Source organism: Triticum dicoccoides, chromosome 2A (assembly GCF_002162155.2).
Source record: "Triticum dicoccoides isolate Atlit2015 ecotype Zavitan chromosome 2A, WEW_v2.0, whole genome shotgun sequence".
Taxonomy (NCBI): Eukaryota; Viridiplantae; Streptophyta; class Magnoliopsida; order Poales; family Poaceae; genus Triticum; species Triticum dicoccoides.
Window position 1 is genome coordinate 230,184,222 of NC_041382.1, and position 72,089 is coordinate 230,256,310.

Genomic DNA, 72,089 nt, shown 5'->3' on the forward strand with positions numbered 1-72,089 from the left:
AAGACCAGCCGGACGGCCGGACGGAGGTCATCGTAGAGCCAAAGACGGCGTCATCACCAGTGCTTTTGGCAGCCGAAGACCACCTTTGGTCAGGATAACTTGTACTAGATGTTCCCCTTCAAAATGGACAATTGTTGGCGCCCTTCCCGCTTAATTATTCGGGGAGAGGCCCAGGGCCTCTATAAATAGAGCTAGCCTCCACAAAGGGGAGGCAGGAGGAGAAAACCAAGTAGAGACTAAGTAGAACACACCGCACCAGCTCAAGAACACCCCTCGCGAGGCTGTTCTTCCCTTGTACTATCCATCAGCAGCCTCAGAGGCAATCCACCACACCACACACTGGAGTAGGGTATTACTCCACAACGGTGGCCCGAACTAGTATAAACCTCGTGTCTCTTGTGTTGTTCATCATTTTCATCTTAGTTCGCACGAGAGGATCGGACGTAGATCGGTAGGGGAGAGATCTCCGCGCGCACCCCAGTGTTCGAACCTCAAGGGTCTGCCGGAACCCGAAATCCGACAGCTACTCTGCTGCATCATCCCTTCCTCTTCGGGGAAAACCAACGCAAGCTCAAGACGTAGCAAGAAGGATTTCTGGCACCGTTGCCGGGGAGTCTACGCAAAAAGTCAACATACCAAATACCCATCACAATCCCTATCTCTCGCATTACATTATTTGCCATTTGCCTCTCGTTTTCCTCTCTCCCTATCCTCCCTCTCTATTTTCCTCTTTTTCCTGTTTGCTCTTGTTTGCTTGTGTGCTAGTTTGTTTGCTTCTCGTCATGACTAGTCTCATATCTTCTCCATTGTCTCACGAGAGTGAAGTTCTAAATTTTAAACAAGGGGAGGGAGAAAATCTAAAAGATGCTTGGTATAGAATTTGCAATGCTCAAAATAGATCTACCAGAAAGCAATCTACCTTAGTTCTTCTCCGCAATTTTTATGTAGGTGTTAATCCTTGGTATAGATATATCCTCGATACCATTACTGGAGGGAACTTCTTGGGTAGCCATACTTTTAATTCTTATAATGCTATGCTAAATTTATTTGGCTCACCACCTATTTTGGTTAATGGAACCATGTTAACTTTGGAACATGTTATGCAAAGACCTGATATTATTGAAAATAAAGTTGCTACTATTGAATCAATTGAAATTCTAGATAAAAAGATCCACAATCAAATTACTGAATATGGATCTAAGGTAGGAATGACTTTGAAAATATTAGGGAAAAAGAACCCATAGTTAATGAGAAAATGAACTTAGACTCTACTAGAATTGATAAACCTGAGGGTATCATTACAAACTTGGGAACCGCTTTTTCTTCCGTAAAGAATACTCCAAGTCCTCCTACTAAAATTGCCAAACTTATGTATGTTCCTAAAAATAAGGGTGAATCATCTAAGGAAACCGCGGATCTTAAATCTATAAGCATTCATCCCAATCTTTTTGATATCATTAAGGAACCATTCGCTACATGAATTTTTTGATCTTGTGCCTAAAAGTTTAATAATCACTAAAAAGAAAGAAATTCCTAAGGGAAACAGATGCCTAATCGAAGAATTGCCTACCAAAGATGGCAATACCTAGATCTATCCTCGCTTTTATGCCTAGCTAGGGGCGTTAAACGATAGCGCTTGTTGGGAGGCAACCCAATTTTATTTTCATTCCTTGCTTTTTGCTCCTGCTTAGTAATAAATAAATTATTTAGCCTCTGTTTTGGTTGTGTTTTTTGTGTTTAATTAGTGTTTGTGCCAAGTAGAACCGTTGGGAAGACTTGGGGAAAGTCTTGTTGAACTTGCTGTAAAAAACAGAAACTTTAGCGCTCACGAGAACTGCTGTCATTTTTATTTGAAGAGTGCTATTTAGTTAATTCTTTTTTCAGCTGATGAATAGATAAATTCCTCACGTTGAGCAATTTATTTTAGAATTTTTGGGGTTCCAGATCTTGCGCTAGCTACAGAATACTACATACTGTTCTGTTTTTGACAGATTCTGTTTTTCGTGTGTTGTTTGCTTATTTTGATGAATCTATGGCTAGTAAAATAGTTTATAATCCACAGAGAAGTTGGAATGCACGTACGGTGAACCATTATGTAACGAAGTCGGAGCATGATTTATTTATTGATTGTCTTCCTTATGAGTGGCGGTCGGGGACGAGCGATGGTCTTTTCCTACCAATCTATCCCCCTAGGAGCATGCGCGTAATACTTTGCTTTGATAACTTCTAGATTTTTTGCAATAAGTATATGAGTTCTTTATGACTAATGTTGAGTCCATGGATTATACGCATTCTCACCCTTCCACCTTTGCTAGCCTCTCTAATACCGCGCACCTTTCGCCGGTATCATACACCTACCATATACCTTCCTCAAAACAGCCACCATACCTACCTATTATGGCATTTCCATAGCCATTCCGAGATATATTGCCATGCAACTTTCCACCATCTAGTTCATCATGACACATTCATCATTGTCATATTGCTTAACATGATCATGTAGTTGACATAGTATTTGTGGCAAAGCCACCGTTCATAATTTCTTCATACTTGTCACTCTTGATTCATTGCATATCCCGGTACACCGCCGGAGGCATCCATATGGAGTCATACTTTGTTTTAGAATCGAGTTGTAATCATCGAGTTGTAAATAAATAAAAGTGTGATGATCATCATTCAATAGAGCATTGTCCCAAATAAAAAAAGAGAAAGGCCAAAGAAAAAAAGAAGGCCCAAAAAGGGGCAATGCTACTATCCTTTTTCCACACTTGTGCTTCAAAGTAGCACCATGATATAGCGAGTCTCAAATATTGTGCTTCAAAGTAGCACCATGTTCTTCATATAGAGAGTCTCATATATTGTCACTTTCATATACTAGTGGTAATTTTACATTATAGAACTTGGCTTGTATATTCCAATGATGGGCTTCCTCAAAATTGCCCTAGGTCTTCGTGAGCAAGCAAGTTGGATGCACACCCACTAGTTTCTTTTGTTGAGCTTTCATACATTTATAGCTCTAGTGCATCCCGTTGCATGGCAATACCTACTCACTCACATTGATATCTATTGATGGGCATCTCCATAGCCCGTTGATACACCTAGTTGACGTGAGACTATCTTCTCCTTTTTTGTCTTCTCCACAACCACCATTCTATTCCACCTATAGTGCTATATCCATGGCTCACGCTCATGTATTGCGTGAAGATTGAAAAAGTTTTGAAAAAGTTAGAGTATGAAACAATTTCTTGGCTTGTCATCGGGGTTGTGCATGATTTAAATACTTTGTGTGGTGAAGATGGACCATAGCCAGACTATATGATTTTGTAGGGATAACTTTCTTTGGCCATGTTATTTTGAGAAGACATAATTGCTTTGTTAGTATGCTTGAAGTATTATTATTTTTATGTCAATATAAACTTTTGTCTTCAATCTTTCTAGTTTGAATATTCATACCACAATTAAGAAGATTTGCATTGAAATTATGCCAAGTAGCACTCCGCATCAAAAATTCTCTTTTTTATCATTTACCTACTCGAGGACGAGCAGGAATTAAGCTTGGGGATGCCTGATACGTCTCCAAAGTATCTGTAATTTTTGATTGCTCCATGCTATATTATCTAATGTTTTGGACTATATTGGGCTTTATTTTCCACTTTTATATTATTTTTAGGACTAACCTATTAACCAGAGGCCCAGCCCAGAATTGCTGTTTTTTTGCCTATTTCGGTGTTTCGGAAAAACGGAATATCAAACGGAGTCCAAACGGAATAAAATCATCGGGAACGTGATTTTCTCACCGAACGTGATCCAGGAGACTTGGACCCTGCTCCAAGGAACAAAAGAGGCGGTCACGAGGGTGGGGGGCGCCCCCCTAGGGCGCGCCCCTACCTCGTGGGCCCCTTGTTGCTCCTCCGGCGTACTTCTTCCTCCTATATATACACACGTACCCCCAAACGATCAGAACAGGAGCCAAAAACCTAATTCCACCACCGCAACTTTCTGTATCCACGAGATTCCATCTTGGGGCCTGTTCCGGAGCTCCGCCGGAAGAGGGCCGTCATCACGGAGGGCTTCTACATCATCATAGCCTCTCCGATGAAGTGTGAGTAGTTTACCTTAGACCTTCGGGTCCATAGTTAGTAGCTAGATGGCTTCTTCTCTCTCTTTGAATCTCAATACAAAGTTCTCCCCCTCTCTTGTGGAGATCTATTCGATGTAATCTTGTTTTTGCGGTGTGTTTGTTGAGATCGATGAATTGTGGGTTTATGATCAAGTCTATCTATGAATAATATTTGAATCTTCTCTGAATTCTTTTATGTACGATTGGTTATCTTTGCAAGTCTCTTCGAATTATCCGTTTGGTTTGGCCATCTAGATTGGTAGTTCTTGCCATGGGAGAAGTGTTTAGCTTTGGGTTCGATCTTGCGGTGTCCTTACCCAGTGACAGAAGGGGCAGCAAGGCATGTATTGTATTGTTGCCATCGAGGATAACAAGATGGGGTTTATTTCATATTGCATGAATTTATCTCTCTACATCATGTCATCTTGCTTAAGGCGTTACTCTGTTTTTAAATTAATACTCTAGATGCATGCTGGATAGCGGTCGATGAGTGGAGTAATAGTAGTAGATGCAGAATCGTTTCGATCTACTTGTCACGGACGTGATGCCTATATACATGATCATGCCTAGATATTCTCATAACTATGCTCAATTCTGTCAATTGCTCAATAGTAATTTGTTCACCCACTGTAGAATACTTATGTTCTTGAGAAAAGCCACTACTGAAACCTGTGGCCTCCGGGTCTATTCTCATCATATCAATCTCCATTACTTTAATCTTGCTTTGCTTTTTTACTTTGCTTTTACTTTTTACTTTGCATCTTTATACCAAAAATACCAAAAATATTATATCTATCAGATCTCACTCTCGTAAGTGACCGTGAAGGGACTGACAACCCCTAATCACGTTGGTTGCGAGTAGCTATCGTTTTGTGAAGGTACGAGGGACTTGAGCGTGGGCTCCTACTAGATTGATACCTTGGTTCTGAAAAACTTAGGGAAATACTTATGCTACTCTGCTGCGTCATCCCTTCCTCTTCGGGGAAAACCAACGCAAGCTCAAGACGTAGCACAGAGGTATGACAGAAACCCCACTCCGTGGTTGATGTCTTTCTCAACATGTAATGACGTCCATGTTTCTTTAGCAGAAAAAACGCTCGCCGGAATATGTCCGGTGAGGCCGCCGATCATGCTTCCACCAGTCGGGCTCCAGGACCAGACATAGAGGCGGAAGCCGACATGGGACGGATGCCGGATACTCCCCCTAGAGAGGGTGCAGATAGACTATCCGCTACAAATTCAGAAGTGGAGAGCGCCATGAATCATAGGCGTCGCCGGGCCGTACTCCGTGACGCTTGCTTCTCACCAGAGGCATTTGATGCCTTCAATTCTGGAGACACGTACCTCCGTGCTGCTCAAAATGGTCTAGCTAGAGCCACAGACTAGTATGTAAGGGATGTACGGGTAAGCAAACCTGACGATTATATGTATCAGTAGCCCCTGAGACTTGAAACAGTTAGCAGAACTGATTTAAGGATCATCTATTGTGTAGGTTCTTACAGATAAGAATACTCGACTGTCACAGGAGCTAGAGGAATGCAAGACCCAACATCGGGCCGCCGTTGCCGCATTGAAGGAACCTAAAAAGTCCCCAGATGGTAACATTTATTTCAAAGAATGATGGGTACCATATAGCATGCGGTGTGGCTGCAGATCTAACAATAGATATTGCAGATGAATCCAGAGAGAATCCGGAGGACCAGCATGCCGTACGACAGCTAAAGGCTGGCGAACGTGTGCTGACTAAGGTCAGGCGGGAGAAAAACAATCTCCAAGACGCCAATACCAAGCTGAGCGTGGAACCGAAAGATGTTCGAGCCGAGCTTGCGGACTCCGAGAAGGAGAATAACCGGCTTCGATGCGGCATTTTCAGTAAGTGCATAAACGAACCCTTAAAAAGGGGACGGCGGAGAAGCCGGCTAACAGAGTTATGTCTGCAAGTATGCTGACGGGTCATCCCGCGGAGGAGATGCCTGGGTCTGCGGGTGATCTTCTATCCGAGCTCTCACAACTGCACGAACAAGTTCAGCAGGTGATGCAAGGTATTGCCCAGGCCTTGTGGCCATCAGTCTCCCTGCCAGAAGGCATTGGAGAGCTTGTGGAGAAGCTCAAGGGAGCACGGTAGCGCTTCCGGTTATGGAAGATATCGTCCTACCGTCAAGATGCCAGGGAAGCCTGTGCCATGGTGAAGACGCAGTATACCAAGGCTGACCCAAACCACATGGCCGAGGTCGGACCTGTGGGGCCCGATGGGAAAGAGATCCCCGTGAGCTTAGTCTATGGGCAAGTAGAATTAGTCGCAAAGTATTCCCAACAGGATTGTAGGCTAGACCACCTGTTGGATGGTATAGAAGAGGAATTTAGTCAGTCTACATGACTATGTAATTAAAGTGACATGTATAATGCCTTCTAGCCGGATTGTAAATCATTTGTCATGGCGGACCTTTTTGCTTCAACCTCGGGACCCAATAGTCTGGAGTGTGTCCGAATACCCGCTCAGTTATATAAGAACCGGGGTATGCGTGGAAACCAGGCGTAGGGGTCATTAGTGCTTGAACAAACAAGTAACCAACTAGTTATGTTATATTACATTGGTAGTAAGAAACATCTTCCAGGGAGAATAGTTCCGTTAGGGGTTCCTTTCCCTGGGTACGCATGCCCTAAAGTGCATGTCCGGACTGCGAGCGGAGACGCAGGCAAAAACATCTGGGGGCATATATGGAAAATAAATAAAAACCATCTTTTGTTCGCCGACCGAATATTCCCTTAAGAACGCTAGCTTTCGGCTTCACCTAGTCTGAGGTACACATCCGGCTGACCCGGTAGTAACAATCGCAGAGGTGCTCCCCTTATGCCCTAGCCGAATTAACGGGAACGTAGGGCATAAATACAAGAGCCAGGCAACCCAGCTTGGCCAAAACTTAAGTCATATCGATGCATATAATGGCGAAGAAAAGGAACATGCGGAAGAATAACACATGTGCGGGGCATGAAGCCCAGATAGATAATTAAGCTTCTGTGTAAGAAGCCCCCAGGTATAATGAGCGTGGTTAGCGCGTCTATAGTGTGCAAGCGAGGCACAAGTTGGCCCTTAAAGGCCTTGAGAAAGAATAAAAGAAAGAAAGAGAAAAAAGATAGATAATGTATATGCAAAAAATGGACAGAGGAAGGAGACGGACATAGAGTACGGCGCTAGGCGTAGAATCTTCGGAGCCTGGCTGCGTTCCATGGGTTCGGCTCAAGTCGATTATTCGATGCATCCCGCAGACGATACGCTCCACCAGTCAGAACTTGGTCAATAATGAAGGGACCTTCCCATTTGGGCTCGAGCTTGGTCTTTTTCTTCTCCAGCAGGCATAGAACTAACTCGCCAACATTATAAGTTTTGGCCCGTACTTCTCTGCTTTGGTATCTGCGAGCCTGTTGCTGATAGAATGCGGAACGGGATTTTGCCACGTCGCGCTCCTCCTCCAGGGTGTCCAGACTGTCCTGACAATCGAGCTCGGCTTCTCTTTCTTCGTACATGCGCCCTCGAGGTGAGTCATGACTTATGTCGCAGGGCAGAACTGCCTCTGCACCGTACACCATAAAGAAGGGTGTATATCCGGTAGTACGATTTGGCGTGGTCCACAGCCCCCAGAGTACGGAGTTGAGCTCCTCTACCTAGTGCGTGTTAGACTCCTTTAAGGACCGCACTAATCTAGGTTTAATGCCGCTCATGATAAGACCATTTGCTCGCTCAACTTGGTCGTTGGTTTGTGGGTGATAGACGAAAGCATAATCGAGCTTGATGCCCATGTTGCTGCACCAGAGTTTTACCTCGTCGGCCGTGAAGTTCGTGCCGTTGTCAGTGATGATGCTGTGGGGGACACCATAACGGTGTACAACCCCGGATATGAAGTCTATCACCGGTCCGGATTTGGCTATTTTAACAGGTTTGGCTTCTATCCATTTGGTGAATTTATCCACCATGACCAGTAAGTATTTTTTATTATGGGTTCCACCTTTAAGGGGTCGAACCATGTCAAGCCCCCAGACCACGAAGGGCCAAGTAATGGGGATTGTTTGGAGGGCGGTGGGTGGCATGTGGCTTTGGTTTGCAAAAAGCTGGCAACCGACACAGCGTTGGACCAAGTCCTGTGCGTCTGCCCAAGCCATCGGCCAATAAAAACCTGTATAGAAGGCCTTGCTTACAAGGGCCGGGCTGCGGCATGGTGGCCACCGAGTCCGGCGTGAATTTCTGCCAAAATCTTCCGCCCTTCCTCTTTGGAGATGCACCTTTGAAGGACTCCGGTAGTGCTTTTTTTTACACAGCTCTCCCTCGTGGACCCTGTAGACTTTTTAGATCGCCGCACTATGCAGCGTGCCTCATTTTGGTCCTCAGGAAGTTCCTGCCTAGTTAGGTAGGCCAAGAATGGTTCTGTCCACGGGGCAATGATGGCCATTATGACGTGGGCTGAAGGTGTTATTTCGGTGGCAGAGCCTTCGATTATGTCAGAGTGTTCGGTATCAGGCATTTTGGGCCGGGTCTGGACTATTGTTACCGGTGTCCCCTTCCCATACCACGGATGGCTTAAACAACCTCTCCAAAAAGATGTTGGGGGGGACCGCATCGCGTTTTGCGCCGATGCGGGCGAGGATATCCGCCGCCTGATTGTTTTCCCGAGCCACATGGTGAAATTCGAGCCCCTCAAACCGAGCTGACATCTTTCGGATGGCGTTATGATAGGCAACCATCTTCGGATCCTTGGCATTGAAGTCTCCATTTATTTGGGATATTGCAAGGTTCGAATCCCCATGCACCTCCAGGCGTTGAATGCCCATGGAAACTGCCATCTGAAGACCATATAACAGGGCTTCGTATTTGGCTGCATTGTTAGAGTCTGTATACAGTATCTGCAGTACGTATTGCACTGTATCTCCGGTTGGGGACGTCAGGACGACGCCAGCCGCCAGTCCAGCCAGCATTTTGGAGCCATCGAAGTGCATGATCCAATTGGAGTATGCGCCGTACTCTTTAGGGAGTTCGGCTTCCGTCCATTCGGCGACAAAGTCGGCCAATACTTGCGATTTAATGGCTCGCCGAGGTTTGTATGTTATGTCAAATGGGAGGAGCTCAATGGCCCATTTGGCAATCCGGCCCATGGCGTTGCAGTTGTTTATAATATCATTAAGTGGCACTTCCGAGGCTACTGTAATCGAACACTCTTGAAAGTAGTGTCACAGCTTCCGGGATGCCATGAATACCGCATAGACTATCTTTTGATAATGTAGGTACCGTGATTTGCATGGAGTAAGGATAGTGGATACATAATATACCGGCTTTTGAAGAGGGAATTTATGTCCGTCCGCTTCTCGTTTGACGACGAGCACTGCGCTTACAACCTGATGAGTTGCAGCAATGTACAACAGCATTTGTTCGCCGATGTTTGGCGCAGCCAGGATTGGGTTGGTTGCCAGTATGGCTTTTATTTCTTCCAATCCAGCTGTGGCAGCGTCCGTCCACTGGAAGTGTTCAGTGCGCCGAAGGAGGCGATAAAGGGGTGATGCCTTTTCTCTTAAGCGGGAGATAAAGCGGCTTAGAGCCGCCACACATCCAGTTAATTTCTGGATTTGTTTGAGGTCCGTTGGGATAGCCAACTGTGACAGAGCTCGGATTTTGCCCGGATTAGCTTCAATTCCTCTACTGGAGACAATGAAGCCCAGGAGCTTTCCGGTTGGTACGCCGAAAACGCATTTTTCCGGATTGAGCTTGATGTCGTTTGTTCGGAGGTTGTTGAATGTGAGCCGCAAGTTGTCTATTAGAGAGTCGACGTGTTTGGTTTTAACGACCACATCATCTACGTATGCCTCTACTGTTTTTCCAGACATCTCTGAATCATGCACTGTAGTTGCGCTGGCGTTTTTTAGCCCAAAAAGCATTGTGTTGAAACAGAAGGGGCCGTATGGTGTGATAAATGCCGTTGTGGCTTGGTCGGACTCCGCCATCTTTATTTGGTGGTAGCCGGAGTATGCGTCGAGGAAACAGAATGACTCGTGTCATGCGGTAGCATCGATAATTTGATCAATGCGGGGGAGGGGGAAGGGATCCTTTGGGCAAGCCTTGTTGAGGTCCTTGAAGTCGATACATAAGTGCCAGGATTTGTCCTTTGGTACCATCACCAGGTTTGCTAGCCAGTCCGAGTGTGTTATTTCTCTAATGAATCTGGCCTCCAATAACTTGGCTAGTTCCTCTCCCATAGCTTGTCTCTTAGGTTCAGAGAAATGCCGAAGAGCCTGCTTGACCGACTTGAATCCCTTTAGGATATTGAGGCTGTGCTCGGCCAGCCTGCGTGGGATTCCTGGCATGTCTGTGGGGTGCCAGGCGTATATGTCCCAATTGTCACTACAAAAAATACACTTCCGTGATGATACGTGTTTGTCACAGTAGGTCGCTTTTTTGTCATGCATGTACATCCATGACAAATTTATGACAGAATCAAGATAGTCATACCTGTGCTGCCGTAGAAGTGTTCCATGACATTACCAAAATTATCATCACGGAAGTGTCCACTTCCATGACGATAAATCGCGCGTCACAGAAGTGCTTTTGTCAAGGGTGACCGACACGTGGCATCGGGTCGGGTTTTGGATCCGATAAACCGTTAACAGCCCCGACCAATGTGAAATTTCCACGTGTAAAGTTCTTATTGGCCGGACGAAACACGTGTCAGCTCATCAGTGGGTCAGATAGGCGCCTATGATACGTCGACATGTGGCACGGTCCAACAGAGGCCCATTCCTGTGAAAGGCCGGCCCGTTTGACTTGGTGAAAAGGTGGCAGGCCGGCCCATGTAAAGCCTATTAACAGCCTATTCGCATATAGCCCATTTACAGCCCGCTAACCCAAGGCCCATTACGCCCTATCCGAATTTGGCCCAGTAGCGTCATTTGGGCCATCCAATATGATTCCGTCCCGTTTTCACTTCTGTCCCATGTATGGCCCATGATGTCTTTCGGCCCATATGAGGCCCTATGTAACTCTTGGCCTATTAACGACCCATGGTGAAACTGGCCCATAATGAATAGTGTATCACTTTACACCCATTAATGGCCCGTGGTGAAACTGGCCCGTAATGAACAGTGTATCACTTTATACCCATTAACGGCCCATTATTCCGTTGGGCCGTTTCTAGCCCATGTTATCTTTCGGCCTTCTCAGAGCCCATTTATTCTTGGGCTCATTTCCAACATTCGTTTACTTACAGACCGTTACTGTCATTTTCTGCTTGTGGGCCAAATTCAGCCCGTGGTTATAGTCGGCCCGTTTGTGGTCCGTTAATACGTTGGGCCGTTTTCATAGCGTCATCAAATACGGCCTATTAACGATGGCCCGTTACGGTCGGCCCATGAACGGACGATTCCAACTCTAGCCCGTTTACGGCCATAATGCGGCCTGTTATTGGCCCATGTTTGGCCAATCGATCATACAGCCCGTATAAGGCCCAATGATATGGCTCGTAGAAGGCCCATTGTTTCTATGGCCCGTAGAAGGCCTACTGTTTCTACGGCCTGTAGAAGGCCCACTATTTCTACGGCCCGTAGGAGGCCCAGTGTCACTACAGTAAATATTAGCCCATGGTTATTGTGGCCTAGTTTTAAAAAATAGGTTATTGCAGCCACTAGTTAACCGCGGAAAAAGAACTGCAATGACTACAAGCAAACAAATAAACAAGACAACAAGAATAAATAAGCAAGCAACTAACACTAGGCTATCACGGCTATTACACATATTACATCCACTGGGCATCAAAGTTCGCCACCAGTGCAAATATAGGGAACAAAGCAGCATATCATATACATTGGCCGTCAAATCTGGCTACCAGTCTAAATAAACGTGACAGCAAAACAAGAGCATAACTGAAACAACTTCAGAAGAGCTCAAGAAACGTCATCATGGGTATCCACCATGCTGGCAATAAGCTTAGCAAGCTGATTAGCTTTGTCCTGTTTGGCGCTAAAATCCTCCAATGCTTGCTGTTGCACCAGAAAGTATGCATCTGAATGCTCCAGGGACTTCCGCAGTCCTTCCGCTTCTTGTCACAGCACAGCTGATCGATGTCTTTCAGCTTGTAGTTGAGAGTCAAGAAACCGAACTGATTCAGACAGTGAGTTTGAATAGCTTGTGCAAGCGGTAGTGGCCAGTAACTCCAACACTAAACCAAGACAGGATGTGTCACTATCCCGAACCTTATCTGCATTACTTCCTTTACCGTTTCTTAATAAGGCACTCTTCCCCAATATTTTGTCAGCATTCTAAAAGAAGAAATAAGTAGACACATAACAAGTTTAACATGTACTAGTATATGAAACTCATTTAGATGAACCAGTTATTAGTAAGGTGGACAGGATTAAACTACCAAGTCTTCTATTGCCAAGTAATAGTACATATAAAAGCATCAAACAAACATATATCTATGTCCTATGGTAGCAATGGAATCTTAAATTAGAACAGTTGTTCTTCAGGTTTAGGCACTTGTTCTACATGACCAGAGTACAGTAAGACGCAAGAATATAATACTTAAAAATAGAAAATGAACTCATAGACCTTACCACATTCTTGGTTCGGGACCAATAAAGAACAAGGCGTTCCTAGTCATCGTCCAGTAAATGTGTCTCAGGAGAACGTAAGGGAATTTGATGAGTTTCTTTGTCGGTGAAGTATGTTTTCTTCAGGTAATTCCGATACTGCCACCAAGCATTCTTGAAGATAGCAGAGGTATTAGCACATGTTACCTCATCTTGAGTTTCCAAATCGGTCCTTCTCTATAGAGAAAAATGGGAAAATTTGCTGTATTATAACCATCATGGAGGTAGGATGTATGGGACGAAGCAAAGTAATTGCCATGAATAACATTACTTACACATAACTCCTGGACAAACACCTGCAACTGGCATTTTCCTTCATCTTCAGTATAATATTTCCAAGATGGGAAGATACGCACATTCGATTTAACAACATCAAATGCGATAGATGCTAAACTACGACTAGCTGGTTGTGCTTCCTCCACAGGAATAGGCGTACTAACTGGTGGAGTTGGGGTTCGCCGTGATAGTACTGGCCCTTTGGGCACTGGAGCTGCCTTACTAACTGCTCTTGTTTGGGAGCTCTGTGGTGGAGATGGTGTTGTATCAACAGGAACTGGGTTACTATCGGCTGGGGTTGGGGTTAGATTGGGTGAAGCTGGTTCTCTGTCCATCGTAGTAGGGGTATAATCTGCGAGAGTTTGGGTTATGTGTGGTAGGGCTGGTTCTTGTGCATGTACAACCGGGGTGCTATCTCCACCAAGAGGTAGCACTGTTTAATTTGAAGACCGTGTTTTTAGTGCGCTAGATACTGGCATCACCCACTCCAATTCAAATGGCTGATAAACAGGAAACATAGTTGAATGTACAGACATTGTATGAGAGACAGATGCAATAGATAGTGTGGAAAAAAGAGGGCATGAAATAGTTGACATGTATATTGTTTAAATAAAACGGATAGCATGACATAATTTCACATATATGATGTCTATCTAAAGTGGATAGCATAGCATAACATAATTCAAAGATATGATGAATAACTAAACAGGATCGCATGACATAATTCACCTACATGTTATCTAAGTAATCAGGATCGCATCATTTAATTCACATATGTGATTTATATGCTAAACAGAGGGCATTCGATATGATGTCTGAACTAAGAACATGGTGTTGAATATTGTGTATATGATGTCTAAACTATGCAATGCAAGACACCGTATGCATGATATGAGCAGTATAACCATGCCAAGTTAGAGCATACACCTCAGTGGGGGAATAGGACTGGTCATCTGTCTCTGAATCCATCTCTGAGGAGCTATCGGGACCCAACAAGAGATCTGCTTCGACAGGTAGCACTGTCTGCTCTGAAGGCCTTGTTTTCACTCTAGGTTTTTCCATCTCCCACCCAAATGGCTGATTCACAGAAAGAGTAGTTTAATGTACAAACATTGTCGACAAATGGAAATGTAATGAAGAAAAGGATGGGCAAGATATCATTCAAATATATGATGTCTGGTTAAACAGGATGGCATTGCACATTTCACATATATTATGGCTGGCTAAAAGACATGAGACTGCATAATTCCCATATATGATATAGAAACTAAATAGGTGGCACTACAGAACATGTCTAAACTAAGAAGATGACATATATGATGTCAAAAGTAGGCACTGCAAGGCAACATATGCATGATATGACTAACTTCATCATGCCAAGGTAGAGCAAACACCTTGGGGGGTAAATAGGAGTGGTTAGCGGCGTCTGAATCCGCCTCAGAACAGATATCTTCCTCTGGATTACAATCTGGAGAGGGGTGGGGAGGGTTTGCCATTGAACCCACCATGGAGTGATGTCTGCATGACATTGTATTGCCGCGCAAAACTCTTCTCTTTTTCTCCACATGTTCAGCATGACTGTGTACAATAACTGACATGCATATGAAAAAATATGGTGAGATTATGTAAGGAGAGCATGCAGAAATTTAGAGTGATGGTAACAACAAGTGGATCAATGTTTTTCCGTTGAACCAAAATAGCCCTAATGGATCGACGTGAATGTATAGTAATAAGTGATGCAACAAGTGTACAACCTCTTTGCCGTAGCCGTGTCGACCTCAGCATCATTGGGTTGGTCGCTGAAGCAGTTGAGGCAGAGGTGGCTGTCGGAGGTGTGGAGGAAGATCTGGGGAATCTATAGACGGTGTCCAGGGCACTGCTCTGTTGTGATGGATCGTTCTGTCGTTGGAGCAGCTCCGGTGAGCCGTAAGACGTCAAGGCTGAAGCAGCACAAGACAGACATCGTCAATCTCAAGTGGGATTCTAATAGCATATCCAATAGATGATGTAAAATGGATGTAAAATTAACATCACCAAAAACCACCTAACTACAACAGATGAGGTAAAAACTGTTGACTCTGAACTTAACTATCGAAACTGAAATTTACTGTGGAATCTGAATGCTACTGTCGAAACTGAACGCAATGGTAGAAGAGAGGCACTTGACATCTAGTTTAGGGAGGGCCTGCAGTTCATCTTCAACCTGCACCCCCCTGAGCAGCCAGCCACCACCGGCCGAACCGCCGGCCCCAGCGCCGCCTCGCCGCCCTGAAATAACTCGCCACCGCCGCCCCGGCCAGCCCTCTAGGCCCCCACCCCCACCCTGAACCCTAAGATAGATAGTGGGGTACCTCTCTGGCGAGCCCTCGTCCCCGCTGCGGGTGGTTCTTCCTTAACTCCGACGAGCCCCCCCAACCCCTAAAAATCGACTGACCCAAAAGTCGATTCAGTCGACTGAAGTGTGGCTTAATCAGAGCAGAGCAGCAGCACGAGCGAGGGGAGAGAAGCAGCAGCAACTGGGCAATCGAGCGATCGAGCGAGAGCCGGAGCAGCAGCAGCAGCAGATCTGGCTGGTATGGACGCCGCTGCCGAAGGGGCCTCACACTAGGGGAGAGCCGCCGTGGAGATGTCGCCCACGAAGCCGGCTTCAAGGTAGCCGCTCCATGGGGGCGCGGGATGGAGCACCATCGGCGCCGGGAGGACGAGTTAAGGAGAAGGTGCAATGCGATGAGTGTACAACCTCTTTGGTGGCGCCGAGTAGGCCTCGGCTTCGTCCGAGGAGTCGGTGAGGATGTTGCGGTTTCGGTGGAGCAGGTTAAGGTGGCGCCATGGGGATGGAGTAGCCACGATAGACGAGGCGATCGTCAGAGCAGCTCCTTGGAGGTGGAGGACGGGGTGGCTGAACCGGCGGGACGGCGAGATGGACGATGGATCCTCATCCGGGGAGGTTGACGAGGGACATCGAGCTGTTGCGGTGGACGACGTTGTCAGGGAAGAGGCTTCGGTTGGGCAGCGGTGACATGGCGGATGGAGGAGGGTGGGGTTTCGCAGCTGGAGCGGAGAGGTTATGGCGGCCTGGGATTTCGAATGGCGAAAAGGGGGCGATGGGAGGGGGTGAAGCATGACTTAGGAACGTGATTGTCCAAAATGTAGGGTGTGTTACAAAAGTACCCCCCACCGATTTGAACTAGCGGCCCTTTCGGCTCAGGGATAGAAGGGGGATTTTGCGTGTCGGGATTTGGTAGCTGGAGGGAGTTTTCACGCGCGTTGTAATTTCGGGATAGCATGGCGCGGGTTGTGAAGGCGCCAGTTTTGGGAGCACGATATTTGAATTTTTGGGATATAACAAGACGCGGGTTGAATTTTAGGGACAAGCCTAACGTGTCATAATATTGTACTTGTACGTACCAAATCAATTCACACTTCCCTCAACCAAAAAGAAAATGAAAAAAATAAAACTATTCACACCACACAAAGAGAGAGTCTTGCCCCGTTTTACTATACAAATGCTATTCAAAGCTACTCCCTCCTTCCATCTATATAGGGCCTAATGCGTTTTTCGATGCTAACTTTGACCAAATATTAGAGCAATGATATATGACATGCAACTTACATAAAGCAAATTCGGCTGTGAAAGGTTCTTTCAATGATATAATTTTCACATTGTGCATGTCATGTACTATTAATCTTGTCAATAGTCAAAGGCTGTCTTAAAAATCTCATTACGCCCTATATAGATGGAAGGAGGGAGTATGAATCCATGTTATGTCCGATTAAATTTTTCCGCTTGCTGTATAATGCATGTAACCTACTCATACCAACATTTTAGTGCATTCCAAATGTCTATACTACCGCTGCAATTCGAACTAAATTTGAATTCGTTTCTCTATTTCAATAAGAATCTACAATCATGATTGTTGCCAACTTCAACCATCATAGTTTCCTTGCTATCCGCCAGATATAAATCAGACGGCTTATAATGCAGGATGGTAGGCACACCATCATCAACAACTCCGTTTTTATAAGAGTAGAGATAAAATATATTAAATGTAGTATACCATGTTTATAACCACACCATGTGTATCACCGTTATATATATTCACACATCCGTCGGTTTGAAACACTATGATAAATTCTTCAAATATCCGAATTCGCTTTTTATAATGAAGTATATATGATCTCTATTCGTCTTTTACACCCACACAACCCTCTTATCTTTGTAGCTAGCGCTAACTTTCTCTTGTGCATGCACACGCCTGCATCCCTCTCGCCCTCCCTCAGCATTCTCTAGCTCCATCGTGCAAATTCGTCTTTTCACTTTAGGTCGTTCACCCACGGTGTGTGTAGGCACCCCAACTCCTTCTTTACGGCACACATCGATCGATATGCCTCTCTAGCCAGGTGTGCCTAGCACAAACACAAGCTTCCCCTCTTCTCTTGTCACCGTCCATGCCTCACTCCCACCACTCTTTTCATCGTTCTCGTACTCGCACACTCCTCCCCCTCGATATAGTATGTCTCTCGTACCACCTCATACATGCATCCCTCTCTCTCTATCCTTCTCCTCGTGCCTCATTTGCTTCTAACACACACATGCATGTATACCGATCGATCTCCCAACATATACCTAGATCGACTTTAACTACCCCCATCGATCGACGTACCTCACAAGTTATGTCTCTCCTTTCTCTTACAGAGGGCGATTGATCTTCCTATGTAGTTACGTCTGCTTACCACAGCCACATCGCCCCCCTCATCATTTGTGCATGCCTCCTAACACGTCTCTCACACGCACGTGCACAGACAACAAGCAGCCATCTCCTCTCTTATTGATATTGCGGGCGTGCCCTCCATTTGTCTAGCAAGACTATCCCACAATTTGTTAGAAGCAACTCCACTACCACCCCCTCCAACACTCTAGCTCTGTCTCTCTCCCAACCTTACTCATCTTTTGCACATATGCATGGATGTCGATCGATCTCCCTTAATACATGAGGCAGATCGATCTCTTTAATACATGAGGTCGGCCTCTCTCCTCCTCCACACATATACCAGCCATTGTACCTCTATAGTTAATTGGGCCTCCCTCTTCGCCCACCACACACTGATAGTCGAGCGCTGCAGGTAAGTATCCATGCCACAGAGACAAACTACGCATGTCCCATCTCATGTTCCAGTAGGCCAGCCACTCTATATCTTTGATGTGGGCACACACAAATTCGATGGCACTCTTTATCGATCGCGCGCGCACACACACACACACATCATCCCTCTCTTCGATTCTATGGACACCTCAAGCCGATGATACCTCCACTCTCTTCTCGTGGATCGCCCCCTCTATATATATGTTATATCCAGGACTCTATTTCACACACATTGCATATGTTAAATTTTTTGATTGACCCCCCCCCCCCACAAAAAAAACTCTCAAGAACCCACACACTACATCTCTCTAGGTTTGTATATCTATCACACAACCCCACGTAGGTGGTGTACGTATACAAGAAGAGAATAGGTGCACCATGCACGTACTCATGTTTCATGCCCAGCCATACCCGTGCGGGTACACGGTGGAGCTCATTTCTCCGTAGAAGCTGAATTTGTTTTTGAAACATCAAGTGGCCAGAGACTCGAAAACTTATTTTCCCATTAGTGACTTGTCAGGGCGGTGGATTTTAGTTTGTATGATAATGCTGCATCCACCTAAAGTAACAAAAGTTCTTACGTAAACTTCCTAGTAATTCCCTGTTCATAGGTGCAACATTACTCCTAACATTTGTAATATCAGTTTGAAACTTGTAATATTGCCGTGTCCTATTCCTGTGTTTTCAAAATCCTGCGAATCAAACAGGTCCTGAGTTGGTGATGATGTTGTGCCTCCCATCTTTCACCAATAGCCGTCGGATCTAGATCTGACGCATACAAACCAAGCTTCTCCATTTTTGCAAAAAGATGCCCGCACTTGTTCCCTATTTACAAACAACTCCTTGTCTCTCACAATCAGCCTCATCTCCTCCCCACCACATCTAGGAGTAGAAGGCCGTGGAAAAATCTGGCGCGATGGCCGCTGCTGGAGCCGTCCACCCCCAATCTTGTTGTTCCGTGCAATGCACGGGCATCTATGCACGGGAAATTATGTCGAACAGGGCTAGTTGTAAGCAGGCTAGCTCTACAGCCATGATGATAGTCACTGCAGACGGTGAGGCTGACTATGGTATGCAAAACACGGCGCCTATACTCAGGTGTCATCTCCGGCGCAGGGTCTTGTCACTTCACTGTGAGGAGCAGCACGTAATAATTTGACCAACGGATAGTACAGTGCTAGTACTCCTACTACTACTCCTACATTGGTAGTACTACTACTAGTACTAGTAGCACCACCATCTGGATTTAGGAGTACTACCACGTCCATCTGGATTTTAGAATTTGACTAGCAATATCTAGTAATGCATGTCACCAAAAATGTACTACTCCCTCTGTAAATAAATACATGGTGTTTTATTCCTATCGGCGAGAGAACTTAATGTTTTTTGCTACTCCTAACTAGAGTACTAATAGGATCACATGCAATGAACTAAACATTGCATGTCATGTTTGGTAGTCTCAAGTCATTGAAAGCATGCACGACCCACATCTCTCATTGGTTGATATGTCACGAAAGAAGAAACAAGGAGGGATTTAATGCATCGTGCCTAAGTATTTTGGGATTATTTGGTTTTTGTAAGGTGACTTACACAACATTTTTTTACATGCATTAATATTTTATTAGTTAAATCAAAGGTCAAAACTTGGCGCAAAATGCAAAGGGGACCAATAAACCAGTAAACATCAAACTTCTCTCGTTTGGCCCCAACTACAGGTCCGGTGAGATGACTATACTGCACCGGCATGGAGGGGGACGCAACTTCATTGACTTACGGCAACTGCCTTTGGGTGAATGGCATGTGGCTCCAGGGGGTGGCTGGCCCACCTATCATACAGACAAAGGCAGGTGCCGTAGAGGGCCAAGGAGTTGTACGAAATCCTACGCACCTACGCACGCTAACCAAGGGATGAGTGATCACTTGAATCGCAAGATCAGTTGACTAGAAGCTACGCTAGACCCATGGAGGCGATGAGCGTGTGCATCAGCCGGCTATGCCAGATGGTCCACGACGCCGGCCTGCGGCCCGGCACCGAGGAACGTCTCCAGGTAGTATTGCTTGAGGCTGCCAGGGCGAGGGACCACTTGGACGACAGCTTCGTCTCCCTGTTCGACTAAGTCCTCATCGGTTTCCTCGACAAGTTCACCGTCGTCAAGAAGCTTGCAGACGACTTTGACATAAGCCTCCAGTCGACGCGCCCAGGCTTTGCGATGCCCGCCACCCTCAACGGCCACTATGGTAACAACCTCTTCGACGCACTGGTGGCCCTGCGACTGCCCGCCTTCGCACCAGAGAATGTCCACCTCGAGGTCGCGCTCGCCGTGCAGCGCCTGGCGCAGCAAGACACCATCGACATAATCACCCACGTCTACGCACAAATCATCCACAAGGACTACTACATGTAAGAGGAGGACGATAGGACACTGGCCTTCTTGGAGCGCAGGGCAACCTTGGACAGCACTGTTCATAAGCACGTTGAGCTGGCCGCCAATGCCGCTTCTCCTCACACGTCGGTTGGTGACCCGGTGCACTAGGGCGTGAGGATGTCGTTGAACGTTGATGGATCAGTATGTATTTTTATCTTTCCGTCAAATCCATGTAGTAGTATATGATACTATGGTAATTATCTTACCTTTGGCATCAACTTCATAATTTTCGTACGTACTCCATGCATGAACGGCGCCAGAACCAAACTTCTCATTACTCTAGGCAAAATCGTTATTTTCTATCTATCGGTCGCGCCATGGAGCAGAACCAAATTTTACAAGTTACGAGTTCAAAAGGAAAATCCTGCCGTGTTCGCGTCGCACCCCCACACGGTTGGTCCAGCACGCCGCTGAAGCGGGAATGCGTGTGGTGTTGCATTTTCACTTACAAGTGGGACCGCAGTTGAGCAAACCGACTATCGGCAAACCCCCACCCCGCCCACCGCGCGATGGCTGAGAAAATAGGAGGGAGAAGAGATGGCTGTAGCACGGACTCGAAGAAAATTGTTGTCGGATGGGACTCGTGTGGGTGGTGTGTGGCGTACTGCTAGACGTGAATGCTAGTTATGGCCCATGCCACCCCACTATATCGAGCCTATATCGAGGTACGTAGAACAAATTTCCTGCTGTCCGTGCTCAGCCCTCCTCTATCTCTCTTCTCAGCCAGCCAGCGGACGCGCGGAGCCCATTGTCTGTTTGCTCACATGCGGCCCCACATGTTAGTGAAAATGCAAGAGGACCCACTGAACCTGCACATCTTTCACCTCGACGTGCTGGTGATGAAAGACAAATCCAATAAAGATCTCCGGTGGCCGCTTTTGGAGTTACTCAAGAGTAGTAAGATTCTATTTACAGCTTAACCCAAAATGCACATCTCGTGGCTTCAACTACCACTCTATTTTCTTTCATGACATGACCTGGATGTTGGATGTCCCACGTGTCGGCAAAAGGAGGAAGAACCCGACGAAATCTTCGGTTCTGCTCTCGGATGAGATTAGTGCACTTGTTGATACTCCTACTAGAATAGAGGCTAGACATGTGACTAGATGCGAGGAAGCAACGCCTACTTCTTTACACTCGAAGAAGAAAGAAGCACACAAGATTGAGCCTCCGCAGATCAACAATGAATGCATCGAGAAGGCACTAATCCAACTTACAGGAGTAGTAAAATGTATTCTTGTGGTTCTTGTTTTCTTTGGTCTTGCTTTTCTAGTCAAAATTATCGTTGGAGTTCGTGCAAAATGGAGGTCCGTTTGGGGTCGTGCGTTGGAGTTGGCCTTACAAGTGGGACCACAGTTAAGGAAACCGACTATCGGCAAACCCCCACCTTGCCCGCCGCGCGATGGCTGAAGTTAGAGGTAAAAGCACCCCAAGTACCCTAACTTGCATGGAATGTGATGATTTAGTCCCAAACTTGCAAAATGTAACTCCCATCATACCCCAACTTGCACTAGATGTGATGATTTAGTCCCCAGCCTATCACAGCTTAACAAGTGGCAGCCAGGTGGCTTGACCGGTCTTCGTCCGCAATTTTGCATGAAACACCTTGTCGTCTTCTCTAATTAACCCACAATAGTGAATGTTAAGGTGCAGTTAACTGCAGGAAACACCGACTGATTTGTGAATGAACTTGAAAAGAAACTTTGCTTCAGGGCAGGGCATGACAGGGCAGGAGTACTAAGCTGAAGCCTAAAGGAACAAAAGTAACTTACATACTTGATTGTAACCTAAGAAACAAAAGAACGGCGAAGAACTGACGACTAGCTACTACTAATTAGACACAAGCAGCATTTTACAGCTGTTGTGCTACGTGTTGATACTGCCCAGCAGTCCTTTCACAGGATCGGCGAGCTGCTCGGGTTCCTCTCCCATGGCTTGGCCTGAGCGCTCGGGCCGGGCCATGCCGACCGCGCCGCCCATGGGCTGCATGAACACGGGGAGGCCCCTACTCGTCGTTGCGCCGGTGGGGCTCATCCCGAGCCCCAGGAAGTCCAAGAAATAATATGGTGTCAGATGGATGTCGTTGGTGGTGGCGTGTGCCGTACTCCTAGACGTGAATGCTTGTTCTGGCCCATGCCACCCTACTAATCCTACTACTTACTCCTACTATATAGTACTAGTATCGAGGATTCGAGGTGCTGGTTACATACAGCGAACACATTAACATATGGCTACAGTAAAAACACCCGCCCGACGCGCGAAGCATGTGAAGCTAGTACAAATAGTGTACTACTATTGTTGATTGGCCTCATCCGATAACCTGTTGCAATGCACGTACAATTATGTATTCGGAAAATATTTTTTTGCCTCGTCGCACCACTCACTCAGAGAAGCGACTCGAAAGCCATTCATAAATTTAGTAAGTTTATCACAGGCATATCATTTTATTACATACAACAGGTCATCAACCCACATCGACAACGAGGATACATTATAAATACTAAAGTTTTCACCACACAACAAATAACAAGCCATGAAATGGACTTCAACTCAACCATTCCGCGGTGTTGGAAACGCTTGCTTTGAACCACAAGTGATTCTCTGGGATGGGAAATCCGTTGTCGATCTGGAGACCAATGCAGGACTGATCATCCAGGCTGAAGCGTCCTACTATATCAGTACCAGGGTAGGGAACCACCCAAATGTCCGAGGTATAGACACAGTTGCTTCTCATAAATGTGTCAATAGCAGTTGGATCGCCTTTCACCATCATCAGATAGTTTTGTCCAAGGAAGAGCAACTTTTCTCCAATACTATCAATTCTGTGCCAGGGAGAAGGAGTTGGCGCTAGCACACTAGTATCCATCCCGAATACCATGCAAGGGGTGTTGGAATAGGTCCGGAGAGTGCGACCATGGGAGACACCTGCTTCCTTAGCAGTAACATCATCAGTGGGTTGTATACACACAAGAAGAGGTGAAACATCGGAATTAGTTGCCAGGTGCCACACAGTATATGGGCGCTGCTCGTGATCATCACCATCGGCATCTCCCCCCTGGTTATAAATTTTTTCAAGTATAGGTGGTGGGATGTTCACAGGACCTTGGAAACACAAGAAGAAGGTTAATTAGTAAAGGGAAACTTGCTAACCCGCATGCATGTGGATGAAACAATTATAATTACGGTGGAAGACAAACGTACCGAAACTACGAGGATACCATGCAAAAAGAGTGCCACGAGTGGTGGCAGCAAACACAAGGCCCTCGTATTGAATTGCATCACAGTAATCATTCGTGCACAGAAACTGATTTTTGAGCAATGTCCATCGAGTCAAACCACTAAGGATGGCAACAAGCTTGTCGAAGATAGCAACAATTTCATAGTTGTTGTAATTCCAAGAGCGGTTGGGAACTCGACAAATTGCTATTTTCCGTAGAAGACAATCACCATGATCGTATTTGAACGCGCGTACATTACCGGTGTGCTCAACCTCTGGGTAGTGTGCTGAGATTTTTGGAAGTGGAACCCTGTGACGAGTGTACACATTCACAAGTTCCCACTCGCAGTTGGACTCAATGTTAACAACCCAATCTCCATTTGCACCTGCCCAAGCCTTGCCCTCAAGGGATGGCATCTTAACATCATACGTATCATTATTAAGCGGCATCAACTGGCACAGGGCGAGGCCTCCGTCGTGCCGGCGCCAGTCATCAGGGTCACGGCAAAGAAGATAGGGGAGATCAAACCGCTCATTGACTCTTGGGTTCTTTGTAATGATGTTATTAGTTGAGTCGAGAATGGGCTTGAACGAACCTGCCATGCTAGCCAAGGTGATGACGTCGCACCGATCAATGAGTTCCTCCACCATGTCATCTTTCAGATCGGGGGAAACAATAACAGGGTCGTTTCTGGCCTGTTCCCTCCATGGAGAAGACGATCGAACAATGGCAGAAGAAAGGGTGAAGGGCTGAAGGAAAATGGAGGAGGGAGAGGAAGAGCGTGTGACAGCAGTTCCAAATCGAGAGGGAAAGGCAAAGAGTCGGTGGACGGTTGCGAGTTTGCCACGGTTCACGAAGAGGCGCCCCTGCCTACACATCCGTTCGGAAATACTCCTACTACTCGCCGTCGTCTCACTGATATGTTGGAACGGGACCACATGTCAACGAAACATGGTGTGTAATTTCTCGTGCAAAATGCGATCTGGCCGTGTTGGCCCGAGGTGCCGCATTAGTTATCGACCTTTATTTTTTTAATGGCGTGCCGATCAGTTTTGAAGCACGACTAACTGGTACTGTACGTGGAGAGGATGACAGCAGGGACCCGCCAAGGTCATGGCAGTACGCAAGCAAGTGCCTCCTTATTTCAAGCCAATAAAAAATGGCTCCTCCTAGTGGATTTCTGACATCTGGGTCCCATGCCATTGTCAACGTAGTCAATAAATGAGAGAATTGCACAACGAGCGGCTGACACAAGGGACCCAGCAGCTCGCCCAGTTATTTTTGTTTTGGGTTAATTTGGTAAATGCCACTCCAAATCTGGTGTATCTGAGAAATGCCACTGCAATTTCCAAACTTTGAAAAATGCCATTTCATGCCATTTCTAGTGGCATTTTTCAAAGTTTGGAGTGGCGTTTTTCAAAGTTTGCAACTGCAGTGGCGTTTTTCAAAGTTTGCAAAAATTGTAGTGGCATTTTTCAAAGTTTGGAAATTGCAGTGTCATTTTTATGAATCGCCATAATTGGAGTGGCATTTATCTAATTAGTTTTTCAGACGGAAGTAGGGTGTCAACTGGGTTGTGCTGGACACTCTGGCCTGTCTAGACAACCTTTTCTTTTATGTTTACCATAGACCAGCCCAGTAGTTTTTTTTCTTTCTGAAAATGGCTAGCCCAATTCTTTTGTGATTTGTCAAGTAAGTCGCTTTATCAGGCCTGCTAGGCTGCAAATCTTTCAAGACGAGGAGAGCTTCATTCGGCTGCCCGAGAAAATGGCCTATCAGTAATGAGAAATGGGCTGTACATTTTTGAAACACATCAAACCGGCAATTATTTTCAAATATCTTTTTTTCATTTTGAGATTTTAAATTGCATTGATTTTTATGCGTGGAAAATTTATTGGATTTTATATTGATATACATTTATTTTTAAAATCAGTCTGAACGTGACTCAAAATTTCGGGATTAAAAACAGTTCAGACCCCACCGACATATGCAAAATTTCCTATAATTTTTTTTACCATGGCCACAATATGGGCTGTAATTCTAACATAAAGAATATTGGCTCCAAAAAAACCCATAAGAATTAGCAAATGGGCTATAAATTATTTGAAATAATGGCAGATGGGTTGTATGCTGTTTTCCACAGATTTGAGGCTTTCCACAAATGGCGTGTATACTGTTGGATGTCCATCCAGCGGCCGTCGTGCTTCTTCAATCTCTGCTCTTCCTGCTCCAGCCGCTCAAACAAGCGCCGGCGGGACTGCCTGCTCCCTCCTCCCCGCGGCCGGCTGTGCTGCCGCGCAGGCCTCACCACCCGATCGTACTCCCATCGCTGGCCTAGCCATCCCTCTACTCACCCACACCTGCTGTTATTCTCCTACGACGGCAGACGAACCAGTAAACCCTCGTACAGTCATACCCTGCTCGGCGTGGGAAACAAAAACGACGGCCAAGTCTTCCCTACCTCCGTGTCGTTCCCTTCCTAGGCCTCGCTGTCGTCCACCGCCCTGGAGCTCTCGGCGTGGCATGGTCAGCATGGTCAATGACCGACATGCATCTGGAGTGGATTGTACGTGGAGAGGCTGACAGCTGGGTTCACGGCCGCACGTAAGGAAATGCCTCCTTATTACGCGCAAAATAATGATTTCCTCCACCTGACATCTGGGACCCACCGAAACGGCCTTTGTATTTCGCGAAAAAACGTTACCGCTGCTGACAGCTCAGACCCACCAGCTATATCTTCGCACACAAGGAAGTGCCTCCTTATTACGCACAAAAAATGAATACTCCACCTCACAGCAGGGACCCACCGGAGGCCCACCAGTATATCGCAAAAAAACGTTTGCCCCTGACTGCTGGGACCCACCCGACGGGCCACCGTATTTCGTGAAAAAACGTTCCCCCTACTATCATCTCGGACCCATCGGAAGTGCCTCCTTATTACGCACAACAAAAGAATACCCCCCTGCTAGCTGGGACCCACCTTAATGGCAGGATGACTTGTGGGCCTACTAAGTTGACGGGGACGGAGGGCTTTGTCAACTTAGTCAATATGCACGATTCTAGCTCCAGTGACCGTACGATGTCCATCCAATGACCGTAGTGCTTCTTCAACCTCTGGTCTTCTTGCTCCAGCCGCCCAAACCAGCGCCGGTCGTGCCTCGTGCTCCCGCCTCCCATGGCCGGCTGCGATGCGGTGGAGGCCTCACCGCCCCCTACTACTCCCACCGTTGGCCAGACCATCCCTCTACCCACCCACACCCCCTGTTATTCTACGGCGACGGCAGCTTCACACCGCAGCGAACCAGTGAACCCTCGTACTCCTCTATGCATGGGCATCCACTGCCGCGTCTTCCTAGGCTCCGCGTCGTCCCCTTCCTAGGCCTCGCCGTCGTCCACCACCCTGGTGCTCTCGGTGCGGCGTGGTCAACGTGGTCAAGGAATGGCTTCCATCGGACGTGGACTATACGTGGAGAGGGTGACAGCTGGGTCCACGGCAGCAGCAAGGAAGTGCCTCCTTAATATGTGCAAAATAATTATTCCTCCACCTAACAGCGGGGACCCACCGGACGGGCCACCAGTATTTTGCGAAAAAAATCATTTCCCCCTGACTGCTGGGACCCACCGGACGGGCCACCGTATTTCGCGAAAAAAACATCGCCCCCGCTGTTAGCTCAGACCCACCGGAAGTGCCTCCTTATTACGCACAAAAAAATGAATACTCCCCCGGCTAGTTGGGACCCACCTTGCTGGGAGGCTGACTTGTGGGCCTACTAAGTTGACGGGGACGAAGGGCTTTGTCAACTTATTCAATATGAATGATTCTAGCTCCAGTGACCGTACGATGTCCATCCAACGGCCGTAGTACTTCTTCAACCTCTGGTCTTCTTGCTCCAGCCACCCAAAGCAGTGCCGATCGTGCCGCGTGCTCCTGCCTCCCGTGGCCGGCTGTGCTACCATAGAGTCCTCACCGCCCCTACTATTCCCGCCGCTGGCCAGGCCCTGCGGCGGCGGCAGCCTCACACCACAGCCGAAACAGTGAATCCTCGTAGTCCTCTCCGCGCTGGCTTCTACTGCCGCGTCGTCCCCTTCCTAGGCCTCGCCGTCGTCCACCGCCGTGCTGCTCTCCACGCGGCGTGGTCAACGTGGTCAAAGAACGACTTCCATCAGAAGAGTACTGTACATGGAGAGGCTGACAGCTGGGTCCACGGCCACAGCCCAGTTTTTTTGTGATTTGCCAAGTAAGTTGCTTTGTCAGGCCTGTTGGGCTGCAAATCTTTCAAGACGAGGAGAGCTTTCATTCGGCTGGCCGAGAAAATGGCCCATCAGTAATGAGAAATGGGTTGTACATTTTTAAAACACATCAAACCGGCAATTAGTTTCAAATATCTTTTTTTTCATTTCAAGATTTTAAATTACATTAATTTTTATGTGTGGAGAATTTGTTGGATTTTATATTGATATACATTTATTTTTAAAATCAGTTTGAATGTGAGTCGAAATTTCAGGATTAAAAACAGTTCGGACCGCACCAAAACATGCAAAATTTCGTATAATTTTTTAACCGTTGCCACAATATGGGCTGTAATGCTAACAAAAGGAATATGGGCTGCAAAAAAACCTTAAGAATTAGCAAATGGGCTATAAATTGTTAGAAATAATGGCAGATGGGTTGTATGATGTTTTCCACAGATTTGAGGCTTTCCTAAAAAAAAGGTTGACGCACAAGCACTGACTGTTGGATGTCCATCCAACGGCCGTCGTGCTTCTTCAATCTCTGCTCTTCCTGCTCCAGCCGCTCAAACAAGCGCCGGCGGGACTACCTGCTCCCTCCTCCTCATGGCCGGCTGTGCTGCCGCGCAGGCCTCACCACTCGACCGTACTCCCATCGCTGGCCTAGCCATCCCTCTACTCACCCACACCTGCTGTTATTCTCCGGTGATGGCAGACGAACCAGTAAACCCTCGTACAGTCGTACTCCCCTCCGCGTGGGAAACAACTGCCGAGTCTTCCCTGCCTCCATGTCGTCCCCTTCCTAGGCCTCGCCGTCGTCCACCGCCCTGGTGCTCTCGGCGCGGCGTGGTCAACGTTGTTGTCGGTGTCAAAACTGGCGGATCTCGGGTAGGGGGTCCTGAACTGTGCGTCTAGGCCGGATGGTAACAGGAGGCAGGGGACACGAAGTTTTACCCAGGTTCGGGCCCTCTCGATGGAGGTAAAACCCTACGTCCTACTTGATTAATATTGATGATATGGGTGTTACAAGAGTTGATCTACCACGAGATCAGAGAGGCTAAACCCTAGAAACTAGCCTATGGTATGATTGTTGATGTGTATGTTGTCCTACGGACTAAAACCCTCCGGTTTATATAGACATCGGAGAGGGTTAGGGTTACAATGGTAGGAGATCTGAACATCCATATCGCCAAGCTTGCCTTCCACGCCAAGGAAAGTCCCTTCCGGACACGGGACGAAGTCTTCAATCTTGTATCTTCATAGTCCAGGAGTCCAGCGGAAGGTATAGTTCGGCTATTTGAACACCCTAATCCAGGACTCCCTCAGTGGTCAAGGAACGACTTCCATCGGACGTGGACTGTACGTGGAGAGGCAGACAGCTGGGTCCACGGCCGCAGCAAGGAAGTGCCTCCTTATTACGTAGAAAATAATGATTCCTCCACCTGACAGCTAGGACCCACCGGACGGGCCACTGTATTTCGTGAAAAAACATTTCCCCCTGACTGCTGGGACCCACTAGCTACATCTTCGCACGCAAGGAAGTGCGTCTGGGCAAAAAAAAAACGATTCGCCCCCTGACTGCTAGGACCCACCAGCTACATCTTCACAGGCAAGGAAGTGCCTGACAGTCGGGACCCACCTGGTGGAAGCATACGTAGCGTTGTCATTTTGGTCGCGAATGTGTACGTACATACTGGTCGATGTAGAGGCGAGCACGTGTCGTAGTAGAGGCACGCACGTGTCGTAGTAGAGGCGCGCACGTAGCATGTACATGTACGTACAGTGGCCAGGGTGCAAGAAAGAAAATACGACCACGTATGTGTACATACGGGAGGGGTCTCAAACGCCTACTCGCGCATACGTATGGCCAGGGCTCGTGTACATGGCTGGGTCGGAACGGAGAAATAGCGTCATCGTCGTGTTCATGGTGAGGCAACGAAATGCGTCGTGTTCATGGGGAGGCAACGGAATGCTCGTGTTCATGGGGAGGCAACGAAATGCGTCGTGTTCATCGGGAGGGCTTGGACGGAACAGGTGATGGAAACGAGGCCTGGCGTACAGCAGAACGGAGGAAACAGCCTTGTGTTCGACCGGCCACGTTCGAAACGGGATCCTGTTCATCGCGAGGGGTCTGGCGTACCGCAAAACGGAGGAAACGGACCTCCTACGGTCGAAACGGGGGTCCTGTTGATCGGGAGGGGTGTGGCGTACCGCAAAACAGGACTCCACGAGATACTGTTCATCTCCACCGTCGACCCCCTCCAGCCTCCACGAGCTACTGTTCATCCACCGTTGACCTCCTCCAGCCTCCACCTGCGACTGTTCATCCACGGGCTCCTGTTCATCCAGCCTCCACCGCGCGCTACTCCACTGGCTACTGTTCAACCAGCCCTCTCCACGGGCTCCTGTTCAACCACCCCTCCACGGGCTACTGTTCATCCTGCCCTCCACCGTCTACTGTTCATCCAGCCCTCCACGGGGTGGTCCTGTTCATCCATCCCTCCACGGGGTCCTGTTCATCCAGCCCCAATTGGCTCGATCAATCGGGGTCCTGTTCATCCAGAGGCAACACCACGGGGTCCTGTTCATCCACCCACACCGGGAACTGTTCATCCAAACCTCCCTGCAAGGCTCACTGTTCATCCAGAGGCAGCATCGATCGGCTTCAGTTAGCAGCAGTAGCGAAGGAATCGCTCGATTTGGTTCAGTTAACAGCCATCGATCGATCGCTCGGGTTCAATAACGCGTAGCCTGCAGTGCAATCGCTCGGGTTCAGTTAGAGCCCAATGCCTCACTCGGGTTCAGTTAGAGCCAACGCCTCGCACACACGCGCGTACGTGTACGAGAGAAGCGCGCATCACTCGGCCCCCGACCTCCCACCGTAAGCGGGAACTCCCTGAAATTTTCCTCGCCCTCGCTTCTACCATAGTTTTTTCTGTCATGGACAGCCTAAAGAATGTCATGCAGCTGCGTCTCCGGCCCGCCCAGGATGAAAAGCCCATTTTCTGTCATGATTTTTTGTCATAGAAGTAGGAGCCCACCACATCTATGATGATACCGGGTTTTGTCCCAATTATCGTCATAGAAGTGTCATCTGTATGACAGAATTTTTTTTCGTTTGGCCCAAAATGTCACGGATGTGTCTTTTTTTGTAGTGTCTCGCACAGGAACTCTCGTAGTGCGGCATCCACGCGGGGTTTAACTGTGCCCCGATGGAGGCTGTTTTTGTAGGTCCGTTGGGTGGACTTGGAATTTGACTATTTCATCCGCTGGTTTAAAAGAGGTGGACTTGGATCTCTTGTCAAGTGTCACATCGTCCCTGTCCACTGTGGAGCGTAGCGCAGTTAATTCCTCGGCTGAAAGGGCTTCGGATAATGCCTCGAGGGCCAATGCGGCTGTTTTGTTTTCGGCGCGGAGTGTTGTGTCTGGATCACTAGCGAGAGTGATGATTTCGTTGGGCCCGGGCATTTTGAGCTTCATGTACCCATAATGGGGTATGGCTTGGAAGATCGTGAACACCTCCCGTCCTAAAAGGGCGTGGTATCCACTACTGAAGGGGGCCACATGGAATGTAATTTCTTCGGACCTATAGTTCTCTGGCGTGCCGAATACCATATCTAGTGTGATTTTCCCAGCACAGCGTGCTTCCCGACTGGGGATGATTCCTCTGAAGGTTGTGCTGCTTTGCTCAATGTGGTTCCAGTCTATTTCCATTTTTTGAAGAGTTTCCTCATAGATGAGGTTTAATCCACTGCCGCCGTCCATGAGTACTTTGGTGAGTCGAAAGTTGTCCACAATTGGACTGAGGACCAATGCAGCTGGTGCTCGGGCTGTTCGGAATTTAGGTTTGTCACTGGCATTGAAGGTAATAGCCGTGTCACTCCATGGATTTATTGCTGCCATGTGGCATATTTCGGCAATGCTGCGGAGTGTTCGCTTGCGCCTATTATTTGATACGAAGGTCTCAAAGACTATTAATACCGTATTGTTATCCCTGGGATGGTGCTCTGTGGCATCTGGGATGTGAAGATCCTCGCCGCTTTTGGCCACCTGCCGGAGTATCCAACATGCTCTAAGGTTGTGTGTTGGTATGGTATCCACTGTACTTTGAATTTTGCAGGGTCCGTTGAGCCATCCCTCCAATACGGTTCCATGCCCTATAGAGGGTTTTTGCTTCTTTGTAATTAACTCGGGTGTCTTATGATAGTGCACCCTTTTACTTCGGACTGGGTGTATATTCGGAGCCGGATTATCCCAAAATTTCATTTCGGTTTTCCAGGCACTTTCCATCGCACAGTACTTTCGTACTATGTACGCCAAGTCGGCGAAGCGTGATATGTCACGGCGACTTATGGCGTTAAGGATTCCCTTGTTCGTGCAGTTATTGCAGAAAAGTGAGACTGCGTCTTCCTCGTGGCAGTCCTTAACCTTGTTCATCACAAGGAGGAATCCGGTCCAATAACGATGTACTGTTTCATGGGGCTCTTTCCTAATGTGGGAAAGATCGTTTATGTCTGGGTGGGTGGGTGCTTTGGAGTCCGAACCCTTACCCGATCTGAGACCCAGGGGCCGAGGTGTTTCCAATCTTAGAAGTTCAGATTCCGGGATGTTGCCCGATGATTCTGGCCCGCTGCCTGACTCTAGGTTCAGGGCTTGGGTGATGTCCTCCTGTAAACGGGTATCCGGCTCGGAGAGCTCAGGAATCTGGACATAGTTAGTCCTCAAGATAGAGGAAGAATCGCCGCATTGTTCCTCCACCACCGCAATATGATGGGTGACCGATGGAGAGTTAATCTCCCTTTGATCAGGTTTAAGCCCAATCCGATCATAGTCCGTAGTGACTCCCAAGGCGGCGATGCGATCCAAGAGCTCGTTTAGGGAAGAGAGCTCCATTGGATCCATCTGCTCGGCAAATTCCGAGCCGACGTGGAGGCTGTTTTCGATGACCCGAGAAGTCATCGTCAGTGCAGCGGCCGAACGGGCGGTCATGATGAAACTGTTGAGCCGAAGAGTTTGGCCGACAGCCAGGGCTCCCCCGGCGGTAATGTTGTTTTTAACAACAAGACGAGGCATCCTTCCTTACGGCGACGACACAGTGGAACTCTCAATGAAAGCACCAATGTCGGTGTCAAAACCGGCGGATCTCGGGTAGGGGGTCCCGAAATGTGCGTCTAAGGCGGATGGTAACAGGAGGCACGGGACATGATGTTTTACTCTGGTTTGGGCCCTCTTGATGGAGGTAAAACCCTACGTCCTGCTTGATTATTCTTGATAATATGAGTAGTACAAGAGTTGATCTACCACGAGATCGGAGAGGCTAAACCCTAAAAGCTAGCCTATGGTATGATTGTATGTTGTCCTACGGACTAAAACCCTCTGGTTTATATAGACACCGGAGGGGGCTAGGGTTACCCAAGGTGGGTTACAAAGGAGGAGATATACATATCCGTATTGCCTAGCTTGCCTTCCACGCCAAGTAGAGTCCCATCCGGACATGGGACGAAGTCTTCAATCTTGTGTCTTCATAGTCCAACAGTCCGGCCAAAGGATATAGTCCGGCTGTTCGGAGACCCCCTAATCTAGGACTCCCTCAGGGGCTCTCTCCTCCTCTCTCTGGGTGGCTCTAGAACGCCGCCGGGGCCATCATCGTGTGACGGCGATCTAGACCAACACCTCCGTCATCTTCACCAACATGTTCATCACCTTCCCCCATCTATCTACAGTGGTCCACTCTCTCGCAACCCGCTGTACCCTCTACTTGAACATGGTGCTTTATGCTTCATATTATTATCCAATGATGTGTTGCCATCCTATGATGTCTGAGTAGATTTTCATTGTCCTATAGGTAATTGGTGAATTTCTATGATTGGTTTAATTTGCTTGTGGTTATGTTGTTGTCCTTTGGTGCCCATCATATGAGCATGCACGTGGATCACACCATAGGGTTAGTTGTATGTTGATAGGACTATGTATTAGAGGGAAAGAGTGACAGAAGCTTCAACCTAGCATAGAAAATGATGCATACGGGATTGAAGGGGGACCAATATATCTTAATGCTATGGTTGGGTTTTACCTTAATGAACATTAGTAGTTGCGGATGCTTGCTAATAGTTCCAAGCATAAGTGCATAGAATTCCAAGTCAGGGATGATATGCTAGCAGTGGCCTCTCCTACATAAAACTTGCTATTGGTCTAGTAAAGTAGTCAATTGCTTAGGGACAATTTTGCAACTCCTACCACCACTTTTCCACACTCGCTATACTAACTTTATCTTTACCTAAAACAGCCCGTGGTTTTTATTTACGTGCTCTTTATATTCTTGCAAACCTATCTCGTTACACCTAAAAAGTACTTCTAGTTTCATACTTGTTCTAGGTAAAGCGAACGTTAAGCGTGCGTAGACCTTTTTCTGGCGCCGTTGTCGGGGAGTTATAGCGTGGGGTGAATATTCTCGTGTGTGCTTGTTTGCTTTATCACTAAGTAGTTTTTATTTTGGTCTCTTGTTTTCTATATTTAGTTATGGGTAGGAAACGCAAAATACCCAAAAAATAGTGGTACCTACTAAACCAATGGTTGAAGAACCACTCAAAATCTATCACACTACTGAAGCTTTTTACTTGGATCATCTTCGATCCCTATGTGCTCGGGCTAAAAACCCAAGTAGCTTAGTTGAGGGCAAATCTTTAGATGAGCATGCTTGTTATGTGCGACACCGCATATTTGAAATGGGGAAACTTTTACTGGATCAAATTGATCATTTGCAGTGCTATGCTTGGAATTTATGTGAAATATATGATTGTACTTGTTGTTCTAAAGACCCTAAGAAACACCTTCCTTGCCAATGTGAGTTTACTGATAATGGAATCGTATCTTCATATTCTAAGGGTTTTTATAATTACTATGATGTTAAACAAATTGAAGAATTTGTTGCTTTTAGGGGTACTTGTGAAATTGCTTCTTTTATTGAAGAGTGTGATACTACTCTCTACAAATCTAAAAATTTGGCCATACTTAAATATTGCTTTTATAATTATGCTTCTAATCCTTATATTAAACCATATATTGAGGACTCCTCCGCTTTCCAAGAAGAGATTAATAATTTGCAGGAGTCTATGGAAGAAGAAATTAATGACATTGTGAGCTAATTGGATGAAAAAGATGAGGAGGAGAGCGAAGAACAAAAGGAGGAAGAGTGGATTGATCACCCGTTCCCATCATCTAATGAGAGTAACTCTTTAACTCAACATTGTTTAATTTCCCTTCGTGCTTACCGAAGGATGATTGCTATGATGATTGTTATGATCCTGTTGATTCTTTAGAAATATGCCTTTTTGATGATGCTTGCTATGCTTGTGGCCAAGATGCCAATATGAATTATGCTTATGGAGATGAAATTGTTATAGTTCCTTATGTTAAACATGAAATTGTTGCTATTGCACCGACGCATGATAGTCCTATTATCCTTTTGAATTCTCCCGACTACACTATATCGGAGAAGTTTCCCCTTATTAAGGATTATATTGATGGGTTGCGTTTTACTACTACACATGATGATTCTGATAGATATAATATGCATGTGCTTGCTGCTCCTACTTGCAATTATTATGAGAGAGGAACTACATCTCCGCCTCTCCATGTTTCCAATACGATAAAATTGCAAGAAACTGTTTATACTATGCATTGGCCTTGACTATGTGTGCATGAATTGTTCTGTTATGACATGCCAATGCATAGGAAGAGAGTTAGACTTCGTTGTTGCATGATATATGTTACTTTGTGCTCACTACTAAATCACAAATCATTGTTAATTAAAATTGTCTTTGATATACCTTGGGATCCGGGTGGATCCATTACTTGAGCACTTTATGCCTAGTTTAATGGCTTTCAAGAAAGCGCTGCCAGGGAGACAACCCGGAAGTTTTAGAGAGTCATTTATTTCTGTTGTGTGCTTTTATAAAGTTTTAAAACAAAAATAATGGGCCAACATTTTCCTTTAGGATGTTTACATTGCTTGTTGGTTCGTGCGATGCAAAAACAGAAACTTTGGCTCTAGTGTGCGATTTTACATTTTTTACTGGAACATCAAACGGTTCTGAAACCTTTTGCACTGTCTTTCTATACAAATTTTTCCTATTTTTTAGATTTTTTGGAGTCACAGAAGTATGGTGAATGTTCATATTACTACAGACTGTCATTGAGGGAGTCCTGGATTAGGGGGTCTCCGGACAGCCGGACTATACTCTTTGGCCGGACTGTTGGACCATGAAGACACAAGATTGAAGACTTCGTCCCGTGTCCGAATGGGACTCTACTTGGCGTGGAAGGCAAGCTAGGCAATACGGATATGTATATCTCCTCCTTTTTAGCCAACCTTGTGTAACCCTAGCCTTCTCCGATGTCTATATAAACCGGAGGGTTTTAGTCCGTAGGACAACATACAATCATACCATAGGCTAGCTTCTAGGGTTTAGCCTCTCTGATCTCGTGGTAGATCAACTCTTGTAATACTCATATTATCAAGAATAATCAAGCAGGACGTAGGGTTTTACCTCCATCAAGAGGGGACCTGGGTAAAACATCGTATCCCCTGCCTCCTGTTACCATCCGCCTTTGACACATAGTTCGGGACCCCCTACCCGAGATCCGCCGGTTTTGACACCGACATTGGTGCTTTCATTGAGGGTTCTACTGTGCCATCGCCGTAAGGAAGGATGCCTCGCCTTGTTGTCAAAAACAACATTACCGTCGGGGGAGCCCTGGTTGTCGGTCAAACTCTCCGGCTTGGCAATTTCATCATGACCGCCCGTTCGGCCACCACACCGACAATGACCTCTCGGGTCATCAAAAACAACCTCCACGTCGGCTCGGAATTCGCCGAGCAGATGGATCCAATGGAGCTCTCTTCCCTAAACGAGCTCTTGGATCGTATTTCTGCCTTGGGAGTCGCTATAGACTATGATCAGATTGGGCTTAATCCAGATCAAAGGGAGATTAACTCTCCACCGGTCACCCATCATATTGCGGTGGTGGAGGAACAATGCGGTGATTCTTCCTCTATCTTGAGGACTAACTTTTTCTGGATTCCTGAGCTCTCCGAGCCGGATACCCATTTACGGGACGACATCACCCAAGCCCTGAACCTAGAGTCAGGCAGCGGGCCAGACTTATCGGGTAACACTCCGGAGTCCGAACTTCCAAGATTGGAAACTCCTCGGCCCCTGGGTCTCAGATCGGTAGGGGTTCGGACTCAAATCCACCCACCCACCCAGACATAAACGATCTTTCCCACATCAGGCAAGAGCCCCATGAAACAGTACATCATTATTGGGCCAGATTCCTCCTTGTGATGAACAAGGTTAAGGACTGTAGCGAGGAAGACGCAGTCTCATTTTTCTGCAATAATTGCATGGACAAGGGAATCCTTAACGCCATAAGTCGCCGTGACATATCACGCTTCACCGACTTGGCGTCCATGGTATGAAAGTACTGTGCGATGGAAAGTGCCTGGAAAACCGACACAAAATTTTGGGATAATCCGGCTTCGAATATACACCCGGTCCGAAGTAAAAGGGTGCACTATAATAAAACACCCGAGTTAATTACAAAGAAGCAAAAACCCTCTACAGGGCATGGAACCGTATTGGAGGGATGGCTCAACGGACCCTGCAAAATTCAAAGTACAGTGGATACCATACCAACACACAGCCTTAGAGCATGTTGGATACTCCGGCAGGTGGCCAAAAGAGGCAAGGATCTTCTCATCCCAGATGCCACAGAGCACCATCCCAGGGATAACAATACGGTATTAACAGTCTTTGAGACCTTCGCATCAAATAATAGGTGCAAGTGAACACTCCGCAGCATTGCCGAAATCTGCCATGTGGCAGCAATAAATCCATGGAGTGACACGGCTATTACCTTCAATGCCAGTGACGAACCTAAATTCCGAACAGCCCGAGCACTGGTCCTTAGTCCAATTGTGGACGGCTTTCGACTCACCAAAGTACTCATAGACGGCGGTAGTGGATTAAACCTCATCTGCGAGGAAACTCTTCAAAAAATGGAAATAGACTGGAACCACATTGAGCAAAGAAGCACAACCTTCAAAGGAATCATCCCCAGTCGGGAAGCACGCTGTGCTGGGAAAATCACACTAGATGTGGTATTCGGCACGCCGGAGAAGTATAGGTCCGAAGAAATTACATTCCAAGTGGCCCCGTTCAGTAGTGGATATCATGCCCTTTTAGGACGGGAGGCGTTCACGATCTTCCAAGCCATACCCCATTATGGGTACATGAAGCTCAAAATGCCCGTGCTCAACGGAATCATCACTCTCACTAGTGATCCGGACACAGCACTCCGCGCCGAAAACAAAACAGCCGCATTGGCCCTCGAGGCATTATCCGAAGCCCTTTCGGCTGAGGAATTAACTGCGCTATGCTCCATAGTGGATAGGGACGACATGATACTTGACAAGAGATCCAAGTCCACCACTTTTAAACCAGCGCATGAAATAGTCAAATTCCAAGTCCACCCAACGGACCCTACAAAAATAGCCTCCATCGAGGCACAGTTAAACCCCGCCATGGACGCCGCACTACGAAAGTTCCTGCACGAGAATTGGGACATATTCGCTTGGCACCCCTCAGACATGCCAGGAATCCCACGCAGCCTTGCCAAGCACAGCCTCAATATCCTAAAGGGATTCAAGCCAGTCAAGCATGCTCTTCGGTGTTTCTCTGAACCTAAGAGACAAGCTATGGGAGAGGAACTAGCCAAGTTATTGGAGGCCGGATTGATTAGACAAATAAAACACCCAGACTGGCTAGCAAACCTAGTGATGGTATCAAAGAAGGACAAATCCTGGCGCCTATGTGTCGATTTCAAGGAACTCAACAAAGGCTTGCCCAAAGGATCCCTTCCCCTTCCCCGCATTGATCAAATTATCAATGCTACCGCAGGACACGAGTCATTGTGTTTCCTCGACGCATACTCCGGCTACCACCAAATCAAGATGGCGGAGTCCGACCAAGCCGCAACGGCATTTATCACACCATACGGCCCCTTCTGTTTCAACACAATGCCTTTTGGGATCAAAAACACCGGTGCAACATATCAGCGCATGATTTAGACATGTCTGGAGAAACATACCAGCAAAACAGTAGAGGCATACATAGATGATGTGGTCGTCAAAACCAAACACGTCGACTCTCTAATAGATGACTTGAGGCTCACATTCGACATCCTCCGAACATACGACATCAAGCTCAATCCGGAAAAATGCGTTTTCGGCGTACCAGCCGGAAAGCTCCTGGGCTTCATTTTCTCCAGTAGAGGAATTGAAGCTAATCCGGCCAAAATCCGAGCTCTGTCACAGTTGGCCATCCCAACGGACCTAAAAAATCCAGAAATTAACTGGATGTGTGGCGGCTCTAAGCCGTTTTATCTCCCGCTTAGGAGAAAAGGCATTACTCCTTTATCGCCTCCTTCGGCGCACAGAACACTTCGAGTGGACGGACGCTGCCACAGCCGGATTGGACGAAATAAAAGCCATACTGGCAACCAACCCAATCCTGGCCGCGCCAAACATCGGTGAACCAATGCTGTTGTACATAGCAGCAACTCATCAGGTTGTAAGCGCAGTGCTCGTCGTCGAACGAGAAGCGGACGGACATAAATTCCTTCTTCAAAAGCCGGCATATTATGTATCCACTGTCCTCACTCCATGCAAATCACGGTACCCACATTAGCAAAAGATAGCCTATGCGGTATTCATGGCATCCCGGAAGCTGCGACACTACTTTCAAGAGTGTTCAATTACAGTAGCCTCGGAAGTGCCACTTAATGATATTATAAACAACCACGACGCCACAGGCCGGATTGCCAAATGGGCCATTGAGCTCCTCCCGTTCGACATAACATACAAACCTCGGTGAGCCATTAAATCGCAAGTATTGGCTGACTTTGTCGCCGAATGGACGGAAGCAGAACTCCCTAAAGAGTACGACGCATACTCCAATTGGATCATGCACTTCGACGACTCCAAAATGAAGGCTGGTCTGGGGGCTGGCGTCGTCCTGACGTCCCCAACCGGAGATACAGTGCAATACGTACTGCAGATACTGTATACAGACTCGAACAACGCAGTCGAATACGAAGCCCTGTTACATGGTCTTCGGATGGCAGTTTCCATGGGCATTCAACACCTGGAGGTGCGTGGGGTTTCGAACCTCACAATATCCCAAATAAATGGAGACTTTGATGCCAAGGATCCGAAGATGGCAGCCTATCGAAACGCCGTCCTAAAGATGTCAGCTCAGTTCGAGGGGCTCGAATTTCACCATGTGGCTCGGGAAAACAATCAGGCGGCGGATATCCTCGCCCACATTGGCGCAAAACGCGATGCGGTCCCCCCAACATCTTTTTGGAGAGGTTGTTTAAGCAATCCGTGGTATGGGAAGGGGACACCGGTAACAATAGTCCGGACCTGGCCAAAATGCCCGATACCGAACACTCTGACATAATCGGAGGCTCTGCCACCGAAATAACACCTTCAGCCCATGTCATAATGGCCATCATTGCCCCGTGGACAGAACCATTCTTGGCCTACCTAACTAGGCAGGAACTTCCCGAGGACCAAAATGAGGCACGCTGCATAGTGCGGCAATCTAAAGCCTACAGGGTCCACGAGGGAGAGTTGTATAAAAAAAGCACTACCGGGGCCCTTCAAAGGTGCATCTCCGAAGAGGAAGGGCAGAAGCTTTTGGCAGAAATTCACACCGGACTCGGCGGCCACCACGCCGCAGCCCGGGCCCTTGTAAGCAAGGCCTTCCGTACAGGTTTTTATTGGCCGACGGCCCGGGCAGACGCACAGGACTTGGTCCAACGCTGCGTCGGTTGCCAGCTTTTTGCAAACCAAAGCCACATGCCACCCACCGCCCTCCAAAAAATCCCCATTACCTGGCCCTTCATGGTCTAGGGGCTTGACATGGTTGGACCCCTTAAAGGGGGAACCCATAAGAAAAAATACTTACTGATCATGGTGGATAAATTCACCAAATGGATAGAAGCCAAACCTGTTAAAACAGCTGAATCCGGACCGGTGATAGACTTCATATCCGGGGTTGTACACCGTTATGGCATCCCCCACAGCATCATCACTGACAATGGCACAAACTTCATGTCCGACGAGGTAAAACTCTGGTGCAGCAACATGGGCATCAAGCTCGATTATGCTTCCGTCTATCACCCACAAACCAACGGCCAAGTCGAGCGAGCAAATGCTCTTATCATGAGCGGCATTAAACCCAGATTAGTGCGGTCCTTAAAGGAGTCTAACACGCACTGGGTATACACCCTTCTTTATGGTGTATGGCGCAGAGGCAGTTATGCCCTGCGACATAATTCATGACTCACCTCGAGTGCGCATGTACGAAGAAAGAGAAGCCGAGCTCGATCAGCAGGACAATCTGGACACCCTGGAGGAGGAGCGCGACATGGCAAAAGCCCGTTCCGCATTCTATCAGCAACAGGCTCGTAGATACCAAAGCAGAGAAGTATGGGCCAAAATTTATAATGTTGGCGAGTTAGTTCTACGCCTGCCATAGAAGAAAAAGACCAAGCTCGAGCCCAAATGGGAAGGTCCATTCATTATTTACCAAGTTCTGACCGGTGGAGCGTACCGTCTGCGAGATGCATCGAATAATCGACTTGAGCCGAACCCATGGAACACAGCCAGGCTCCAAAGATTCTATGCCTAGCGCGGGACTCTATGTTCGTCTCCTTCCTCTGTCCATTTTTTGCATATACATTATATGTCTTTTTTCTCTTTCTTTCTTTTATTCTTTCTCAAAGCCTTCAAGGGCCAACTTGTGCCTCGCTTGCACACTATAGATGCGACCGCGCTCATTATACCTGGGGGCTTCTTACACAGAAGCTTAATTATCTATCTGGGCTTCATGCCCCGCACATGTGTTATTCTTCCGCATGTACCTTTTCTCCGCCACTATATGCATCGATATGACTTAAGTTCATGCCAAGCTGGGTTGCCTGGCTCTTGTATTTATGCCCTACGTTCCCGTTAATTCGGCTAGGGCATAAGGGGAGCACCTCTGCGATTGTTACTATCGGGTCAGTTGGATGTATACCTCAGACTGGGTGAAGCCGAAAGCTAGCATTCTTAAGGGAATATTCGGTCGGCGAACAAAAGATGATTTTTTGTTTATTTTCCATATATGCCCACAGATGTTTTTGCCTGCGGCTCCGCTCGCATTCTGTACATGAACTTTAGGGCATGTGTACCTAGGGAAAGGAACCCCCAACGGAACTATTCTCCCTGGAAGATGTTTCTTACTACCCATGTAATATAACATAACTAGTTGGGTACTTGTCTGTTCAAGCACTAATGACCCCTACGCCTGGTTTCCACGCATACCCCGGTTCTTATATAACTGAGCGGGTATTCGGACACACTCCGGACTATCGGGTCCCGAGGTTGAAGCAAAAAGGTCCGCCATGACAAATGATTTACAATCCGGCTAGAAGGCATTATACATGTCACTTTAATTACATAGTCATGTAGACTGACTAAATTCCTCTTCTATACCATCCAACAGGCTGTCTAGCCTACAATCCTGTTGGGAATACTTTGCGGCTAATTCTACTTGCCCATACACTAAGCTAACGGGGATCTCTTTCCCATCGGGCCCCACAGGTCCGACCACGGCCATGTGGTTTGGGTCAGCCTTGGTATACCGCATCTTCACCATGGCCCAGGCTTCCCTGGCACCTTGACGGCAGGTTGATATCTTCCATAATCGGAAGAGCCGCCGTGCTCCCTTGAGCTTCTCCACAAGCTCTCCAATGCCTTCTGACAGGGAGACGGATGGCCACAAGGCCTGTGAAATACCTTGCGTCACCTGCCGAACTTGTTCGTGCAGTTGTGAGAGCTCGGATAGAAGATCACCCGCAGACCCAGGCATCTCCTCCGCGGGATGACCCGTCAGCATACCTGCAGACATAACTCTGTTAGCCGGCTTCTCCGCCGGCCCCTTTTTAAGGGTTCGTTCAAGCACTTACTGAAAATACCGCGTCGAAGCCGCTTATTCTCCTTCTCGGAGTCCGCAAGCTGGGCTCAAACATCTTTTAGTTCCACACTCAGCTTGGTATTGGCGTCTTGGAGATTGTTTTTCTCCCGCCTGACCTCAGTCACCACGCGTTCGCCAGCCTTTAGCTGTCGTACGGCATGCTGGTCCTCCGGATTCTCTCTGGATTCATCTTCAATATCTATTGTTAGATCTGAAGCCATGCCACACGCTATATGGTACCTATCATTCTTTGAAACAAATGTTACCAACTGGGGACTTTTTAGGTTCCTTCAATGCGGCAACGGCGGCCCGAAGTTGGGTCTTGCATTCCTCTAGCTCCTGTGACAGTTGAGTATTCTTCTCTGTAAGAACCTGCACAATAGATGATCCTTAAATCAGTTCTGCTAACTGTTTCAAGTCTCAGGGGCTATTGATACATATAATCGTCAGATTTGGTTACCCGTACATCCCTTACATACTGGTCCGTGGCTCTGGCTAGACCATTTTGAGCAGCACGGAGGTACGCGTCTCCAGAATTGAAGGCATCAAATGCCTCTAGTGAGAAGCAAGCATCACGGAGTACGGCCCGGCGACGCCTATGATTCATGGCGCTCTCCACTTCTGAATTTGTAGCGGATAGTCTATCCGCATCCTCTGTAGGGGGAGTATCCGGCGTCTGCCCCATGTCGGCTTCCGCTTCTATGTCCGGTCTTGGAGCCCGACTGGTGGAAGCATGATCGGCAGCCTCAGCGGTCATATTCCGGCGAGCATTTTTTCTGTTAAAGAAACATGGACGCCATTACAATTTGAGAAAGACAACAACCACGGAGCGGGATTTTGTCATACCTCTGCACTGGCGTCTCCGTCCTGACCGCCTTCCTTTTTGGCCTGCCCGGCCTCGGTGCCTCTTGTTGGCGAGTTGCTGCGGGTTCGGCACGGCGACCCGAATGCCTTCCCTGTAAAACACCATATGTATATGGTAGGTGAAGTATCTAAAAGGGGATCCTAGTTTATGGAGTTGGGAATTTGGTTTTCCTTACAAGCGACGCAGGGAGCAGTCCGAGATAGTCGGCCGTAATGGCCACCATGGCGTCGTCACAGCTCAATTGATAGAACTGCCAGTCTATCAGCTCCACGAATATGTCCAGATCTTCTTCGAGTCCGGGACCGAGGGCCCGGTCGGGGTCCTCTGGTTGTGGGAACGGACTGTTGACCTCCCTTATGGCTTTTCGCTGTTCCCGCCGTAAAATGGCAAGGTGAGTACCTACGACAAAGAATGTGGGAAGAATGGGAGTAAGGAGATATAACTCACCCAGCTTGGAGGGTTGTACATGGAGAATCCATCCCGTGGCTTGATGCGGATGAACTCCTCTTCCTCTCCCTTGAACAGCTCGGACAGGATTTTTGCTAAAGCAGCAACATTGTCTGGACCCTTACGCCCGCAACGGGTGGCATCGTCTTCCCCGTTAAAACACCACAGGGGGTGCCCTCGATATTGAAGTGGTTGCACTCCCCGCATTATGCATATTGACATAACCTCGATTACCGTCAATCTGGATTGAGCCAACGCTTTAATCCGGTTCATCAGGTAAAGGACTTCTCCGCTGTCTTCCTCCTAGGGGCTCTGTGGGCGCCAGCTTCGGCGTTTCTTCAGAGGAGCATTGTTGAACTCAGGAAGACCCCGCCAAACAGGGTCCAGAAGGGGGACGTCCTCCATATAAAACCATTTCGAAGGCCAGTCTTTGGACGTCTTCTTCGGAGTACCGGACAGGTATCCGGTTTCGACGATGCATCATATTTCGGCTCCGCCCACTTGATAAAGTGACCCCTCTTGTGTGTGGGGGACAAGGCAAAATAACCTTTTCCACAGCTCGAAATGAGCCTCGCAGCCCAGGAATAACTCGCAGAGGGCAACATAGCCGGCAATGTGTAATATGAAGCAGGGGTGAAATTATGTAGTTGGAGGCCGTAAAACTCCAGGAGCCCGCGGAGGAACGGATGAATTGGAAATCTGAGTCCCCTTAATAAGTAAGGAACAAGCCATACCCGCTCCCCCGTAGAGGGTTGGGGAAGCTCTCCGCTTTCTCCCCGCCATTGTAGGTGGCGAGCCCGGCTCGGACAGGAACCATATATGCTGGAGGGAGAAATCCCTTAGTCTGCAGTTCGACTAATCGACTGTGTGGGACAGAACACCTCTCCCAATCACCGGGCTTAGGGCTATGGGGGCGGGAGGAGGAGCTGCGGTTGTCAGCCATGCTGGAGTGGATTTTTCCAAAGCGTGCTCCGATGGATTCTCGCTGGGGGAGGATGATATGGATTGGATCTAAGAATCCCCATCCCTTTAATAGACAATTTATTTATCTGGCTAGGGGGGCGAATGTAAAAACACCCTGGCTCCTCGTATTCATTCGGCACATGGAAGATATCCCTTATTGGGAGCAGAAGCCAAGAGGTCCAACATTTATGGGGCCGGACACTGCTCAACAAACATTCGGAATTTGGAGAAGAACCCGCCTTGCAATGCCGAAGACAATACTACGTGTCGGACTTGACGTTATTGAAGCCTGGTTTGGGGGCTACTGTGGGAGTCCTGGATTAGGGGGTCTCCGAACAGCCGGACTATATCCTTTGGCCGGACTGTTGGACCATGAAGACACAAGATTGAAGACTTCGTCCCGTGTCCGGATGGGACTCTACTTGGCGTGGAAGGCAAGCTAGGCAATATGGATATGTATATCTCCTCCTTTGTAACCGACCTTGTGTAACCCTAGCCCCCTCCGATGTCTATATAAATCGGAGGGTTTTAGTCCGTAGGACAACATACAATCATACCATAGGCTAGCTTATAGGGTTTAGCCTCTCTGATCTCGTGGTAGATCAACTCTTGTAATACTCATATTATCAAGAATAATCAAGCAGGACGTAGGGTTTTACCTCCATCAAGAGGGCCTGAACCTGGGTAAAACATTGTGTCCCCTACGTCCTGTTACCATCCGCCTTAGACGTACAGTTCGGGACCCCCTACCCGAGATCCGCCGGTTTTGACACCTACAGTCATGTTTAAGACAAATTCTGTTTTTGATGCATAGTTTGCTTGTTTTGATGAAACTATCGATTTCTATTAGTGGATTAAGCCATGGAAAAGTTATATTACAGTAGATACAATGCAAAAACAAAATATGAATTGGTTTGCAACAGTACTTAGAGTAGTGATTTGCTTTTTTGTACTAATGGATCTTACTAAGCTTTGTGTTGAGTTCTGTGTGGATGAAGTGTTCGTAGATCGAGGAGGTCTCGATGTGAGGAGAAGGAGGAGAGGCAAGAGCTCTAGCTTGGGGATGCCCAAGGCACCCCAAGTAAATATTCAAGGAGACTCAAGTGTCTAAACTTGGGGATGCCCCGGAAGGCATCCCGTCTTTCTTCAACAAGTATTGATATGTTTTCGGATTTGTTTCGTTCATGCGATATGTGGAAATCTTGGAGCATCTTTTGCATTTAGTTTTCACTCTTCTTTGATGCACTATGATGGTATGAGATAGTCCATGGTTGACTTATAGAGTTCTCATTGCACTTTATTTATATCTTTTGAGTATGGCTTTATAGAACGCTTCATGTGCTTCACTTATATCATTTGAAGTTTGGATTGCCTGTTTCCCTACACATAGAAAACCGCCATTGGTAGAATGCTCTTTTGCTTCACTTATATCTGTTAGAGTGTGGGCATATATTTTGTAGAAAGAACTAAACTCTCTTGCTTCACTTATATCTATTTAGAGAGTTGACAGGAATTGGTTATTCACATGGTTAGTCATAAAATCCTACATAAATTTGTAGATCACTGAATACGATATGTTTGATTCCTTGCAATAGTTTTGCGATATAAAGATGGTGATATTAGAGTCATGCTAGTGGGTAGTTGTGGATTGTAGAAATACTTGGGTTGAAGTTTGTGATTCCCGTAGCATGCACGTATGGTGAACCGTTATGTAACGAAGTTGGAGCATGAGGTATTTATTGATTGTCTTCCTTATGAGTGGTGGTTGGGGACGAGCGATGGTCTTTTCCTACCAATCTATCCCCCTAGGAGCATGCACGTAGTACTTTGTTTCGATGACTAATAGATTTTTGCAATAAGTATGTGAGTTCTTTATGACTAATGTTGAGTGCATGGATTATACGCACTCTCACCCTTCCATCATTGCTAGCCTCTTCGGCACCGTGCATTGCCCTTTCTCACCTTGAGAGTTGGTGCATCCAAACCCCATGATATGATACGCTCTATCACACATAAGCCTCCTTATATCTTCCTCAAAACAGCCACCATACCTACCTATTATGGCATTTCCATAGCCATTCTGAGATATATTGCCATGAAACTTCCATCATCATCATATACATGATTTGAGCATTTATTGTCATATTACTTTGCATGATTGCAAGATAGCTAGCATGATGTTTTCATGGCTTGTCCGTTTTTTGATGTCATTGCTAGGCTAGATCATTGCACATCCTGGTACACCGCCGGAAGGATTCGTATAGAGTCATATTTTGTTCTAGTACCGAGTTGTAATATTGAGTTGTAAGTAAATAAAAGTGTGATGATCATTATTAGAACATTGTTGTAGGATCTAAAGTATGTCTAGAGGGGGTGATTAGTCTACTTGACCAAATAAAAATCTAGCCTTTTCCCAATTTTAAGTCTTGGCAGATTTTAGCAACTTTGCACTAGTAAAGTAACCAACCTACACATGCAAGTTTAAGAGTATAGCAGCGAATGTAAAACATTGCACTTGAAGGTAAAGGGAGGAGTTTGGAGGGAGCAAACGCAATGTAGACACGGAGATTTTTGGCGTGGTTCCGATAGGTGGTGCTATCGTACATCCACGTTGATGGAGACTTGAACCCACGAAGGGTAACGGTTGCGCGAGTCCACGGAGGGCTCCACCCATGAAGGGTCCACAAAGAAGCAACCTTGTCTATCCCACCATGGCCATCACCCATGAAGGACTTGCCTCACTAGGGTAGATCTTCACGAAGTAGGCAATCTCCTTGCCTGTACAAACTCCTTGGTTCAACTCCACAATCTTGACAGAGGCTCCCAAGTGTCACCTAACCAATCTAGGAGACACCACTCTCCAAAAGGTAATAAATGGTGTTTTGATGATGAACTCCTTGCTCTTGTGCTTCAAATGATAGTCTCCCCAACACTCAACTCTCTCTCACTGATCTGGATATGGTGGAAAGATGGTTTGAGTGGAAAGCAACTTGGAGAAGGCTAGAGATCAAGATTCATATGGTTGGAATGCAATATCTTGAACTCAACACATGAGTAGGTGGTTCTCTCTCAAAAAATGTATGATGGAAGTGTAGGCATGTTCTGATGGACCGATTTAGTTCAAAATGTGAATGTTAGGATTTTCGGTGGGACTGACATGTCAATTTGGTGAGACCAATTTCATTAGGGTTAGGACATAACGTAATCTTGGTGAGATCGATTACACAAACTCGGTGGGACCAATTTTGGTAATAAGCTAACCAGAGAGTTGGTCAGGCAAACTCAGTAGGACCGATTCGCTCATCTCGGTGAGACCGAAATGTTACGAAGGGGAAACAAAGAGTTTGCATTGCGAACTCAGTGGGACCGATCGCTCATTTCGGTTGGACCGAAATGTTACGAAGGGAAACAGAGAGTTTACAATCCCATCTCGGTGAGAACGAGATCCCTATCCGTGAGACCGAAAAGACTAGGGTTTTGTGGCAGTGGCTATGTCAACAGAACTCGGTGGCGCCTGATAGAAAGTTTCGGTGGGGCCGAGTTTGACTTTTGGTTTGGGACATATGTGGATATGAGAAAGTGGTTGGGAGTTTTGGAGCATATCACTAAGCATTTTGAGCAAGTAACCCATTAAGCAACACCTCATCCCCTTTTAATAGTATTGGCTTTTCCTATGGACTCAATGTGATCTTGGATCACTAAAAGGTAAAATGTAGAGTCTTGAGCTTTAGTGCTTGAGCTAATCTTTTGTCCTTAGCATTTTGAGGGGTCCACATTTCTAATCCATGCCATGCCAATCATTGAGCTTTCCTGAAATATTTATCTTGAAATAGTATTAGCTCAATGAGCTATATGTTGTTAGGAATTACCAAAACCACCCAGGGATACTTGCACTTTCAATCTCCCCCTTTTTGGTAATTGATGACTACATATAGATCAAAGCTTCGACAAATGATTATAAGATTGAAGTACATCGTCGCTTTGAGAAAATATGTGATAAGCAAGAGCTCCCCCTAAATTTGTGCATTATTTAAGATTTGCTTCTGAATGCAAATGCACAATCGATTTGGATCATGGGTCACTCTTCCATGTCACATACATCTTGGTGGAGCGCTCAAAATGATAAAAATTAAAAACATGCACTCATCACCAAGCAAAGTGAATGGTCATATATGGAATATAAGAGATAATATCATCCAAGCAAGCTTTAAGGTAGCATATGAATCACATGATCAAACAAGTATCTCACACAGACAAAGACATAGTGTATCAACCAAGCGCAACCAAGCGCATAAAAAGGTTCAACCAGAAACCAGAGAGATCAAATAAAAGGCAAAACACTCTCTCTCGAAGCCTATGATCGATACATATTTCTCCCCCTTTGGCAACAAGTTACCAAAAAGTTTGAAAATGCATAGTGCTATGCGTCTCTCAGGATCGGTCTTCAGGGGTTGGTGTAGAGAGAACTCCAATGATGAAGGCATCTGTCGATGTAGCTGGAGCTGGTGGAGTGGCTGTTGGAGGTGGTACTGAGGCTATAGTTGCTTGTGCTGACAAAGTAGTTCTAGAAGCTGGTACTAGCACTGCGGTAGACCTCTGACCTCGTGGCACATGCTGAAAAGCATCAGTAGTTGCCTTCCCTCTCCTCTCTTCTGCTTCCTCCTGGAGCTGCTCAACTGCAATCTGTATCTCAGTTACCTTGAGGTCAAGATCATAGAATTTTGTATCAACAATCCTCTCCAGGCTCTCCTGATTCTGAGTCAGGGTGGCCAAGCCCTTCTCAATCCTCAGTGTAGCTTATATCAGATAGCCCAATTGATCTTGTTTTGACTTGAGGAACACCTGAGATGCTTCTTTTGCACTTGGCATCCTTGCAGCTTTCTCTGCCTTAGCTTTGGCTCTCTTCTCTTGTGCTTGAGCTGATGACGGTTCATTCTCATTCATGACAACTTCATTATCTTCAAATTTAGGATATAGGGGTAGATGCTCCTTGTCCAATAAGTATGTTCCTGTGCCCATCTTAGAATTGATGAGCTCCTGAATATGTGGAGCATACCCACAACTTCTCTTTTGGTCAGCAGCGGTCCTCTTGATTGTCTCTACAATCAGGCTCATGACTTTAAACTTCTGAGGGACATCAAAGATTTGCAGCATGTTGATGGAATGTCTTTTGATCATCTTGTGATCTCCTGACTTGGGTAGCAATGTGTGCCTAAGGATCCAGTTAATGGTAGGCAGGCCAGACAACAAGAAATGTACATATCCAAGCTTTTGAGTCTCCCAACCTTTATCAGGGATCTCTTTGTACATGTTTGCCATGGAGTTGTGGTCTTTCTTCTTCTTGGCATACACATCCAAGTCATCCTCATGTTCCTCAGGGGTATTGATCAGCTTGGCCCATTCTTCAACACTGGATTGGTACCTAGTACCTTCAGACATCCGTAGGATCTTCCCATCTGGGTAAAAGTGAGCAGTGGAGTAAAACTGCATGATAAGCTCATCATTCCATTTTGTGAGCTTCTGCTGAAAAAACTTGTCAACTCCACATGCTTTGAAGCTGTCATACACTCCTGGGAAGTGATCTTCATTCTCCTTGATGTATTCCCAATCAACCCATCTCATGTCACAAACAATGGGCTTCTTGTCGAGCAAAATTGTTAGATAGAAGTCTTGCTGTTCTTTGGTATGAAATCTGTAATCAACTGCAGTCCTCCTCCTAACAACATAGGGATCAGACCGTCTCCACAATCTCAGTTGAGCATCTTTTCTGATGTGCATGTCTTTAGCCACTGGATGAGCATCATTGTGGTCTGGGATCTTGGGTTTCAATTTCCTCAAAACAAGTGGCTCATCATCCTCTTCTTCAGCTTGAGGCACTGGCGCCTTGTTCTTCTCTTTTGCAGGAATACATGTAGTGTTCCTCTTGGGCTTTGACTTCTGACCTTGAGCTTTGCGAGCAGACTTGGGGTTTGATGTTGCAGCCCCTGACTTAGTAGCATCTCCCATAAGCTTCTGAGCTTTGGGTGCTGGAGCATCCTCTTCCTCTTCCTCTTCTTCTGTTGGATCCTTGAACATGGATGATCTCCCTAGGACTTTGGCAATGGTCTTCTTGACCCTATCTTTTCTCTTCTTGCCTTTTCCAGCCTCTTTGTGTTCAAGTGTGAACTCCATAGTTTCTTCCAAGGCTGCTTTCCTAGGCTTGGATGTTGGCACTCTTTTGGCAGGTGCCTTCTTTTGCATCCCTGGCTTTGTTGTAGCACCTGAGCCATACTCCTTCTTTAGCACTTTCTTCTTTGAGGTGGCCTCATCCTCAAGAGCCGCATTGTCTTCATCCTCAGAGTCTGAGGTTTTCTTCTTCCTTGCTCTAGTGGATGCCTTGGGCAAGTTACTGGGTGTGCTTCTACTGCCCTCATCATAGCTGCTTGAGGGATCAAAACCCTCACTCAATTGCACATGTTCCTCAGATCGGTTCTGACTGTCACTCCGGTCAGACATCTTGGCAATCAGTGATAGCAAACTCTATGAATAGATGTAGATGAGGTAGAGTGGATGAGCATCACAAAGTGCAGAGTTTTTGCAAAATAGATGACTTAAAAACTTAGTTTTAGTTCTCCACAGAAAGCATTTCGGAGCTACCGATTTGATAAACTCAGTGATACCAAAGTAGCTTTTCAAACCTAAACTAGTGAACTCGGTCAGACCAAGTCACAGTTCGGTGGCACCGAGACTGCTAGGGTTTCACAAAGAATCAAACTCGGTCACACCGATTTGCAATTTTCGGTCAGACCGAAAATGCATGTGCTATGGCCTAAGCGAAATCGGTGAGACCGATTTCTACAACTCGATCGGTCCGAGATGAGCTCGGCGGAGACCTAACCCTAAATTTTCAAATTCAATCTAACATAAAGGAAGTTTTCAATGGATGGATTGTTTGCATACATGGTAAAGATCATGGCAAAGCAATGTGCTATGAATTAGAGTTAAGGAATAAGCACATAGAGTCGAACCCATACCCTAATTCGGCGGAGGTTCGCTACGGCGGCAACGACAGAGTAGAAATCCGTTGACGGCGATGGAAACCAGCGGTGGGAGGTCGCTGGCGATGAGGAGACAATCCGGAGACCTGAGGGGGCAGAGCAGGACACACGCGCGGGCTGAGGAGTTTGAAGAAATTTCCAAAATCTCACCCGTGGGTATATATATCCCGACCCTGTCGGTGTGACTGAGTGGAACAACTCAGTGGCACCGAGATGCAGAATCACTAGCGGTTACTGCAACTCAGTGTGACCGAAAGGTTCATATCGGTTGCACCAAGATGGAAAACCTACATCAACTTAGTGAACTCGGTGTGACCGAAGTGGATGACTCGGTCATACCGAAATGCACAAAGAGGTTTAGGAAGTTTAAGTCTATGACGAATCGGGGACTCCGAGTGATCCTCACACAGAGTGGTTCGAATATGACTTGATCAAACTTTGTGATGTAGCATGAATAGAGTTTGAGACGAGAAGAGCATAGATAGCTAGAGGGTGTTCTTAGGCATTCTTGTCCATCCATTTGGCAAAAAAATCCAGACAATCAAAACAACAAATGGATGTCCTCAAATGAGTTAAATATGCAACCAACATGCTCACACAATAAAATGGCAAATGAAATATGTGACAAAGCATGCACAAACACTCTAGCATCTATCAAGCAATTGGCGATGACTAGGTCATCTATATATGAGTATATTGACTTAGGAGTCAAATGAGAACATTTGATCGTAGGTCATACTCATCTCTTAAGCACAAGCGGGGTTGCCACTTGTACATAAAGCATTGTTGTGTTCACACCATTAGAGTTGCTTTAGCTCAATTGATTAGAGTAAAGCTCCCCCTAGATGTGATATCCCCCCTAAGAGGGATGAACTAACCTTGGATTTTTTCGACGATGACTTCATGTAGGTGTTGAAGATGTAGATGCTCAATGTTGATGTAGATCATTTGGAGCAATCCATTGGAGTGAGTTGCACTTTCAATACCTACACGGGTTAGTCCCACAAGGAACAAACAAGGATATCCATAGACATAGAGTGATGTTCACATAAGATGATGTCCATGAAAGTATTAGGTTACCTTGTCCCTTGTCTTACCAACAAGAGGGTTTGTGACTCCTTGAACTAGTGCAAGATATGGAAGTTGTTTGCACATGTCCTTGCCAAAATAAATGAGTGAAGTATGTTGGCGGAGTCACCCTCAAGAACTCTCTAGTTCTTTTTCTTCGGGATCCACACCATCTTGATGGGAATCCTTGGAGTTGTAGTCGTACTTGATGAAGTGGAACTTGATGTAGTCTTGGGAACCCACTTGGCCAAGGCCTTGGGAGCTTCTTCAAATGCATCAATCTCCTCTTGAAGCTTGTCCTTGCCTTTTTGCTGGTGGTCTTGTGGTGGAAGATTATCTTGAACTTGTGTTCCTGGGAAAGAAGTAGGATCATACTTCTCTTGTTGAGGAACAAACTTCGTCTTGGGGTATTGATCTTCTTCCCACTCAACTCCATTGGCATTGAACTTTCACTCAAAACCAATTCCTTGATTCTTCCGGTGCCTTCCTTGCTTGCGTACAATTTGCTCAAATTGCTTACTTCCGGCAAGGTTATTGTAAACACCTTTCTCTATAATTCCCTTCAATAAGCTATTTTCTTGCTCAAGTGTAACTTGGCTAAGAGAATCATTAGTGGAATCAAGAGAACTACTAGAAGCAACATCATTGGATTTAGCATGATTATTGTTACTACTAGAAGAAGAATCTTTCTTACTCTTGTTGCTAGATTTAAATTGTGGCATGTAAGTAGACAAGAGTAAACGCTAGGCAATGTAAGAAGAACTTTTCTTGCGAAGATCATCATTGACCGCTTTTAAGAACCCATGATCTTGCTCAAGGTTGAGCTTTTCGAAGTGTAACTTTTTATGAGTCTTTAAAAGCTCTCAATGATTTTCCAAGGTAGTTTCATGAGCTAGCTTAAGAGTGTTTAGGTCTTTAGTTAGTCGCTCAATCTCCATCTTATCATCGTCATTCATTTTATCTTGATTAGCATGATTTATAGCAAGTTCAACATAGTTTTCATCACTAGAATTGTCAAAAAGTAAATCATCATCACTAGCAAATCATCTTCATCACTATTGAAATCAACATACTTGGGGTGTGATACCTTTGGGCCTTTAGCAATGAAGCATCTTCCAGTTCCTTCATTTGGTGACTCAAATATGTCATAGGAGTTGGTTGACACAAGTGCTAGACCGGCAACACCTTCATCTTCAGTATATTCGGAGTCGGAGTGATAACTTCTCTCGGAGTGATTGTCGGAGTCGGAGCCGGATACCCATTCACCAACATGAGCTTGATGTCTTCGTTTTGTGCATCTCCTTGATGATTTGTCCTTCCTTTCCGAATCCTTGCTTCTCCGTGATGTTCTTCATTCATAACGGTCATCTCTACTCCTTCTCTCTCTTGGTGGTGATTCTTCTCTTCTACTTCTTCTTTTGGGAGGATCTTATCTTCTTTTCTAGGGAGCCGTACACTCATTGGAGTAGTGTCCGGGTATTCCACAATTGTAGCAATTTAATTCACAACTTGAAGATCTTTTGTCATTGTAGGACCTTGACTTGGAACTTCTTTCCTTGCTTCTACTCTTGTAGAACTTGTTGAAGTTCTTCACCATTAGGCTCAATTCTTCATCGAAGGCTTGTTTCTCAGTTGATGATGTGGGAGCATCACATGAGGCTTTGTAAGCACCACTTGACTTGTTTTGAATCTCTTCCTTATCCTTAAGTGACATCTCATGAGCAACAATTCTTCCAATGACTTCTGTTGGCTTGAGATCTTTGTAGTTGGGCATCATTTGGATCAATGTGCACACGGTATCATATTTTCCATACAAGGCTTTTAGGATCTTCTTGATTATGAATCTATCGGTCATCTCTTCACTTCCTAAGACGGCAATCTCATTTGTGATGGGAGCAAGCCTAGAGTACATTTCAGCGACACCTTCACCATCCTTCATTTTGAACTTGTCAAGTTGACTTTGAAGCACATCCAATTTGGATTCCTTGACGGAGTCGGTACCTTGGTGCATATCAATCAAAGTATCCCAAATTTCCTTTGTATTCTCAAGACGGCTAATTTTGTTGAATTCTTCGGGGCACAATCCATTGAAGAGAATATCACAAGCTTGAGCATTGTATTGCGGCATCTTCAACTCTTCCACGGTAGCTTCACTGTTCGGTTCTCTCCCATCAAAGAATTCACCTTGCAAGCCAATACACACAATATCCCAAACGGAGGGGTTATGTCCAAGAATATGCATTTTCATCTTATGCTTCCAACTAGCAAAATTATTACCATCAAAGTAAGGACCTCTACGGTGATAATTTCCCTCGCTAGACGCCATACTCTCCTAGGTTGTGAAACCAAGGCTATGATCACCAAAAGCTATGGAAATCAAGGCAAATGGAGACCAAAGCTCTGATACCACTTGTAGGATCGAAAGTATGTCTAGAGGGGGACGATTAGACTACTTAACCAAATAAAAATCTAGCCTTTTCCCAATTTTATGTCTTGGCAGATTTTAGCAACTTAGCACTAGTCAAGTAACCAACCTACACATGCAAGTCTAAGAGTATAGCAGCGGAACGTAGAACATTACACATGAAGGTAAAGGGAGGAGTTTGGAGGGAGAAAACACAATGTAGACACGGAGATTTTTGGCGTGGTTCTGATAGGTGGTGCTATCGTACATCCACGTTGATGGAGACTTCAACTCACGAAGGGTAACAGTTGCGCGAGTCCATGGAGGGCTCCCCCCACGAAGGGTCCACGAAGAAGCAACCTTGTCTATCCCACCATGGCCATCTCCCATGAAGGACTTGCCTCACTAGCTTCACGAAGTAGGCGATCTCTTTGCCCGTACAAACTGCTTGGCTCAACCCCACAATCTTGAAGGAGGCTCCCAAGTGACACCTAACCAATCTAGGAGACACCACTCTCCAAAAGGTAATAAATGGTGTGTTGATGATGAACTCCTTGCTCTTGTGCTTCAAATGATAGTATCCCCAACACTCAACTCTCTCTCACTGATTTGGATTTGGTGGAAAGATGATTTGAGTGGAAAGCAACTTGGAGAAGGCTAGAGATCAAGATTCATATGGTTGGAATGGACTATCTTGACCTCAACACATGAGTAGGTGGTTCTCTCTCAGAAAATGTATGATGGAAGTGTAGGCATGTTCTGATGGCTCTCTCATTTGATGAAGGGTGGGTGGAGGGGTATTTATAGCCTCCATACAAAATCTAACCGTTACACACAAATCACCAAACTCGGTGGTTCAAAATGTGAACGTTAGGATTTTCGGTGGGACCGACATGTCAATTCGGTGAGACCGATTTCATTAGGGTTAGGGCATAACGTAATCTCGGTGAGACGAATTACAAAAACTCGGTGGGACCGATTTTGGTAATAAGCTAACTCGAGAGTTGGTCAGGCAAACTTGGCGGGACCGATTCGCTCATCTCGGTGAGATCGAAACATTATGAAGGGGAAACAGATAGTTTGCATTGCAAACTCGGTGGGACCGATCGCTCATTTTGGTTGGATCGAAATGTTACAAAGGGAAACAGAGAGTTTACAATCCCATCTCGGTGAGACCGAAAAGACTAGGGTTTTGTGGCAGTGGCTATGTCAACTGAACTCGGTGGCACCAGATAGAAAGTTTCGGTGGGGCCGAGTTTGACTTTTGGTTTGGGACATATGTGGATATGAGAAAGTGGTTGGGGGTTTTGGAGCATATCACTAATCATTTTGAGCAAGTAACCCATTAAGCAACACCTCATCCCCTTTTAATAGTATTGGCTTTCCCTATGGACTCAATGTGATCTTGGATCACTAAAAGGTAAAATGTAGAGTCTTGAGCTTTAGAGCTTGAGCCAATCTTTTGTCCTTAACATTTTGAGGGGTCCACATTTCTAATCCATGCCATGCCAATCATTGAGCTTTCCTGAAATATTTATCTTGAAATAGTATTAGCTCAATGAGCTATATGTTGTTAGGAATTACCAAAACCACCCAGGGATAGTTGCACTTTCAATTGTCCCATGTGAGGTTAAAAATAAAAGTGGCCAAAGAAGCCCCCCCCCCCCCAAAAAAAGAGACAAAGGCCAAAGAAGCCTACAAAAAAAGAGAAAAAAAGAGAAAAACAAAAAATGAGAGAAAAGAGAGAAGGGACAATGTTACTATCCTTTTACCACACTTATGCTTCAGAGTAGCACCATGTTCTTCATATAGAGAGTCTCTTGAGTTATCACTTTCATATACTAGTGGTAATTTTCATTATAGAACTTGGCTTATATATTCCAACGATGGGCTTCCTCAAATGCCCTAGGTCTTCATGAGCAAGCAAGTTGGATGCAGACCCACTTAGTTTAAGTTTGAGCTTTCATACACTTATAGATCTAGTGCATCAGTTGCATGGCAATCCCTACTTCTCCACACAACCTCCACCATCATATTCTATTCCACCTATAGTGCTATATCCATGGCTCACGCTCACGTATTGCGTGAAAGTTGAATGTCAAAAGTATGAAACAATTGCTTGGCTTGTCATCGTGGTTGTGCATTATTTGAATGCTTTGTGTGGTGAAGATGGAGCATAGCCAGACCATATGATATTGTAGGGATAACTTTCTTTGGCCATGTTATTTTGAAAAGACATGATTGCTTTATTAATATGCTTGAAGTATTATTGTCTTAATGTCAAATGATAGACTATTGCTTTGAATCACTCGTGTCTTAATATTCATGCCACGATTAGATTACATGATCAAGATTATGCTAGGTAGCATTCCAAATCAAAAATTATCTTTTTTATCATTTACCTACTCGAGGACGAGCAGGAATTAAGCTTCAGATGTTGATACGTCTCCGTCGTATCTATAATTTTTGATTGTTCCATGCCAATATTCTACAACTTTTATATACTTTTGGCAACTTTTTATACTATTTTTGGGACTAACATATTGATCCAGTGCCCAGTGCCAATTCCTGTTTGTTGCATGTTTTTTTGGAATATATGTGATTTTGGGAAGAAGAATCAACGCGAGACGATGCTCGAGGGGGCCACGAGGCAGGGGGGTGCGCCCCAGGGGGTCAGGCGCGCCCTGGGCCCTCGTGGCCACCCCGTAAAGCGGTTGGTGACCTACTTTTGCCGCAATAAAGCCAATATCCGGATAGAAATCGTGTTAAAATTTCAGCCCAATCGGAGTTGTGGATCTCCGGGAATATAAGAAACGGTGAAAGGCCAGAATCTGAAACACAAAAACAGAGAGAGACAGAGAGACAAATCCAATCTCGGAGGGGATCCCGCCCCTCCGCTCCCATAGAGGCTGTGGACCAGAGGGGAAACCCTTCTCCCATCTAGGGAGAAGGTCAAGGAAGAAGAAGAAGAAGAAGGGGGGATCTCTCCCCCTCTCTCCCAGTGGCGCCGGAACGCCGCCGGGGCCATCATCGTGTGACGGCGATCTACACCAACACCTCCGTCATGTTCACCAACATCTTCATCACCTTCCCCCATCTATCTATATCGGTCCACTCTCCCGCAACCCGTTGTACCCTCTACTTGAACATGGTGCTTTATGCTTCATATTATTATCCAATGATGTGTTGCCATCCTATGATGTCTGAGTAGATTTTCATTGTCCTATCGGTAATTGGTGAATTGCTATGATTGGTTTAATTTTCTTGTGGTTATGTTGCTGTCCTTTGGTGCCCATCATATGAGCGCGCGCGTGGATCACACCATAGGGTTAGTTGTATGTTGATATGACTATGTATTGGAGGGCAAGAGTGACAGAAGCTTCAACCTAGCATAGAAATTGATGCATACGGGATTGAAGGGGGACCAATATATCTTAATGCTATGGTTGGGTTTTACCTTAATGAACGTTAGTAGTTGCGGATGCTTGCTAATAGGTCCAATCATAAGTGCATAGAATTCCAAGTTAGGGATGACATGCTAGCAGTGGCCTCTCCCACATAAAACTTGCTATCGGTCTAGTAAAGTAGTCAATTGCTTAGGGACAATTTGGCAACTCCTACCACCACTTTTCCACACTAGCTATACTAACTTTATTGCTTCTTTACCTAAAACAGCCCCTAGTTTCTATTTATGTGCTCTTTATATTCTTGCAAACCTATCCCGTTACACCTACAAAGTACTTCTAGTTTCATACTTGTTCTAGGTAAAGCGAACGTTAAGCATGCGTAGAGTTGTATCGGTGGTCGATAGAACTTGAGGGAATATTTGTTCTACCTTTAGCTCCTCGTTGGGTTCGACACTTTTACTCATCGAAAGAGGTTACAATTGATCCCCTATAATTGTGGGTTATCAACTTTCACAAAGCACATACCTTGATATAGTTTTGAAGACATTCAAAATGGATTAGTCAAAGAAAGGATTCTTGCATGTATTACAAGGTGTGAAGTTGAGTCAGAGTCAATGCCCGACCACTGCAGAATATAGAGAGAAAATGGAAGTCATTCCCTATGCCTCAGCCATAGGTTCTATCATGTATGCTATGATGTGTACCAGACCTCATGTGTGCCTTGCTATAAGTATAGCAGGGAGGTACCAAAGTAATCCAGGAGTGGATCACTAGACAGTGGTCAAGAACATCCTGAAGTACCTGAAAAGGACTAAGGATATGTTTCTCGTTTATGGAGGTGACAAAGATCTTGTCGTAAATGGTTACATCGATGCTAGCTTTGACACTGATCCGGGTGACTCTAAGTCACAAACTGGATACATATTTATACTGAATGGTGGCGCTGTTAGTTGGTGCAGTTCCTAACAAAGCATCGTGGCGGGATCTATGTGAGAAGCGGAGTACAAGCTGCTTCGGAAGCAGCAAATGAAGGAGTCTGGATGAAGGAGTTCATATCCGATCTAGGTTTAATACCTAGTGCATCGGGTCCAATGAAAATCTTTTGTGACAATACTGGAGCAATTGCCTTGGCGAAGGAATCCAGATTTCACAAAAGAACCAAACACATCAAGAGAAGCTTCAACTCCATCCATGATCAAGTCAAGGATGGAGACATAGAGATTTGCAAAATACATACGGATCTGAATGTGGCAGACCCGTTGACTAAGCCTATTCCCCGAGCAAAACATGATCAACACCAAGACTCCATGGGTGTTAGAATCATTACAATGTAATCTAGATTATTGACTCTAGTGCAAGTGGGAGAATGAAGGAAATATGCCCTAGAGGCAATAATAAAGTTGTTATTTTATATTTCTTTATATCATGATAAATATTTATTATTCATGCTGGAATTGTATTAACCGGAAACTTGATACATGTGTGGATACATAGACAAAACACTGTGTCCCTAGTAAGCCTCTACTAGACTAGCTCGTTAATCAAAGATGGTTAAGTTTCCTAACCATAGACATGTGTTGTCATTTGATGAACGGGATCACATCATTAGGAGAATGATGTGATGGACAAGACCCATCCATTAGCTTAGCATGTTGATCGTTTAGTTTTATTGCTATTGCTTTCTTCATGTCATATACATATTCCTTTGACTATGAGATTATGCAACTCCCGGATACCGAAGGAATACCTTGTGTGCTATCAAGCATCACAACATAACTGGGTGATTATAAAGTGCTCTACAGGTATCTCCTAAGGTGTTTGTTGGGTTGGCATAGATCGATATTAGGATTTGTCACTCCGAGTAGCAGAGAGGTATCTCTGGGCCCTCTCGGTAATACACATCATAAGAAGCCTTGCAAGCAATGTGACTAATGAGTTAGTTGCGGGATGATGTATTATGGAACGAGTAAATATACTTTCCGGTAATGAGATTGAACTAGGTATGAAGATACCGACGATCAAATCTCGGGCAAGTAACATACCGATGACAAAGGGAATAACGTATGTTGTCATAAGGTTCGACCGATAAAGATCTTCGTAGAATATTTAGGAGCCAATATGGTCATCCAGGTTCCTCTATTGGTTATTGATCATAGAGATGTCTCGGTCATGTCTACATAGTTCTCGAACCCGTAGGGTCTGCACGCTTAACGTTCATTGACGATACAGTATTATATGAGTTATGTTTGTTGGTGACTTAATGTTGTTCGGAGTCCCGGATATGATCACGGACATGACGAGGAGCTGTCGAATGGTCCAGAGGTAAATATTGATATATTTGATAATACTGTTCGGTCTCCGGAAAGGTTCCGGAGTTCACCAGAAGGAGTTCCGGATGTTTCCTGAAATGTTTGGGTACGAGAACACTTTATTTGGGCCAAAAGGGCAAGCCCACGAGGTTTTTGGAAAGCGCAAAAGGAAGTTTTGCGTAGCCCAGGGGCCAGACGCCAGTGTCCCTGGCGTCTGGGTCCAGACGCCGGGAACCCTGGCATCTGGTCCTGGAGTCCTAGAGGGACTCTTGCCTTTCGGGCAAAACTGACTTTGGGGAGGCTTTTACACCAAGTTTTGACCCCATGGCTCAACATATAAATAGAGGGGCAGGGCTAGCACCCAAGACACATCAAGATTCACCAAGCCATGTGCCAGCAACCCCGTCCCCTCTAGTTTATCCTCCGTCTAGTTTCTGTAGTGCTTGGCGATGCCCTGTGGATATTGTTCTTCGTCACCAACCGTCACCAGGCCGTCGTGTTGCCGGAACTCATCTACTACTTCACCCGTCTTGCTGGATCAAGAAGGTGAGGACGTCATCGAGCTGAACATGAGCCGAACGCAGATGTGCCGTACGTTCGGTACTTGATCGGGACGGATCGTGAAGGTGTACGACTACATTAACCGCGTTGATAAACGCTTCTGCTTTGCGATCTTCAAGGGTATGAAGATGCTCTCCGCCTCTCGTTGCTACGAATCTCCTAGATAGATCTTGCGTGAGCGTAGGAATTTTTTTCAAATTGCATGCTACGTTTCCCAACATGGTGAACTACTCACGCATCATCGGAGAGGCACCAATGAGGATGTTGAACCCCCTCCATGAACGTGTTCCCCTCCGGCGGAGTGCCGGAATAGGGCTCTAGATTGGATCTTGTGGTTCTGGAACTTGCAGCGTCCGGAATTGTGTTTCGTTGACTCCACCAGCGTTTCTGGAATATTTGGGTATTATAGAGCTGAGAGGCGGTGGAGGAGACCCCCGTGGGCCCCACAACCCATCAGGGCGCGCCAGGGGCCTCTAGCTCCCTGGTGTCTTATGGGCCCCATGGGCTTCCCCCAGGTGCTTCCTTGGCTCCCAAGTTGTCTTCTAGCCTAAAAAATCTCCAAAAAGTTTCGTTGCGTTTGGACTCCGTTTGGTAGGGATATTCTGTGAAGCAAAAAACAACAACTGGCACTGGTCACTATGTCAATAGATTAGTCCCAAAAATGATATAAAGTTGCTATAAAATGAATATAAAACATGCAACATTGATAATATAATAGCATGGAACAAGCAAAAATTATAGATATGTTGGAGACGTATCATCCTTTGCTACAAAAAGGATTGGGCTACCTTGCTGCACTTTTGTTACCGTTTCCGTTACTTGCTCGTTACAAATTATCTTACTATCAAATTACTTGTTACCGACAATTTCAGTGCTTGCATAAATTACCTTGCTGAAAACTGCCTATCATTTTCTTCTGCTCCTCGTTGGGTTTGACACACTTACTTATAGAAAGGACTACGATTGATCCCTTATACTTTTGGGTCATCAAGGCTCCTTTCTGGCGCCGTTGCCGGGGAGTGAAGCGCTCTTGCTAAGTGGAAATCGGTAAGGAAAAAAATAGATTACATGCTGAAATTTATTGTTACTATGGAAGACAATCCTTTGAGGGGTTTGTTCGGGGTATCTTCACCTCGACCAGAAGCACAAAGAGTTGTCCCTCAACCTACTACACCTACTGATAATATTGGTTATGAAATTTCTTCGGGTATGATAGAATAACTGCTAGTTAATCCTTATGCAGGAGACAGAACTAAACATCCTCATATGCATATGATACATGTGGATGAAATTTGTGGATTATTTAAGCTTGCAGGTTTACCCGGAGATGAAGTGACGAAGAAGGTTTTCCCTTTATCTTTGAAGGGAAAAGCATTGACATGGTATTGGCTATGCGATGATATTGGATCTTGGAACTGGAATCGATTGAAATTGGAATTTCACCAATCATTTTATCCTATGCATCCAGTTCATCGTGATTGAAATTATATATATAATTTTTGGCCTCGTGAAGGAGAACGTATTGCTCTAGCTTGGGGGAGGCTTAAGTCATTATTATATTCATGCCCAAATCATGAGCTCTCAAGAGAAATTATTATTTAGAATTTTATGCACGGCTTTCTCGTGATGATCAATCCATGCTCGATACTTCTTGTTATGGTTCTTTTATGAACAAGACTAATGAATTCGGGTGGGATCTTTTAGAAAGAATTAAAAGCAACTATAAGGTGTAGCGACCCGACCTCAAACGGCCAAGTCTGTGTGCTTCAGTGTCATCCCTGGATCGGTAATGCTGACACACACAGTACTCGAGGATTTATAACAGAGTAGCAATCACACACTTATTACAAAGAATGTCTCAAAAGAGAACTTATTACAGTAAATATGCCTTAAGGCCATCTAATATGATAACAACGGAAGGCTTGGAAGATAAAGTGAGTCCATCCTGCACGGCAACGACCTAACGAACCTTACTCCTCGTCTGAAAAGTCTGCAACATAATACGTTGCAGCCCGAAAATGGGTCAGCACATGGAATATGCTGGCAAAATAACACAGTAGAGCAAGAACAGAATAATGCTATCACTAGATGCATATTTGGCTAGTGGAAAGCTCTATGGTTATAGTTTTTGCGAAAAGCCAAATTTTCCCTACAACAAAGGAATAGATTTTATTTAACTATCATGGTAGTTGAAACATCATTGAGAAGGTTCCTCCAACTCAATCCCAATTAAAGTAATTATCAACCCAACAATATTAGTTTAGAGTGTTGAGATACTTAGGATACTCCAAGTACTAGATACTCAAGATGTCCATAACCGGGGACACGGCTAAGCATGATTAGTTTATACACTCTGCAGAGGTTTGTGCACTTTTCCTCACAAGACCCGATCTCCTCCGTTGGATTTTTCGCACTACAGGGTGTTTGAGAAATGGATGACCGAGGCACAGTCTTTCAGAAGCATTAACTCCTTACTCCGGGCAGACCATACCAAACCTATATCCCACTACCTGCTGATCCACCTCTTCGGGATCTTCACGCAACTTACTCAACTATGCTAGAGCCCATAATAGCTTGTGGCTGTACACGGAAGTTTATAGCATGAAAATATATCAGTTCCCTTTGAGCCTGGGTGGCGGACCATAGGATTATCACACGGGTACTCCAGGATATCCTAGGACAACACTGGATTCCCTAGGTGCCCAACAAACAATCCACCCAGATGTGTATTCAAGTTGCCACCTTAAGTTAAACCATTAATTACCAATCTCACATATGTCATGGATTTCACTCACCCAAACCACGTCTACGAGCATATCATAGCAATATAAGAAATACGTAGAAGTAACTCCCAAGGGTTTGAATATAACAGGGCAATAGGTTCTACCTCATCAACTACTTCCCAACCCACATGTTAATCACATCCTAACCATGCAATGTTTGAGGTTTGGAACTAATGCATAAAAACTGGGTGATAAAGGGGTATGATCAAAGTGTTACTTGCCTTGCTGATGATCCGCAAAACCTAGGGACTCGTAGTAGCACGCTTCGCACTCTGGGTGTTCTATCGCAAACAAACAAACAAAAGCTTACATAAGAAATCAAGCAAATAAACACAGGTAAATCTCAAATAACAAGATCTAACCAGAAAGTTCAACTTAAGAACTCTGGTTTGCGAAAAGAATCAAATCAAACAGAGCAACAAAACTCAAACGGCGAAAGAAACAAGGTCCGTTTACTAATCTGGACTAAGGTCAAATTTTACAGTAGCAAAAGCTTGTTCAAGTTGGTTCAACGGAAGACGAAGATCTAGGCGCTTGAATCGTCTAATTCAGGCAAATGAGCGAAAAGATAAACTAAAACGAAATTTGGATCAGAAATCTCGATTGAAAATAATCGCGGAAAATCCGAGAAAAAGAAAACTGACGAATAGGCTAACGAACGCACGTTCGTTGTCTGTTACTAACGAGTAAACTCCGTTTGTTAAAATGAACATACGGATGAACGTCCGCAAAGTAACCGAACCGAGAAAAACCGACGAACTGATTTAAGAAAATGAACTAGGGTTTCTAAAAAAACCGGATTGTTTTTTTAAACCGGCTGCGGCAACGGCGCGTTACCGCCGGCGAGGCTCCGATGAGGCGGGGCTGTGGCGGCGGGGCGACAGCGGCGCGGCACGGCGAGGGAGGCGGCGGCGGCTGCGGTCGGGCGGCAGGGCTCGGGCGGCGGGGTTGGTGGCGGTGGCAGGGGGGTCTGAGGTATTTAAAGAGGGGAGGCGACGGCTTGGGGGAGGGGGCAAGGCGGCGGGGAGGAGGAGTCCGGCTCGGACTCCGGTCCGAGTCAGCGGCGTCGGCACGCGGTCTCCAGGAGGGAGACGGCGGCGCGAGGAAGGTGGGCTGGCGGCTGGGCTTCGGCCCAGCTAGCCACTGCGTGTTTTTTTTAAATAATTCTGCCGAAATAAAGAAAAATCCTAGAAAATAAAATAAAATTTTGAAAATGCCAAAACAAATTTTTACCGTCTAAATAAAATATTTAAAACAACATGAACATTTTCTTGGCCCTAAAATGCAACTTTGTAAAACGTGCAATTTTTCTAATTCAAATAAAATAGCAATAAATTCCGGATAAAAATCAAATATTTGATTTTAATATTTTTCCTCCAATATTTCCTTTATTTTGGAGAAGTCATATTATCTCCTCTCATGTATTTTAATATGAAATATTTTCGGAGAGAAAATTAATTAAAACCAAAATCCTTGTTTCAATATTTGATAAAACTCAAATATGAAAACTGGGAAATCCCCAACTCTCTCCGAGGGTCCTTGAGTTGCTTAGGATTTTGAGGATCGCAAAACGAAAAGCAATAAAATATGATATGCATGAATGATATATGTATAACGTTCCAAATTGAAAATTTGGGATGTTACAAACCTACCCCCCTTAAGATGAATCTCGCCCTCGAGATTCGGGTTGGCTAGAGAATAGGTGTGGGTGGTCTTTGCGAAGGTCATCCTCTCGTTCCCAGGTGGCTTCATCCTCGGTATGGTGGCTCCACTGAACTTTGCCAAACTTGATAACCTTGCTGCGGGTGACTCGGCTGGCAAATTCGGGAATCCTGACTGGCTTCTCCTCATAGGTCAAATCACTGTCCAACTGAATCGCATCCAAGTGTACTGTATCTCTTAACGCTATATCAGCCTTCTCAGCATGACACTTCTTCAGCTGCGAAACATGGAATACATCATGAACTCCTGACAGTCCTTCAGGTACCTCCAACTTGTAGGCAACTTCTCCCATACGTTCAAAATTCGATACGGTCCTACAAATCTCGGGGCTAACTTTCCCTTAACTCCAAAACGTTTCACTCCTCGTAGGGGTGACTGTCGGTGTCAAAACCGGTGGATCTCGGGTAGGGGGTCCCGAACTGTGCGTCTAGGCTGGATGGTAACAGGAGGCAAGGGACACGAAGTTTTACCCAGGTTCGGGCCCTCTTGATGGAGGTAAAACCCTACGTCCTGCTTGATTAATATTGATGATATGGGTAGTACAAGAGTAGATCTACCACGAGATCGAAGAGGCTAAACCCTAGAAGCTAGCCTATAGTATGATTGTTGTTCTGTATGTTGTCCTACGGACTAAAACCCTCCGGTTTATATGGACACCAGAGAGGGTTAGGGTTACACAAAGTCGGTTACAATGGTAGGAGATCCACATATCCGTATCGCCAAGCTTGCCTTCCACGCCAAGGAAAGTCCCTCCCAGACACGGGACGAAGTCTTCAGTCTTGTATCTTCATAGTCGAGGAGTCCAGCTGAAGGTATAGTCCAGCCATCTGGACACCCCCTAATCCAGGACTCCCTCAGTAGCCCCTGAACCAGGCTTCAATGACGACGAGTCCGGTGCGCAGATTGTCTTCGGCATTGCAAGGCGGGTTCCTCCTCCAAGTACTTCATAGAAGATTTTGAACACAAAGATAGTGTCCGGATCTACAAAATAAATTTCCACATATTGCCATAGAGAGAATAATATTTACACAAATCTAATCTGCTGACGTATTCCACGGCCAAGCCTTTATTCGAATCGTTTTATTGTCCCACCTCAGCATGTCATGCGAGGCGGTTTCCTTGGCACGTCTCGTCGAAGCAGAGATCGTGTCCCCTTATTCCGGGAATCTCATCAATACGGGCGTGGGTAACCCAACCGCGCCATTGATTATGGCACTTGGAGATAAGCGAGTTTTACCAGGCTGGTGGGGACACGTAGTTGCGTCCACCCATATAAGGGGATAAGGATCCACCTTTTCACCTACGCCTTCTTCCTCCTTTGCCTATCCATTTTCGCGCACTCGAGCTCTAGCGCCCAAGTCCACACTCCCCACCTCAACCTTCTCCAGCCATGTCCGGAGCGGGAGGCAAGTGGATGGTCTCCTCCGTCACGGAGGGATACATCAAAAAACTGAGGAAGGCCGGATACTTGTCTAACGACATCGCGTACCGGCTTCCCGAAGAAGGGCAGCTCCTCCCCACCCCAAGGCCCCATGAGAGGGTAGTGTTCCTTCCCCACTTCCTCCGCGGACTGGGCTTTCCTATCCACCCATTCGTCCGGGGACTCATGTTCTACTACGGCCTGGATTTCCATGATCTGGCCCCGAACTTCATCCTCAACATCTCGGAGTTTATCGTCGTGTGCGAGGCTTTCCTCTGCATCCGACCCCATTTCGGCCTATGGGTCAAGACTTTCAATGTCAAGCCGAAGGTGGTGCGCGGCAACCAGGAAGAGTGCGGAGGCGCCATGGTGGGCAAGATGCCCAACGTCTTGTGGCTCAAGGGCTCCTTTGTGGAGACCCTGAAGGGGTGGCAATCAGGGTGGTTTTACATCACCGAGCCGCGCGACCCTGAGTGGGTCGCAGTCCCCAAGTTCCGGTCCGGACCCCCAACGCGTCTCACGTCCTAGAAAGAGACGGGCCTATCATGGGGCAGCAAAGGAGAGGTGACTGGACTGCAAACATGCATCCAAACCCTGGTGGACAAGCAGCTCAAGCTTGTCAACGTAGTCCAGGTTATGCTCATCCGCCGGATCCTCCCGTGTCAACAACGGGCCTTCAATCTGTGGGAGTTCAACCCGGCGCAGCACCGAACTCTGAGCAGGCTCTTTGACACGACGTACGAAGATGCCTGGAAGGTGCTTTTCAAGGGCGCCGAGGCTCCCGCATCCGCTACCGAGGATCGCGGATTCAGCCTGTAGCGTCGCGCTAGTGCGGTAAGTTGTTTGTACCTTTTACAGGGTATTAGTTTTTCATAGTTTAACTCTATGCGGGATCTAAGCTCCCTTACCTTTGACAGGTTTGGCAGGCGAAGTCCGGACAGATCGACTGTCCGGCTCCTTTGCCCGAAGACACACCCGATGCCCGCTTGGCGAAGCTGCTGGTTTTGGCACCCCATGTGGTGCCGGAGAAGAAGGCCACGAAGGAGGCCACGGGGACTCAAAAAAGTGCCCGGCGCCAGGAGGTGTCGGGTTCATCATCCGACGGCTCCAAGGCGCATTCCTCCCATGAAGACGAGGAGGAGGAATAAGAGACCTCTCCCCCACCAGCGGGGGGAGAGAAGAAAAGGAAGGACGCCCTCACTGGGGGGGCCGAAGGGTCCAAGAAGGGGAAAACCCTTCCTCTGGACTACTCCACCGACGCCGACGACGACGGAGAGGAGTGGCCGCTCAGGGCCAAGCCCCTGGCGAAATCGTAAGTATTCGGATACCAGAGTAATTCATAGTATTCCTTTATTGCACATCTTTCCCTTATGTCGAATATGATTATGCAGCCCACCCAAAGACCGGCTCGCGCGTCGTCGAGCGGTTCACTGGATTCATCGGATGTGAATTCGCTTCCGACGGCTACCTCCCCCCGCCCTACGAACGACGCCGAAGTGTTGTCCCAACAGGTTCCAAGCCAGGAGGAGGTGGTCCTAGAGGCGCCGCAAGGCGACCTCCCGGACTCCAGGAGTAAAGGGGATAAAACCCCCCAGGGCTCCAAGTCTGGCTCTAGGCCGGACACCGCTCTGGAACCTTCAAAGGTTCCAGAGTCCGGCGAGCGACCTCCTTCCAAGAGGAGCAAGCCCACCGTGCCGGTGACCCCCGTCCAATGGAGGCGCCAGACAATCTGTTGGAGGTGCTCAAAGGCGCCTCCATCGACGAGGAGCACCGCACCATTATGAGTGCGGTGGTCCAGAAGGTTCAGTCCACCAAGAGCGGACTGACTGAAGCTTGTGCTAGCCTTTTAACAGGCTTTGAGGTAAGTAAAGAATGTGTAAATAATATTACCGCATAGACAGTAGCCCCTGATGCTCTATTTGGCGTTCGGGAAGAAAAGCCGAATAGAGGATCAAATAAAATTTGCATGAGTCTAACAAAAGGGAGTCAATATGCATATGCAGGCTTCTCTGCTGGCATCCGCCGCACTGACTGCGGAAGTGGACACGCTAAAGCAGAACCTCGAGCAGTCCAAGCAAGAGCTCGGGCGTGCCAAGAAGCAGCTTGAGAACAAGGAAGGTAAGAAATACCTTGTTTAAATATATATAAAAAAGTGCAATTGCAAAAAATGACAGGATTATCGTGGCTCTTGTAGGGGCCACGTCTAAGGTGGTCACCCCTAATCAAGCGTTGGTCGAGGCCGAGAAGAGGGCGTCCACGGAGCGCACCGAGCGGGAGAAGTATGAGGCCCAGTTTGGCAAGGTGCGGCAAGAGCTCCAGGCTCTCATGAAAAAACATGAGAGTTTGGAGCTTGACTCAAAGACGCGAGCGTCCGAGCTCGCGATGGCTATTGAAAATGCCAAGTCTACCAAGGCCGAATCCCAGAAGACCCTCCAAGAGTTGGATGCGGTGAAAAAGGTAGCGGCGGGTAAGGCATTCTTTATGCAAAGCAAACACATAAATGTGAGTTACTTGTTACTTACCCGAATCCGGAGCTCTCCAGGAGCATTCACAGATCTTCCCCGTAGCGTGTCCGATGCCGCCACATTCTATCGAACCGAGGAGGGCAGCTCGATAGAGAAGGTGTTCTGGTCTCAGTATGCTAAGGCCGGACACCCCGTGCCCCTAAGCGACCAGCTGAAGCAACTGGTCGAGCTCCACAAGTCAGCTGAATAGGCCATGAAGGGCCTCATAGTTTGGCTGTGGCCTGGAGAGGCTCTGCCTGGGAGCTATTTCGGGCTGGTGCGGCGGCTGGTGTGGGCCTGTCCAAGGATCGAAGTCATCAAGCGCTCCGTCTGCATTGAAGGTGCCCGTAGGGCCCTTGCCCGTGCTAAGGTGCACTGGGGCAAGCTAGATGCTGAGAAGCTTGTGAAGGACGGGCCACCGCCGGGGAAAGAGCATCGCAAGCCCAAGAATTATTATACGGATGTTCTGAAGGGTGCCCGCCTTGTGGCGGATGAATGTTCCAGGGATGTACTTTTTGAGTGAAACTCGCTCGTTTTGTCCTGTGCGCTGAAAACTTGTTCATATGTGCTAAGCAATGCTGTTGGAATTTAAAATATTACCTTCTGTGCGGCTGTTTATCAATTCTAAGAGATGGCGAGTCGTCGGCTTCTGCCCCCATGCCGCTAGTGCTGGGGTGTTTGGGGATAAACCTGAGTGCTCTTTTTCCCATGTTTGGGTCCTTCGAGGGAGGCGCTTAGCACAACGAACAAGGCAATCGGACTATAATGCGTGAACACTCTCACTTAGCCATAGAATTCTATAATTTTAAATTTCGGCGAAGCCCCTGGTATTCGGAAGACCGAGTTCGGGGCGCTATCCACGCCTTGGCCGGACAAAGCCGACTCCTCGCTCTAAGCGGCATAAGTCTTAGGGACTCGAAAAACCTCTCGAACAGCGACCAGCTCTCGCTTCATCATGACAGTCAGTTTTAGCTTTCTCTACTGAGGTGCTCGACCCAGCTCAACTGGGGCACAATCGCAATAGTTCTCCTAGTGCTACCTTAGCCGACACAGCGGAACGTAAGGCACCAAAACATAGGAGCCGGGCAAACCCAACTATTGACCCAAGACATGATTCGGAGCCGATGCATATAATGCTATAAGCTCGGGGTGCCGCACTTGTTAAAGTGTTCAGACTTCTCACACCATATTGAGGGGTACTAAAGCCCCTGGCGTATTTTGGCCGTACCGAAGTGTACGGGTGCAACATGTCGTTAAGGAACATATATTTGTAAAAAAAGAGTAATGCAAAGATAGACAAAAGTTATGCATTGTTTATTAAAAAGGGCTGCGATCAAAGCAGAACGATACAAATAATGCGATAAGCAAAAGGTTTGACTATTTAACATGTCCGTTCCAGGGGCAGGCTGCGGAATGGTATGCGAAACAGGTATACTGCTCGTGATAGAGACCACCTGGCAGTTCCGTAATG

At 46.4% G+C, this 72,089-nt stretch overlaps 1 protein-coding gene across 1 annotated transcript; it reads right to left on the bottom strand.

Moving 5' to 3' along the window:
- Positions 1 to 9,478: 9,478 nt before the first annotated feature.
- Positions 9,479 to 51,574, bottom strand: LOC119352555 (the record flags this gene model as incomplete). The annotated part of the gene is made up of 2 exons (XM_037619146.1): positions 50,834 to 51,574; positions 9,479 to 9,844 (listed from the first exon to the last, which is right to left on the bottom strand). Coding segments are annotated over exons 1-2 (1,107 nt in total), but the record flags the coding sequence as incomplete, so codon positions are not given.
- Positions 51,575 to 72,089: the final 20,515 nt, after the last annotated feature.